This window comes from Thalia democratica, chromosome 7 (assembly GCF_965202585.1).
Source record: "Thalia democratica chromosome 7, ktThaDemo2.hap1.1, whole genome shotgun sequence".
NCBI lineage: Eukaryota > Metazoa > Chordata > Thaliacea > Salpida > Salpidae > Thalia > Thalia democratica.
The window spans coordinates 42,447,807-42,510,519 of record NC_139171.1 but is presented as its reverse complement, the minus strand read 5'-3'; the positions used below and the strand labels follow the sequence as shown (position 1 = coordinate 42,510,519).

At 25.5% G+C, this 62,713-nt stretch overlaps 2 protein-coding genes across 2 annotated transcripts; one reads left to right on the top strand and one right to left on the bottom strand.

The window, feature by feature from the left end:
• Positions 1-2,397: 2,397 nt before the first annotated feature.
• LOC145840291 (intraflagellar transport protein 56-like) lies at positions 2,398-24,937 on the top strand. The gene is made up of 17 exons (XM_082947489.1): positions 2,398-2,442; positions 4,057-4,194; positions 4,972-5,064; positions 6,659-6,773; positions 6,911-6,960; positions 8,244-8,389; positions 9,293-9,362; positions 16,360-16,539; positions 17,526-17,628; positions 17,814-17,923; positions 18,656-18,719; positions 19,454-19,542; positions 21,364-21,447; positions 21,745-21,814; positions 24,249-24,355; positions 24,421-24,554; positions 24,759-24,937. The coding sequence occupies exons 1-17, from the start codon at positions 2,440-2,442 to the stop codon at positions 24,880-24,882; spliced, it is 1,680 nt and encodes a 559-aa protein (XP_082803615.1). The 5' UTR covers positions 2,398-2,439; the 3' UTR covers positions 24,883-24,937.
• On the bottom strand, positions 24,718-42,721 carry LOC145840851 (cytochrome b-c1 complex subunit 2, mitochondrial-like). The gene is made up of 6 exons (XM_082948192.1): positions 42,551-42,721; positions 39,926-40,083; positions 29,993-30,166; positions 29,436-29,634; positions 26,747-26,908; positions 24,718-25,616 (listed from the first exon to the last, which is right to left on the bottom strand). Exons 1-6 carry the CDS (start codon positions 42,690-42,692, stop codon positions 25,117-25,119), a joined length of 1,335 nt encoding a protein of 444 aa, XP_082804318.1. The 5' UTR covers positions 42,693-42,721; the 3' UTR covers positions 24,718-25,116.
• Between the last annotated feature and the right edge of the window lie 19,992 nt (positions 42,722-62,713).

Genomic DNA, 62,713 nt, shown 5'->3' with positions numbered 1-62,713 from the left:
AAACAGCGATCTTCTGATTTTAACTGTACACAAAAGACTAAAAGAAAAGGGCAAATAATACTTTGAGAAACCAAAGCAGACGAAGACATGAGAAGAAAATTAAACATTAAACTTTTTTTCTAAATTATGACTCGATAACCAAAAGGTTTTTTCGTGCACCATGTCCTTAGACCAAACTTTTTGAGCGTTTTTTGTCGTTCAATAAAATTATAATATATTTACTTTTATTCGTTATTTTTTTTTTTAATTAATTTTTTGCTCTTTGTTATAAACTTTGAGATATGTACACTGTAAAGACCACTGGTTTATATGAATTCAAAATAATCTTTTTACATATATAGCTTTAATCGTTTGAAAATGTTAGTTTCGTTTTAGGGAATTGTTTAAGAACAGCTAGATTTATAAATAAAACTATACACAAAGATTAATATATAGGATGGTTTGAATTATAGTTGCCAAATTTCAATCAGTTAGAGTCCAAACTATTTTACAGAAACCCTCAGTTCCAACCCGCGATCATTTCCCACCTGTACAATTCCCACCCGATCAAATCTGAGAACTGCTTACCTATCAATGGTAAGGGTTAGGGGTAACAAAGATACTGGTCCTGGACAAGACTTTAAAAGGTATCCGTGGTTTGCGACTCAATAATCTAAAGATTTTTTTGTGCACCAGGTCCTATGACCATATACTTTTAGCGTGTTTTTTGTCGTTTAATAAACTTTATAATAGTAAAAAAATATTAAAATAAATAAATAAAAATCAAAAAACAAAAAAAAAAACTAGTGTGCTAAAATTAAATGATGTTTATAAATAGCAATTTTTTAAATTGATGTGTATTACATAATAAGTATAAGAGGGTTCAATGTAGAGCACAATAGATTTACACTTGCTAGCTCTGTTCAGTCACACAACACAATATTTTCAAAGAAAATTAATTTTATAACCAAAGGACCTAGCACTAGACTTGGCCTTAACTGCTTTAGGTATTTTGGTTCCAAGTTTTGGTCTAGTGTACCTGAAACTTTTAAAATTAAAAAAAGTTTGTTTTAAATTTAGATATTAAACTTTTTGTTTAATAATTACAAAGAGTAGATCTAAAGTGTTTCTGCATGTATGTTTTGTTTGTGTTGAAATTTTATTCATGTTATAAGGGCATCAGATTGTAATGTGTGGGTCTTTTATTTTATGAATGTCCTGGTAATGAAAGAGTGGTTGAAATAAATTTAGTTTTTTGTTAATTTTTTTGATTTATTATCTTTTTGTTACTGTTTTAGTTTTGAGATGGTTCATTTTATTTATTAAGTTTTTTATTTTTATTAGAAACTAGAGGTAAAAGTATAAAGTTAATACAAATTTATTATTTTTTATAAATTTTTGAGTTTTATGTCAAGCTAGTACTAACAAATTTATAAAATACTTACTATTTTATTGTTTTTAGTGTTGATATATATATATATATATTGCTTGACCTTCAGAAAACGTTTATTGTTGCAAAGGTAAGTTCTGATGTTTTTCTACCATAAAAAAAAAAGTGGGAGTTGTGGGCAGGTGGTAGGATTTGATCGGGTGGAAAATGATGCTGGGTAGGAAAAATAACTTGGTTTTATCAGTGCAACTGTAGAATATTATGTATTAAATACTTTATTGTTTATTAGTATTTTAAAAGTGAAACAAAATTAATACATTATACATATAAACATTATAAAACATATTGATTTGAAATTAGAAATTTTACTTTATACTCAAAAAATATTAAATCAAATTTTAAAAATTATTTTTATTTTTGATATATATTACTTAATCTTACAATTAAAATTTGTTGATTACCTAGTTACTGAAATTAATAAAAAAATTAAGCTTTGAAAATTTGTTTGAACAGTAAGTAATAATTGTTTTCTGTTTCTAAACTATATGACTCAGTGATTAAGAGGTCTTTTTGTACACCAACACCTTAAATCAATTTTTTTAAAGAACTTTTAGTTTTATGTTTGTGTTCAATAAACCTATTATTATCAATAAGTACTGTAAAAATAATAGAAGTTTGTTACACAATAATATTATTGTAAGATTTTACTAAATGAAAGTGTTTTTCTAGGTGTGCGTAGAAATGATTATACTATACATAGAAATTAAGGAAGTATGAATTTTCAATTTGTACATACCCAGTTTTGTTATATAATAAAAATAAAATTTGTTGATAGTTGTTACTAGATTTTATATGTTTTGTCCTGGACAAGATTTTAAACTGTATCTGTGGTGTATGACTCAAACACCAGGTCCTTGGATAAACTTTTCGAGTGCTTTCATTTTGTTTAATACACAATATACAAATAAGGATAACAAAAATTTAATAAAATTACTTTAATTTTTTTAATATTCTATTTTTACAGATATAGTACCTACTTATTTCAAATAATAAACTTTGTATTTTACAATATGGTAAGTATGTTAAAATAATAATCTTTAAGTATTCAAAAGTAATAGATGTTTTTTTGTTTTGTGAATAGAAATAAAGTTTTTGACATACAGACACACTTTTAAACATTTTAAAAGTATTTTCTGGTTTTTAATATATCTATATCTTAAATAAGGGGTTTTTGTTTTGTTTTTTTGGTGAAAAAACAATAGTACTCCAACAATTATTGTTTTGGGGAAATGTTATGTTTTATCATCAATCTACCCTAAAGAATTTATTTAAAAGTTCTAACAGTTTTTAATGTGTTTTATTAATAAATAAATTTTGAATACAATTCGCGTGTTGAGTATAAACAATATATTAGTTATTTATATATTGTATAAGACAAATGATATATTTTTTAAAAGTTTTAAGGTTTTTTTAAAATTAATGTAAGTTATATATCTTATTAAACAACAAGTTCTCCTAATCAAAGATTTAATGACTGTTTATATATTTATTAATTGTCTTTTCAAAGTTAATTGTTGAGATCTTTAGGTATTTAATATTAGATGACAATTTTTTTTTTAGTTTTTAATTCTTACTACTGTTTTCCACTTTCATCTAAACTCAGGCTAGTTTTTTGTAACTTCAGCTAGTTTTAGGTCACTCATGCTGTCTTTTTTCTTTAAACAGGATAGCCATTTTACCTGGAAACATGGAATTACATCAGAATTTTAAAATTAAGGCATAAATAACCTAAAAAGATCAGGAGTTTCATCCTTACATGTAACATTATAATTTAATAAAAATCATTATTAATTAAATATGAAATTATGTGTAAAATTAAATGAAAATTAAAAATATATAAATGAAGTAAAAAAAATTTTTTAGGTTATTCTATAACTGTTATTGAATGCATTTTACAGTATATAAATTTATTTTATTAGACTTTTCTAGACATTAGAAAAAATATTTCTTAAAAGTTTAAGAGTTCTAGCTAAAATAGTAAAAAATAGGTTGATTTTTGGAGAGTTTTTGTGTTTTCAGGAAAACTGACAAAAAAATTTGCAGTTTATAAGTGTATCAGATATTTTTTTAACAAAATAGACTATATCTCAAAAGTTATATTCTATAAAAAATTACTTACAGCTCATACTTTAAGCTTTGGTTAGAGATCTAATGGTAATTTAAAAAATTGTTTGACCCCTTTTATGGCCTTAACTTCAACATAATAAATAAGTATAAAAATTGTAATATTTACATAATCTTAAGCTTTCATTTCAAAGAAAACATCAGTAAAAGTCATCAGAGTCTGGATTTTCATGTGCTTTGAGAACGCTCAAATTAACACAAACTTTTGATCATTAGGCCACAAGATCTGGGTAGACTGAGAATCAGGTTTGTAAGAAACTTGCAGTTGTCAATCTAATAACAACTTGTATTGTTTTACCATGAAGTTACTGTTTGCCGGTATGAATGATGATGTCAGTCATAAAACGTATAACACATTGTCTACTAGGCAAAACAAGGTCACAGCAAGGTCTCAGTTTACTAAGAGCTTTTTATTGATGATCCAAGTAGTGTGATAATATTATGTTAACTTGAGCTTTTATTACAATATATAGTTTATAATTAATATAAGCTTTTCTGCACAGATACTTTCAAGGCAAAGACCAGCTATATCAACTGTACCTTTAGCAGATAAAGAAACAGTCAATAAACAGCCAAAGCTTCCGGATTTAGAAGAATATTTAGACAACAGAGACTACACTGGTGCATTGACATTACTAGAGGTTTTTACTATAAAATTTTCTTGTAGGTAATGTGGAAGTGTAATGTAGGCTCTTTGTTATTTATCAAGCTTGGGTTAGGTTAAAGATTTCATTGGTACTATATTTTACTTTTTTAGTTTATATTTTGATTATCACACTTACTTTTCAATAATTAGTTATTTGTTTTAAAATACATAATTTTGTTTTTTCAAAAAGATTTTTAGAAGTTGGTTAGACTTTTATTAGAAGTTTACCTAAATTTATACAAATATTTATTTTGAAAACTGTACAAAATATATATAATTTTTTTTACAACAAACTAGTATAAATAGATAGTTTGATAATTTTTTTTATTAAAAATTAATATATTTAATGAAGTTTATTTATTTAATTTGTATAAATAATCTTAACTTCAAAACTGTAAAAAGTTCAGATTATATATTGACAAAGAAGATTTAGTTTCAATTATTAGCTTTATAAAATTCATAATATTACTAAAAGTCTAAGAAAGTTAAAAAAATATACATATTAGTAAATTTTAAAAAGTTTAAGTTTACTACTTTTAAAAATCTAGATAAATCAACTGTAATCTACAAAGTTTTTAAATTGATTTTTAAATAATTATATATTCTGATGTTTATTTATTATAAGGTTTTAATAAAAGAAAACGAAAAGAAACTTAATTATACTTTTTTAAGTATTTATCTTAATTGAATTAGAGTTTTTTGTATCCATAAAGCAAAAACTGTGTGTAACTAACACATTTGTATACCTTTGTTAAAGAAATACTTTACACAGTTTAACAAAAATGCAAACAAACCCCACAAAAATGCTGATATGTGGATAGGATATTGTGCTTTTCATTTAGGCGATTACAAAAAAGCTTTAGAAGTAAGTAAACAAGATATCACTAATTTTTTATTTTTAGTTATTTTACTTATTAAATAAAAAATGTTATAATGCATTTAGATTTATTATGCAGTGTTATAAGATTTTCATATATAATTATATACTGAAGTTGTTTTAACAATAAATTTTTTAAAGAGCTTCACAATTAAGGAGCCTTTATACAATTATGACAAAAGTTAAATTGTTAAAAAGTTTATTACTTAACAATTGTTTCACGCTAGTGCGATGATCACAAGTAAAAGTAAACAAACTAATAAGTTGCAACGGACAAACATTTTATATAGTTTTAGATAAGTAATTAGTTGATTAGGTGATTAGTTAACTAATTGAATTTTAGTAATATTCAGCAAGATAAATTATAATTAACGTAAATGCAATCATAACAAAAATCAATCAATAAAAACAAAACTATATAATGAAAACAAAGGTAGAATAAACTTAAATCTAGCAAATTAAGACTTTAAATAAAATTTAGTAAAATGTCTACATTTTCCCACCAGTTCTGATCTCAAGTTTAAAAGTTTGTTTTTATCCGCAAATGCGATTTCGAGTCTTTCTAAGTTACATAGGGTGCAAATTTTACTGGGTTTGTTTTGGTTACTGCGATGAACAATTTCCCATTTTATCATATTTCTCCAATCAGGGTTACTATTCTTTATTTTGTGAATGAATCTACTTAATCTTGTGCTTTCTTTCTTCTTTACATCATTAAAGGATTGTGTGTGTTCGTAAAATCTATATTTAAATTGTCTCCCAGTTGAACCAATATAAATATGTTCTTTTTTGTTATACATGACTGTTGCTTTGTAAATAACTCCTTTGGTAAGACATTCACCTTTAACTGGACAATTGTTTTTTGATCTACAATTGCATAATTTGCGGTTTATTTCAGTTGTATCATTTGAGTTTTGAAGTAGTTTCTGGTTGTGATTGGACAATTCTTTTTCCAAGTTGGACATACAAGAATATGAAATCTTAATTGTGTTTCTATTAAATATAGAACCATAAAAGCCTGATTTGGGAAAATGTCTGGATACTAATTTTAGGAATTCTTTCCCTATATTCGTCCTTATAGAATTACTAAAAGGAGGATTGAAGTAAAAAACCTTCTTTTTCCTTAATTTTCTTCTATTTTTTCCAATAGGATTACTGTGAACATATAATAGTTTTGTTTTAAAGTTTTGTTTTAAACTTGAGATCAGAACTGGTGGGAAAATGTAGACATTTTACTAAATTTTATTTAAAGTCTTAATTTGCTAGATTTAAGTTTATTCTACCTTTGTTTTCATTATATAGTTTTGTTTTTATTGATTGATTTTTGTTATGATTGCATTTACGTTAATTATAATTTATCTTGCTGAATATTACTAAAATTCAATTAGTTAACTAATCACCTAATCAACTAATTACTTATCTAAAACTATATAAAATGTTTGTCCGTTGCAACTTATTAGTTTGTTTACTTTTACTTGTGATCATCGCACTAGCGTGAAACAATTGTTAAGTAATAAACTTTTTAACAATTTAACTTTTGTCATAATTGTATAATTATATACTACTAGTTTTCTCTCTTTAGGTATATAATGTCTTATCCAAGCAGAAATCTTCACAACAGGAAGCACTACTAAATTATGCTTGTGTTTGTTTTTACCTTGGAATGTATAAAGAATCACAAGCAGCCTGTAAACAAGGTAAAGATTTTTATTTATTTTATGAAAAGTTAAGTTTTGACTTCTTGTTTATAGCTTCATAAAATAGTTGGAATATATAAGTTTTCAAAATATGTTGTGTTTATTTATATTGTTAAATGCTTTTGTTTTTCTTTCAGTTTCGAAATCACCTTTACAAAATCGCTTGTTGTTCCATCTTTCACACAAAGTAAGTTTTATAATTTTAATAAACGTTTGCTTAGCATTTTTAGGAAAGAAGGGTTACCACACACTGGCTACTCAGGATAAGTTTAGTGTTTAGTGTTTTAAAAAAACTCAGGCTAGTTTTATTTTTTTTTTCTTAAACTCAGGTTAGCTTTTTAGACTTTAAATCTTGTATTTTCTTAAAAATTATGTTTTTATCAAGTTAGTTTTTGTTTTCTTAGTACTTTTAGGTATTTAAAGGTGATTAACAGTCGTTTTTTTCAAGTTTAGGCTTATATTATTTTTTCTCAACTTTATCATGAACTAAGGCCAACTAAGGCTAGATTAATGTTACTAATGGTAATTTTTGGTCACATAGACTGATTTTTTTGCCTCAAAAAGTGGCAACCCTGAAAAAGTAATTTTTTTATTTTATAATATACATTTTGGATATGAAACAAAAGTGTTTGCTACATAAGGCTTAAAACATTATAATTATAAGTATTTAAAATATTTAAAAAAAAGTTACTTAAACACTTAGTTTATAGAGTTGACTTGTAGTATGATTTTTTTTTACTTTAAAAGAGTTGTTAATAATTATGTTTATAAATTGTGATGCGTTATATTTTATTAAATAATTTTAACATCATTAGTTAAAGCCGTAATATAGGATCTCAGCTTCTTTTGAAACAAAATATATAAAAAATTAAGCTTGTGAAAATGATTACAATAAAAATATAAAATTAATTCTTAAGAAAGTATAACTTGAAAGAACAACTTTTGAAACAATTTTAATTTTATAAAAACTTTTCTGTATAAACATTTGGTAAAAAAAATTGAGAACTTTCTTGAACATCAAAAAAAATCACTTAAAATAAATCTTTTCCTAGATTTTTACTTCTTGTTTTAATAACTATTTATAATAGTTAAAGAATCCTTAAACCATAGAATATAAATTGAACTTAATTAAAAACTTTAATTATCTACCTTTTACTTAAAATTTATTTAATTTTTATATAAAAAATACTTATAACTGGCTAAATACTTGAATAAGATTGCTTTAAAACTGTAGGAGAGAATTATAACTCTTAATAATATTTAATTAGTTTTTAGTTTAATAACTTTATTGAATTTTGTTAAGTTCTAGGTTAGTTGCTAAGATAGAAAAATTGTATTGAAAAAACTTTAATTCTTTGTATGGTGTTGATTGAAGTTTACTTTAAGTAGGTTGGATTACAAGTCTTTTGAAAATGCATTATATATATAAATTGCAAATAAATTAATTTTAGTTCTTAATTATAAATTAAGTTTGGCGATGAAAAACAACTGCTATCATATCATCAATATCTACAAGACCAGTTTGAAGATCAAATGTGTCTTGCTTCAATTCATTATATGAGATCTCATTACCAAGAAGCCATTGACATCTATAAGCGAATACTGTTAGAAAACAGGTTTATACTGTTTTGTTTACACTGCTTTTGTAAACAAAAAAAAATCATTTTCAAAATAAATTAAAAAATTTGTATTCAGAAATAGTCTCTCTTTTAAATTTTTAAAAGACTTTAGATTCGTAATATACTACTAAAAATTGAAACTACATATTGCTTTATAGCTTTAAAAAATCATTTTGTTAATTGGATGTATTATTTATCTGTCTTTAGTTTAGAATTGAGATATTATTTGTATTATTATTTGTTAAATAAATCTGTATTTATTGTGTTACTTTAGCATATAAAAATAATTTGTATCCTTATTATAAAAATTTTAATGCCTTTTATATAAAGTATCACATATTATTTTTAGCAATTGAATGTATTAAGTTAACATTAAGGTATAATAAAGCCTACCTCGCTAGTTAATATTTTTTTTGTTTGTTAGACTTTATAAAAAAAATATTATTTATAGCATTTCTTTATAGCAAAAACTAGTAAGTATAGTTTTAGAAACAATATTTAATTACTTTCTTTTTGTAAAAGTTTTTGTAGTGTACTATAACATCAACAGTTATTTAACATGTTTGTTTTTCATTTGTTGGTTTTATATAATTCTTCTAAAAATAAGTTCGAAAAAAATAAGTTGTTCTTCAATAAGACTCAAGTAAAAATTCTGATTGCCTGTAGTAAATTGGATTTATATTGTAGAATTTAGTTTTAAAAATTAAATAGCAATAGTAAATGCAACTCGGTATTTAGAATACTTCGTCATTACATTTTTATAACTTTGTTCAATAACTCCTGCTTTGAATTTTTAATTAATACTAAATCAAAGTTTTGTTTAGTTTTATACATTTTGTTTAAACGACTTTATTACTACAGAATTTACTATAAAAATTATAAACAATGAAATAATTACAGAACTTTCCTTGCGCTGAATGTATACGTAGCATTATGTTACTACAAGCTAGACTACTATGATGTGTCTCAGGTATGCTTTCAAAGTATTTGTATTTGTTAACTTTGTTTTTGTATTTAAGACTAAACAACTGAGAATTTTATTTACTTTGTTAATAATATTTTGTCTAACACCAAACTGTCTGCTATTACACTTCATACTTACTCGTCGATTAATTTCAAAGTTTCACAATAAAAGTATACTTGTTGTCATACAATTAAAATGCGTTGAAGTATAAAACTTTTCTACTCTTTATTTAAATAAAAAAAGTTTGTGTTATTACTTATTCTTGAAGTTACTACCTTTTCATATTAAAAATTTAGAGCGTAAAGCTTTAAAAGTTTATTTCATTTTCTATAGTATTTTTTAAACTCAAGGTTTTGCGTTTTATTGGCTAAATAATTTTTATAGTAATGAAAAAAACGCATATAAATAGTTTCAATAAACTAAAATATTGTCTTTTTAAGAATAACCTCTTAAGGTCTTTTTTTTTTGTGCAAAACTAATCATCTAGTTCTACGGAGTTTTCAAAATAATTTGAAAATTTAGAGGAGAAGACTATATTAAGTAAACATGTATAGTGTAAATATCATTATAAAATGTTTTTAGTGTAAAAAGTAGGTTATACACTAGAATTTAAAGTTAGAAGTTTTTTTTTAAATGTGTAAGCTACCAATAATACATAACTAATGATTTAATAGCTTTAAACCTTAAAACATAATGTTAAAAAGGTATATAAAGGTTTATATATAGCTTTGTTCAAATACTTTCTTGTAACCATAATGGTATTTTTTTAACAAATGAATTTAAGAGCTAATTAAGTATAACATATTTAAATAAAGGAACTAGTTGTGTATCATTGAGTTAAAAACAAACAAAAGTAAAATTGGAGCTCGGTTGGTCTTTTTATGTGTAAAATGAACTATGTTCACCACTATCTAAGTTTAATACAAATAAATTTTATTACTATATGTGCATTTTTATATTTTTTTGTTATTTTAAAGATATTGCTTTTGAGTAAGAGTGTATTGGTTTTGAGTTTTATTGTTAACAATAAAGTTGAACTAAAAATTTATAAAATTTTAATAGTTTTTTTTTGCAGTTTAGAAAAGCTACTGAAGTAAAAAAGTTAAGCTTATAATTTTTTTTTTGTGAAATAATAGTCAGGTTTATATTTTATTATTTATTATTTTAAATTATATTTGGATTTTTTTTTTAATTGATAATAGATTAAGATACCACAAATAGTATTCATAAGTGTGTTTTGAATTTTGACTAGTTGGGTTTATATACATCAATATTCCAAATAAACTGGAATACACAAATTTAAAAGTTATAATAGTGGTATAAATGAAGCGTTTTTAAATAAAGTTCAAATAATATCATAGAAATATTTATAATTAAGCTTTTTTTTTGTAGGTATTGTTAGTTGTTTCACATAATTTAAATTAAAATGTTTTAGTAGGCATATATATTGAAATAAAGTTATTTTGTATCAAACAAAGAGAAGAAAACAAGTGATAGTTTTTTTATTTCTCCATATTTTTTTAAATGGCTCAGAAAACTGCGGCAGGCGTGCTAAATGCGGCCTGCAAGAACTTTTTGTTATAAACGGTATTGTGTATAGTATAATTTTAATTTTAATAATTTTTAACAGTTAACAGTAATGTTGTTCTAGCTCTTGGTTAATTAAAAATTCATGTTTTACATTCGACTAATTCGTCTTTTTGTATTCTACTAAAATTTTTTTAAGTATTTTGCTTATACTATGCTTTTACTTCATTTTGTTCTTATTAACGATTTGTGTTGGTAAGTGTTAGTCGAAAGATCCTACAGTAAGTTATTTATTGTGAAAGTACTTTGTTAAATGTTTTATTTATCATATTATTTATTTATCATATTTTTTATTTTGTGCAAGTTTATACAATTTCGAAGCAGACTTGTCAGAATGATAATACTGTTTTGTAAAACGTTTGGTTGTTTAAACTTGTTAGGCTTTCACCTGATTAAAATCTGGCAATTATGTTTTAGAAGGGTGCAGGACTATTCAAATTTTACTAATTAAAATTCCAACAATTAAAAAAGAAATTGAGTTATTTTTAGTTATCTGTTATAATAAATATTAAAAAAATAAATAAGTTTATCATAATAATCGTATTAATTAGACCTACAATAGCATTTTTTATTTATTTAAGTTTAGAAATTTTTTGAGAAAAGGCTAAAATAAGTTTCAAAACTTATTAAAATATGTTAGCTTTTAGTTATTATCAATTTTTTTTTAATAAATATTTCTTTCAAATATTTTGTTACTATTATTATTTATTACACACATGAGCATTTTTTCAAATATGTACAACTTTTTAAGGAGTGTCCCCTTAAACATTTTTAGAGAATTTAAAATGTCACGTTACCGCTTTGGAGGGCTTAAATAAAAGTTTATTCATTAAGTGCTTTCAAGATCAACTACACTCGAGTTTCGCCTTTCGGCTCTTCAGTAGTTGAATCGAAATAAATATAAATTGCACTGCACAGCTTAAGAAACAGAATAAAAAGTAACAAATATACACAGGGTTGCCACTTTACCTGGAAACCTCGAAAAACCTGGAATTCGGCAATTTAGGCAAAAATAACCTGGAAAAACCTGGAATTTTGATGAAAAAACCTGAAAATACCTGGAATTTTAAATAATTTTAACATTTTCAGTAGTAAAATTTCGATTTGACACAAAAAATCTGTCATATAAATAATTTTTTTTTGTCATCATCAAAAATTTTTTGATTAAAAAACACATTTAAAGTAACTTTACAGTATCTTTTCAATGTTTTTATACTATTAAACATAGTTTCTTATATAGAAATTAGCTTAAAACTAAAAATAGACCCAAAAATGTGTACTTTTAAAAACCTGGAAGAAATTTAGAAAACCTGGAAAAAAGTTTGAAGATACGAGTGGCAACCCTGAATAAATTACGACGTAGTTTTAGAAAATTTTGAGTGAGCATGAGACACCTTAAGTTAATCCAAATACTCAAGAACTTTTCACAAGCTACTGCCGTTGTTTATGCGTTTTAAGACAAAACTAGTATAAATAAAGAGTATCAATCAAGTCTAGTTGGAGAATAAAATATAAAGAAATTTTAAAGTTTAATATTAAAAATAATTGTTAACAGACAATATTTCTAATTTTACGGATTTCGCTTGCTTGTTTGAAAAACCTGAAGTTACTGCATTATTAGTTTCTTTTTCAATCTTATCTAAAATTACGTCATATGTTATTCGTTGCTTTTTGTACAGTTAGTTAACGTTTGTAGTGAATTAATTTTTATTTAAATAAATATTTATGTGTTTGTTTTGACATTACTAATTTTTACCCAACTAAATCAGAAAAACACTTTAATTATATAAATTTATTGTTAAACTTTTATTGCGTTACGCCGTTTCCCTGCAGAGCAGTTCATCAGACGCTAAAAAAAGCTGAAAACAAAAGTATACAGGGCGATGAATTGGAAAATAAAAATACACACATAAATGAAAATAATATTTACATTTGAAATATGAGTTTTAAATAATATGTAGTTTACAAAAGTTAAATTTTAAAGTTAAGTTAAATAAAAATGAAATATAGGTAAGTTTAGTTAAAATAATTTATTAACTATAGATTTTATACATTTTGAAAATTTATTTACTAAGCATTTAATATATTAGGATTTTGAAAAAATGTAAATACTAAGATTTGTAGGGGATTTTTAGAAAACAGAAATGGTCTTTTTACGGGAATGTTGTAACTTTAAAACAAAATCTTTACACAATACAAACATAAATACAATGTAACAATATAATTAAATAGAATGAAATAAACTAAATAAACTAAGTTAATGCGATAAAAAATAAACTAAAAGTATTCCTTAGGGTAATGAGGGCATTGCGTGACTAGTTCATTTCTTTTATTAAGGATTTTTCTCTGGTTAGCATTTGCTATAAACAGTCTTTCAAGGTTACATATCGAGCACATGAAGTTTGGTTTAAATCTGCTTTTTGTCTGTCGGAGAATTTTCCATTCAATAGTGGGTTTCTCGCCTTTTTCATATAATTTCCACATGTAGTTGGCGAGTTGTGTACAGTTGGCGGGCTTCTTCTTGTTGGGTTTTGGAAATGATACTCTATGTTCGTACAATCTATTTTTGAATGCTCTTCGGGTGGATCCAATATATGACATTCTCTCATTTTTCTCAGATGAGACGATTGCTTCGTATATTACATTTTCTAATTTACATTTATTCATTACTGGACATTGCTCTCTGTTTCTGCAGTTGCATAGCTTCGGTTCTATTTGTGGTTTTTCTAGCAGTTTCTTATTATGTCCACTTATTAGTGCTTTAATGTTTGGGGAACAACAGTATGATATCTTGGTGGAATGGAAAATTCTCCGACAGACAAAAAGCAGATTTAAACCAAACTTCATGTGCTCGATATGTAACCTTGAAAAACTGTTTATAGCAAATGCTAACCAGAGAAAAATCCTTAATAAAAGAAATGAACTAGTCACGCAATGCCCTCATTACCCTAAGGAATACTTTTAGTTTATTTTTTATCGCATTAACTTAGTTTATTTAGTTTATTTCATTCTATTTAATTATATTGTTACATTGTATTTATGTTTGTATTGTGTAAAGATTTTGTTTTAAAGTTACAACATTCCCGTAAAAAGACCATTTCTGTTTTCTAAAAATCCCCTACAAATCTTAGTATTTACATTTTTTCAAAATCCTAATATATTAAATGCTTAGTAAATAAATTTTCAAAATATATAAAATCTATAGTTAATAAATTATTTTAACTAATCTTACCTATATTTCATTTTTATTTAACTTAACTTTAAAATTTAACTTTTGTAAACTACATATTATTTAAAACTCATATTTCAAATGTAAATATTATTTTCATTTATGTGTGTATTTTATTTTCCAATTCATCGCCCTGTATACTTTTGTTTTCAGCTTTTTTTAGCGTCTGATGAACTGCTCTGCAGGGAAACGGCGTAACGCAATAAAAGTTTAACAATAAATTTATATAATTCATATCTCCCACCAAGGATTGATAACTCTGTCTAGTTCTGTTTTGTATCAAAAAAAAACACTTTAATTGACATCATAAAATTTGCAGAAAAAATTATACCAACAATCGATAAAAAACAAAATTTATTATTATACTTGTGGAAATCTAACATGGAAAAATTATTTCTACGGATCTGTTTAACGTTGGTATGCGGTCTTATAAAAGAATATATATATGCTACATGGTGGAATCTTAATACTCAGCAAAATAAAAACATCTTAAAATCTTAAAACAGTGATTTTGGTATTTATGGAAATGACGAACTATAATCATACAAAGTAAATCACTACAAAGTGTTAAAATTACATCTGAAGTACTATATAAAATTAACTCATTTTGGGGATTTATAAGAAAGGTAGAAGCAGGACTAATAAAAAATTATTTTCTAGTCACAGATTTAAACCTCAACAATAAAACATAAATTCCATTTAAAAAAACAAAATTAATATTTTTTATGTAAGTAACCTTATCAAACCGTTCACGACATATCTTAAAACAATTACCCATAACAATCAAAAAAATAATAAACAGATTATCGAATGACGAAGAAGTCTTTAACAGCAGAAAACAAGACTACCAAAAACTCCTCAAGTCCGAAAACCACTAGTTTAATTTAATATAACGAATACAAACAAGAAATACTAAAACGATTAAAAATAAAATTAAAAAACTTAAATCCACCGTTTTCACTAACTGTGGCCATAAAATAGGTAAAGAGTTTTCAACTAATCAACCAAAACTTCGATTAAACCCATTTTTATTACAAATTATCTAACAGTTAAACATATAAGTTATGCTACAGTTGCTTTGAAAATTTCAATACAAAAAGTATTGATCATAACAACAAAATATTCAACGTTACTGCTCTTAAAAACGAGAAAGAATCAGTAATTGCAAAACCAAAAATAACCTATAAATGATATTTGCTTTGGGGTGCACGGTTATTCAAACTCGGACAATTCAAGTTCTTATTTTTTTAAGGGACACAACTCAAGTATTAAGATATATATGAAAAAATAAATTAATACTTATGTAAGTCAATTATTACCTTTCGACCATTTTTTCTTTTTAAAAATTTTAAAAGTTTTTTAAAATATGGCTAAAATAAGTTTGATAACATTATAATTTTTAGTAATTTAAAAAGTTGCTGTTAAATATTTTTCAGTTAGTTTTTTACTATCATAATTTTATCTATTATATCTACGACCGCTTTTTATATATTTTAAAAATGTTTATTACTTTTTGACATATGGCCGATTTAGTTATTTTTAAAGAATATTAATTGTCAATATCTGTTTTGTAACGTCACAATAAAGCATTTACAACAACAAAAAATTTACGCAGACTCGACTAGTACATCTTTCAAATTAAATAACGGAACAAACCAAAAAGCTATGGCACAAAATCATAAAACTATACATGAACTTTAAAAGTATTTTTTTCTGACTACTTTTAGTGTTTTCCAGTTAAAAGACTTACTATAAGGATGGTCTTTAGTTAAGGTTTTGTTCACAAGTATTAGGAAACACTTTTTTGAATATTTTTTTTACATAACTCGTCAAGACTAGTCGTTTGACCATTTAAGTGTAAAAGTCATAGAATTTGTAGCTGTAGATTTACAAAAGCTTTATTTATGGCAACTATGCTACTAATTTTATGTAAAGAAAAACTTTAAGGTTATTATTGAACCTTTTTAAAACAATTTTCTGAAATTTTATAAACCTGATTCATAAATTTATAAATCTTGCAACTTAAATTTCAAACACTGAAAATAGTTTTTGAGTTTTTATATAATAGTTTTGAAAACTTGTTTAATATAATTTTTAGAAATATTGTACCTTAATATAACTTTAATAAAAACGATCCAAATTTTATTTGTGTCAACATAAAGTTTTCAAAGCTTTATTTTGTTGCAGGAAGTTTTGGCAGTTTATTTGCAATCACATCCGGACAGCATGATTGCAGTTAATTTGAAAGCTTGCAATCATTTTAAGTTGTACAATGGAAAAGCTGCTGAAGTAGAACTAAAACCTATCCGTGATTCAATTAATACTGGAATGTTTTGCTTTGGTTCCGAACTTATAAAACATAACATAGTAAATTTGCTGTAGTTTTGAATAATGTAAAAATGAATACTTTTCTATATAAATTTAAAAAAAAACTATTAGTAAGAGGAAATTACTATTTAAAATTTTAAATCAGTCTAATTAATTATAACTAGTGTAAAATTTTGTTTAACTATAAAAAGATACTGTTGTTTAATTTACCTAGTTTAGGGAATAAGCCTAATTTTTTTCGAGTTAATATTATTACTTACATTAAATACTAATCTATCATTTAGTTTTACCGTTTTTTCGAAATTTAAAGTAATTTTTGAGATATAACCGTAAACCGTTTAAAGTTGAGGAGTTGAATATGCTCTTTACGGAAGGCACGAACTTAGTGGACCAAAATAGAGTATTACACTAGAAATTTTTCCCCGACCTTTTAAAAGCAATCGCTTTTTAATTGTTTTAGTCTAATCTTTAATAAATTATGATTAGCTTAAAGAAAGGAATTTTTAAAATTATTGCTAATTTTTATACTTTTAAAAACAAAAAAATAATACTTTAAGCTTTGGTCATAAAATTTATTCTCTAAAACTCGCTTCCTACATATTTCTTGTACAATTAAAAATGAAATTTCATCGTGTTTTTGAAGTAAATAGTTAGTAAATAGGAGGAGATATATAGTTATGTAAAAATTCAGAGAAAATTAACCATGATAGTTTCTATTACATAAGTTTGTATCGGAAAATCATTACAAAACTGGTTATATCTTAAAATTTTTTTTTGTTCTGTAAAAATTATCTTATAAAATACACTTTAATTTTTCAAGTAAAAGCTATTTTAAGTTTAAAAAAATGTGTTGTACCCCCATGCCCTTAACTTAATGGTGTTTTCATTAAAAAAAAAGTTTCAACTAAATTATATTTTACATAAATAATATTAATTTTAGAAATTTACACTGAAAGCTGTGGACAATAACTAGATTTAAACCATAACACTTGGTTTTGTTTAATAAAGTATTTGATGTATTTTAGGTTGTTTTTCGTGGTGGTGAAGGAGCCTTACAAGTTTTACCTCCTCTTGTAGATGTGATTCCTGAAGCAAGATTTAATCTAGTTATATATCACCTCAGGCAAGGTTATTTCTGCTTTCTATAATATTTTTAAGTTTATTGGATAAGTTGTATTGTTCCAAATGTAATTTATTCAAAAAGTGTGAGTTTTATAATTTTTAGCAATATTTAACTGTTAAAAAATTAATAAAACACAACTTTACTGCTTGTTATGATTTTTGTTTATACTTACTGGTTATAATATGACTAGGTGATTTAAAAGAAGCTTACACACTAATTAAGGATGTCGAACCAGCTGGTCCACAAGAATATGTTATTAAAGCCGTAGTTAATGCTGCGTTAGGTCAAGCTGAAGGATCGGTTAGCTTTATAAAATTATACAAACATATAAAAGGAAGAAGTTTTTTTTTTTACTTGTCAAACTTTGTTGTTAAAATTTGTAATACTTAGTATTTTCTTTTATCTTTTAATGCAGTCATAGGAAACATTTTTATTTATAGAAACTAGTGATTAATTGATGCCTATGAGTATAAAAATTTCAAAAAATGTTTTTTAATTTTTAAAAACAATTATGTTGTTTTAAGTTTCAAAATGAAGTTTATCATTATTATGGAAAATATAAACTTTAGTATACTTAAAAAGACAAAACTATTTTAAATTATATAAATACTTTTGCTAGCATGAACTGTTAGAACTATTAAAAGATGTAGTAAAAGATACGCATTAGTTGATTATTAAAGTTTCAGGTTTTAAGCTTTTTATACAATACGGCAGTATTTCTCAAAAACTACGGTGCATCTATGGCACTTTGAATACCGTTGCTATAATGTACTCCAGTTAATATTTAAACTAAAATATTGTTTTTTTATCAAAATATACTTAAAAATAAATTTTAAAACATGTTTTAAGTTTCTAGTTTAAATTTATTTATTAATAGACAAAACTTTGAACCTGTGGAATGTACTGTACAGTGTAAATCCTTAATTTTAATCAAAATCATCAACAGTAATTTTACAATGAAAAATAATACATTGATTGTTATATGCTTTTTTGTACTTCATAATTACTAAGTTTCAACACTTACCTAAACAGAGAGAACATATTAAAGTTGCTCAACAATATTATCAACTAGTAGGAAGTTCTGCAAGTGAATGTGGTGAGTTCTTATGGCTACGTTTTTCAATCATTTTTGAGGTATTTTTTAGTTATTTCATTGTGTTCTCTATCTGGGCAGCAAGCAACTTTCCTTATAAAAGAAAAAAAGCGACTCACACAGAAAACTTTGGTTCAGACAAAAAATAACTAACGAAGCGTTACTAAGCTAAAAGCGTTGCCAAAGTTCATAGTTATAAGTTTTGGTCTTTTAAAACTAAACAATTAAAATCATGTATAGAATTATTTTGCGTTTTTTATTTATTCCATAGATTGCTTAAGTAGAACTGCATAAGGGTAAGTTAAAATAAGTAAAAGCAAAAAAAAAAAAAAGTAACTTTCAAAAAGACTGTTACATGTCTCTATGCTGTCAGATGTATAAATCAAAATTTGTTTGAGTGTTTATCGACAAAATGTTTTTCCAAGCCATTTATAGATTTTATAAGCTCCTAAATTATTTCAGTGCGGTAGATAATTTGGCCAAAAACTAAACTGCTCTAATGAATTTCTTAGCTCAAAGTTAAACTAAAGATGTGCCAAAAGTATAATCTACTTAGCTGATATCTTTTTTTTGATAATTTTTTGAAAAAAATCTTCTAAAGTACTTTTTTATAGTTTTGATTTCAGTTAAATTGTTCCTGAATAAAAATAGCAATCTTTTTTTGTTTACATTTGTACATATTTTTGTATAAGAACATATGTTTTAAGGAAAGTTTTTTAAATTAAAAAACACTTTAGATACAATTCACGGCAGGCAATGTATGGCATCTTGTTTTTTCTTATTGAAACAGTTCAGTGATGTTCTTATTTACCTTAACTCCATTAAGGTTTGTTTTTGTTTATTTTTTACAGAGTAAAAATATTAAAAGTTTTAGAAGTATCATTTTTGATGGTAGTTTGAGGTAATTATAGTTTAAAACAAACTGTATTTGTAAAAAAAATGATTTATTTGATTAACAGTGTTTCGTTGCGCATAAAACATGAACAGCTCTGCGAAGCTTGTAAATACAATATTAAGGATATAGGGCAGGAGTCTGTAAACTGCGCGGCTCAAGAGCATATTTTTATTATAAATGGGACGCAGCCCATAAAAGGTATAACCTGCGGCCCGCGAAAATGCAAGTTTTTCTAACGAAATAAATTTGATTAAACTTACACTAGATATCCTGCGGTTTGAAGTGAAGATCAAATAAAGGTCTTTGTTGAAATTTATTGTAAAACCGAAACTTACAATAGATACTTTGGTCTCCTAAAAAGGTAAAAATTAAAACTGCGGCCTGTGATTGTTTTGTTTTGAAGGGATGAGGTAATTTTTTACAATATTAACGTTGGGTCTTATATGTTTTTTTTTTGTTTGAATTTTTTTTGATAGAAATATACGGAATGCATTTCTTCAATTGTCATTTTCTTAGAAATTTAAGAATTCACAAAAAATCTATCTTCTCCTTAATTTTTTAAGCAAATGATTCAATCTTTCAGCAAATATTTCTTAAGTAGTTTAAAAGACTTCAAATTATAAAATTACTAAAAATTGTAGCTTTCAGACAAAATAATCAGTTAGTGGTTTTTAAATATTATAAACGCAGGGGATTTATTGGGTAATAGGTACTGAGCTCTTATAATGCGTGGTCTTTAAGCTTTTAACTAAACAAACTTATAATGCGTGCCTTACTTACGAGTAGTTTACAATACTTAATTTACAAATAGTGAGTGTCTTACATACAAGTAACTTATAATAATCTTAAGTAATAAATTCTATACTTTTGGCATCATTTTCATATACTTTATTGACAAAATTACTGACTATTAAAAGTTATTTATTATAAGAACTTGTTATAAATCACTACACAAGTAAAAAATATTAACGATGCGAATGTAAAGGTAAGAGAAAACGACTAACAGTTTCAACGAATTAATTGTTAAAAAGGAGCTCATGGCGTTTGCTTCAGGAAGTCAATTTAATGTAAATTGAATAACCAATTCACTAGACTAAATTTATTATTTAACTGTATAATATTGTTTTTTTGACGATGATTACAGTCAACTCCTTACAATGAGAGTTTTTTATTCGATAACTCATCTTGTAAAACTTGAGATAAGTTTTTTTTTGTATTTATAAGTTCTAAAATTAGTTATTCATAAAAACTTTAAAACAAGGTTAGCCATCGTCACAATTTTTTAATCAAATATAAAGTATTTTATTAAACGTATTTAATATTATTTATGGACTTATAGTGAAAATTTTAGAAAGATTGGTTAAACAATAAAAAGGAATATAGAATGTTAGTGAAGTAGTTTTTTTTTCGTTTTCTTGTAGTTTACAACTTCTTTAAGTAGTCTAATAAGCTTGCCGGCTTTCATCGCTAATATCTCAAAAGTTATATTCACTCTGATTTAAATTTCCAAAGAGCTTTGGGTTAATCTTTGGGATTTAACGCCTTAATAATTTATCTCTTATGTGTTCAATGTTTATGGTTCTGTATGTATTTTATAACTAAAGTACAGTACTTTATTTTTATTTAAAATAATTTATGTACTGAGCTTTTTGAGCGAAACTTGTTTGCAAAATAAGCTTTGAAAAAAAAAATTATATTTACTTTATATAAGACGTTGTTTCTGTTTTATTTTAACATAGCTTTGAATTTTAGACGTACTTCTACAATGATGACAGTTTCAACTTTAATTATGGGCAGGCAAAAGCTTCTACTGGAAATTACAAAGAAGCAGAAGAGGTAATAAATGTCCAATCAATACGTTTAATAAAAACATTAACTTTATCAGATCAAACTAGTATGCAGTTTTTTATAGTTTATTACCAATAAAAAATTGTATACATATGAATAATGATCATTTTAAATTAGTTTTTGAATATAAAATCTATTTTCGTTGGTTTACTAAACTATATTTGAAAGTAAATCAGTTATAATCTAATATTAATATTGTTTCATCATTAAGTCTATAAAAGTAACTTAGATTTCGCATATTAAGTTAATTTCAAGCCGTTTCTTAAAATTACTCTTTTGTTACAGGCCTTTCTGCTAATTCAAAACGAAAGATTAAAAAACGATTATGTTTATATCAGTTGGTTGACAAGATGCTGTAAGTTTTTCATTGTAAATACATTTATGTTATTAACATTTATGTTATTAATATTGTTATTTATAATTTAAATATTTTTAGCATTTTAATCATCCGTTAGTTTTTTTCAGAATTTTGTTGAGAATTTGTTGTGTTTTCGTTTATATTACTGCATTTAGTTTTTTAATTTCTTTTAATTTTATTTATTAATTAATACCAATATTTAGTTCACCTAATTATGCATTTTTCATTAAAATTTGAATAGTTAATGTTTATTTATTTTTTACGCATCAATGAGTTCAGATTCACATTACTGCCAATGTCTAAATGTTATTTACTGTTTTGAAATTATTTGAAAAGGTCGGCTAAGGCTCACCGAAACCAGGTAATAAACCAAAGCAGTGCTTAAACATTTGTTTTATTATGTTATTAATATTTCTAAAAATTTATATAACTAAATCTAACTTTTTTTTGTAAAACATTATTTAGTTTATAATTTAAGCAAGACCTATTTTAATTATTTACATCTTTTGAAAGCTTTACACTTTACAGCCACAAATATGGTTTCTATCATTTTGATAAATGCAATTTTCAAAAACATTATTCATTCCGATTATAAACATAATACAGTATTTGTTAATTACAACAATTTTATATCACTTTTATTGTAGCCTGATGGCATAGGGGTCCTATTGACGGCTTTGAAACTTTTTGAGTTGAACGTTGCCATATCAAAACCCATGGCCAAAACATATAAAAAATAACTTATTTAACTTTACTGACTCGTAAACTACAATCAAATTTTATCAATTTTTAAGATTCAACAGTAAGCTTTACTTTGTTTTAGCTTAATGTAGTTTATAAACAAAATGCAAGCAGTTAACAAAGAAGTCGATTGAACAACTGAATTGTTTTTGTAGCACAATAGATATTAAAAACGATTGGTGTATTTGTTCCAAAGCATAAATGAACACTATGTTGTTTTTCTTTTAGAGAAATATCAAGCAGTAAACCAAAATTTCGTTTAGCAATTTGTTTTTTTTTAGATATTTACGAAAATTCTTGTTCATGTTTTAAGTTTATACAGACAATGAACAGAAAGTTGATATTACAAAAATTGTATAATATTTTACAAAAAATATTTTATAGACTGTGGACTGTATACAATTTATTCTAAATCATTTGTATACTTCAAAAAAACCGTATCTAAGTTATTGCTTTAAATAGAATTTTTTTTGCTATGGGTTTTCATTATAAAAGTATCAAGCTTATTAAAACTATTACAATTTTCTAGAACAATTTCAAACTAGTGGTTACTACAAAAACATGGTTTATTGCCATTACGTTAGAAAGATTTGTTAAAAATATATTATTAAAAAAAGACGACAAATTAAACGCATTTTAAACAAACTATATCTTTCATGAAAGTTTGAGCCAAATTGAACTACCATAGAGTTAGGTTTGGCAATGAGCGGCCAGCTAAGCAAGAATCTCTGAACCAAGCGAGATATTCTTGAGGTTCATCTCAGTTTGAAATATAATTTTGAGAATTTTTTTTATAGTAGATGTTCTCAAATTTGCTAATTATATGGTTTCGAATAAACATCAGTACTTATTAATAGATATTTAATATATCTTAATAAGAGAATTTAAATAGACTTAAATTAAATATAGATAAAACTACAAGTATTCTGTTTCATCCAGTTAAAACAATTTTTTGGAAAAGTATAAAATTTGAAGTCAAAATAGGTAAAAATTGTAAAAAGTTACAAGTACTTAATAGTAATAATAGATAATAATTCAAGTTGGGCGGAACACATTGAAATGGTAAAGAGTAAATTGTTGAAAACAATGTTAAATATAAAATCTTTATACTTAATTTTTAATTCATTTTTTTGATCCATATAAGGTATGGTCTGTTATGCTGGGGCAGAATTAATAAAAGTTAATGAATTCTATGTACTCTTAAATAAAGCAATTTAATAGTCTCATTTTTCATAGAGTTTTACGTTTTAGAGTTGAAATTTTGATTGTAAAGTTTTGTTTTCCTTTTTAGCTCATTATAATTTTGAAGTTGGGTATGCAATTCGGTGACCGAGAGGTCTTTTTGTGTATTCAGGTCCTTGAACCAAAACATTTTGAGCAATTTTTTGTTTTCGTTCAATAAATTACAAATTATATTATGATTTCAGTACAATTTTATTCAAAAGGAGCGGAAAAAATACAAAACCATTTTTTCAAAATTTCAAGGCCGGCAGAGGTTTTTTAATAAGTCCGGCCCGCAAAAGATTTTTTAGATAAATCTGGCCCGCATACTATATACGTTTTCCACCTTATTGTAAAGCAATAATTAATAAAAGTTGCATGAAGATAATTTTGCACGAGGGAACAAAATTGCACGAAGACTAACTTTTAAAATTTATTGACTGGATATTTAATTATAAATAACTAACAGACATAATGAATGGGAAAGCTAGACTTGCTTGGGAGCTTTACATGTCTATGGAAACATCTGGTGAAAGTTTTGCTTTACTTCAAATTATTGCTAATGATTGCTATAAGGTTAGTTTGTCTAATAAGTTATTAACTTCAGCACACCAAAGCTAAAAGGTTTGTTTACTTAATAGATGGGTGAATTTTACATTTCTGCAAAAGCATTTGATGTTCTTGAGAGATTGGACCCTAATCCCGAATATTGGGAAGGTAAGAGAGGAGCTTGTGTGGGATTATTCCAAATGATCATTGCACAAAAAGAATCAAAGTTAGTATTTTTTAAGCTTTTTGTTTCTCTAATTTACTTTTTTTTTTCTAGTTTTAGTGAAGTAAAAGATAAACTAAAATAATAAAAATAAACATTAAATATAAAATATTTAATCCTACCCTTGAATAAGTTTTTAATAAGTCTTATCAAAAAGAATCTATAATTGCATAAACAATTTATAAAATATACAACTATTTCATACAGAGAACTGTTACAAGATATATTAATGCTTTTGAGAAATACGAATAATCCACAAGTTGAATACATAACAAGAACTATAGTTAAGTGGGCAAAAGAAAACATGGTTACTGTAGATAGCCCGTTCTAATTATCAATTTTTGATGTTTTTTTTATATTCAATAAACAATTCACTGTGTGTAGTTATTAAACGGTTAATTATATTATAACTAGAAGATAAAAGTTTTATTTTAAATTATACCGAAAAGAGTGCTCATTATGTAATGTATGTATATTTGAGAGAAAACTAAAAATATTTTTTATTAGCTTTTTATTAGAAATAGGGTGAAATATAATTACATACTAATACAGTAAATATTGTTCATTAATACTGGCAATCTTGTAACGAAGGCATTTTATTCGTTGGTCCAAGAGATGCTAAACTCATTTTACCAGTCAGAATTTTGGTTGCTACTCTGCTCAAATCATCAGCGCTTACTTCTGCCATCTGCTGTAATACATGATCCTTGTCTAGTTTAGTGTTAAGGGATAATGCATGAACTGCAGTATCGTTGATAAGTACATCGCCATTTTCGTAATCCATTGCAATTTTGGAAAGACAGCGGTTTTTACCAGCTTGGAATGCAACTTCATCGATACTTTGAGGTGAGGCGGCGATTTTAGCTAATTCTGCGGCTGTGGCGCGAGATACAGTATCAATGGCGTCACTTTCAGATGCGACGTGAACAACAAACATTCCTGTGTTTGAGTAGTTGATGTTGGCAGCTGAAGTGCTGAACTGGTAGTCATCAACGTACTCGTCAACTTGCTTGTTCAAGATTCCACGTTTCAGCTCACTGCCACGCTTCACATTTCCTCGCGTTCCTGTTTTAATATTATTTATTAAGATTAAGTTGGTACCCGAAATCAATTCATACTAATAAGGTTTAGAGACATATTTTAAACAAATTGTTATTAAAATGTTTGCACAAACTATGCAATTTTAAAACTTTAATTTTAAACTGTAATCTATTTACAAATACTGAAGAACTAAAATGCCTTTTTTGTGGCAAGACTACTAAAACAATTATTATTTTTTTTAGCAAAAAAAGTTAAGAAGAAAATAAATACTAACACTATTTTTTTACATTGATACGATCATCAAAACCTTGTTTTCAAAAATTTTTTTGGTAAACAAAAACTATATAAACTAAGTATCGAATTTAACTATTTATATGATTTCTTATAGTAGTACGTTGTTAACAGTTTTTATGATATACTTTTTAGTATTATAAATAAAAAAATTTCGGCCATTTATGTATTTATTGGGATTAACACTACTTTAAATTACAATTAAAAACTTGAAAATTATATATGGATGCTCTTGACTTTAACATAACTATAAAGTTATTTCTAATAACAAAAAAAGAAAGAACATTTTTATAAAATAAGATTAGTTTTTCAAATGAAAGCTTAAAAATGAACTATAAGTAATTTTTATAGCGCATAAAGGTTAAATCAATTTTTGATACTTCATCAGTTTTTCAGATTAAAAAAATACTTATCGGCTTATTGTTTTTTGAGCTAAAGACTTTAAATTTTGAAAACAATCCCTTCATATTATAAAAAACATTTAATTTTTTATTAATTTTAAAAATAAAAAAAATATTTGACTAAAACTCAAAAAATTTCTTTTTTTTTCAAGAATAGGAACTTTTTTAAAATATATTAAAAATTCTGCATGTTATTTTTATAATAATCAGATAAGTATATATTGTGAAAACTTGAAGATAAGTTAAAAAGCAAGAAAAATGAATTAATCTTCTTCTTTAAAAATTAAACTTATTTACTTGACAAATTTGTTCCCTGTTTTCTTAAAAACCACTTTAAGTTTTGTTAAGCAGAAAAACTATCTGGCAGGCGAGATAAAATTTTACTAAATAAAACCAACTTGTAAAAAACGTAAACCACCTAAACTAATGCTGCGCAAACTATAGACATTTAAAAATATATACCTAGAACGTGTTGAAGAACTGAAAGTGCTGCATTATCACTGTCTCCAATAGCAAGCCCCTGGTAACAAAGAGCAACATGGGCAACGTTTGTTTGATGTTCGTTCAAATGAACTTCCTTTCCTGCAAATTCCAATGATCCATTATCTTTTGCTACTTCTCCATCTGCATATAAAACAATAATTTCTGAAAACCGAACGTAAAACTTAAGTTAAAAAAACACTGCAATATGCTTAAAATTTAGTATTATAGTATAAATTAAACTTACTAATTTAATAACAAGTTAACATAAAGGTTTGATCATTACAATTCAATCATCAGACCACGAGCCTTCGGTAGACTGAGACCTGAGTTTCGTTCTTATTGAAACACTGATGATCAAATTGGTATGATTAAAACTTTATGTTAACTTGATCATGTCTTACGGAATTAGAAATTCCAGGCTTAGGCTCTGTAGACTTTTTCCGATATTTTCTTAAACAAAAAGTTTTATAAATCTTTTTAGTTATTGTAAGATTTTATCAAAACTAAATTATTTAAAATAATTCAGATTCGTAACAACTTTATAACGAACTCTATAGTTAATATTTTTCTACTTACATTCGAGAATTAATAACTCTGTCTCATCTTCTTTTAAATAAAAAAATCTGTAGGGTAACTTATTTTGTTCACAAAAAATATCAAAACTCATATCAAAATTTTAACATATCTAGGAATATTGTCCTAATCACATTTGCGATCATCTCTTTACGTGAAACAATTTGAATGAAAATAAACTTAAATACTAAATTTGTAACTGTTATATACTAAGGCTCTTAGTTATAGTAAATATGTATAAAATTAGAAGTAATTGGTACTTTTTAAACTTACTATTAGATTGAAATTTAATACTTACCACTTATTTTGATTCTAATTTATTGCTTTAAATAGCTATTAGTTGAGTAATGTTTTTATAGCATTTTGAGTAAGCTTTTAATTATTATAAAAGTTATTAAAACTCTTTTTTCTGGGCAAAAGAAACCTCAATCAACAGCATAACATAATATTAACTTTTCTCCTGTTTGAGTTAAGGCTATAAGGGGTCCAACATATATTTCTTTACAAAAACTACCATCGGCTTTTATTCTAAAGTTCTGAGTACATAATTTTTATAGAACAAAATAATTTAAATTAACTTTTGAGATATAACCAGTTTTGTAAAAAAGTCCTACAATCCGATACAACCATATGGAATAACAATATTTCAAGACAGATTTTCTTTGAGTTTTGATAAGTCATTAAAAGTATATTTCATCCTGCACTTTAAAAGCAACTTACTACACAAACTTTTAAGAAATATTCTTTTCAACAACACAAACAAACCGTAGAAAGCATATTTTTGAAAAAAAAATTATGATTAAAATAAAAAAAACTTATTAAATAATTTAAAATTTGTTATCTAGTTGTTAAAGGTTTAAGGGCATAGGGGGGTTCCGACATTTTTTCACTAAAAATAACATATGATCTTATATGAAAGCTTGAAGTACAATTTACAAGCCAGTTTTTATAGAAATAAAAAATCTTATTTAACTTTTGAAATATTGTTATTTTTATAAAAAATTTCCGATACAAATGTATGGACCGCAAATTTTTCAGGGTCAATTTTCTCAGAAATTTAAAAAATTATTAAAAAATCTATCTTCTCCTTCATTTTTTGAGCTAGAGACCTCAAACTTTCAGCAAACGTTCCTTTTATAGTTTAAAAGACTTTGAATGTTGGAATTTTTCAAAATTAAAAAACTTCCTGATTCAATCTTTTTAAAATTTAATAACACACTTTGGTGAAAATTTGAAAAAGATTGGTTGAAAAATGAAGGAGGAGAAAGATTTTAGTGAAATGATCTTTTTTTGCGTTTTTAGTTTGCGCCTTCCATAAGGAACCTATTGAGGTCACCAACTTTGATCGCTCATATCTCGAATTTTCTTTTGAATTTTTCAAGCGGTTAAAAATGTCTGATAGCTCAGATAAAACTCTATAAAATAAGACCAACTTGTAAAAATCAAGGTGGACCCCCCTATGCCCTTAATAAAATTAGACCGAGAAAGATTTAAAACAATTGCTTAAAAACTGAAAGAGGAGATAGATTTTTAGTGAAACAGTCTACTTTCGTCTTTTTAGTTTGCGTCTAGCATAAAGAATCTATTGAATTCTCTAACTTTGAATGCTTATATTTCAAAAACTACTTTTGATTTTATTAAAAGTTAAAACAACTGGTAGCTTTATATTTAATGTAAAAAATAAGACTAAACTAGAAAAAAACTATTTAGCCCCCTATAGCCTTAGCCTGTAACTTTAATTAATTACAAATTAATTTTTTTACATATAATATGGTAGTGCTAGCCAAAAAACAATTTACTTAATTCGCAAATTAAAGATGAAACTACTGTTCAGACAAACAAAAACTAAATTTTCGATGATTTATACAGTTTTCTATGATCCTATATACAAATTCTTGTTTGGAAATCCTATCTAACTTTTAAATTAACTTAGTTTTCAAAAAATAGACAAGCCAAGTTTAAAAACAATTAATCAACTTATTTATCTGAAGAAGTATTTTTTTAAATATGTTATTAAGAATAAAAATAGCTTAAAACCCTTCGACACTATTTAACAACTTTTTTGTTAAAATTAAGTGTATTTATGGGTACTTACCATGTATAACTTCTACTTTAGCTGTTCCTGCTTCGGCAGCTTCTTCTAAAACTTCTTGGTCAACACCAGATCCGACTAAAACCATATTCTTCAAAAAGTAATGGTTTTCAAACCTGTCCATCAGCATTTCAGTGTTATGTTTACCGATTGTGTATTCAGGAGAAACCAATGGGTTAGATAAACCATTTTTGAAAGATGCCTGTTAAACAGAATAAGTACTTTATTAAGTATGTTCTAAATAATAACACATGCTGCTTTGTTGTGAATGTAAAATAATTTTATTTAGTCTGAAAATTGAATAGGTAAACTTGTTAGAATGACTTGGGTATTTTAAAGATAAATAAAAGGTTATAGCTAGTACCATCCGTTAATTACTGCATGATGAAATTCAAGTAGTACAATTTTTTGACAAAAACTTACTTTACTTTAACGTTGTTTAATAATAAAATATACTGCAATATATTAAAAAATATGTTTGTTGAACTTAGTTTATAAACAAAAGTATAATAGCAAACATAATTAACATTTAAACTAGTTAGTAGTAAATAGTAACTAACTAAATGAGCTGCTTCCATAAGTTTAAACACAGGATTTCTTTCGAGCACGGCTTTTTGGTACTTCATTTTATCGTATACTTCACTCAGTTCCCAATGAGGGTAGTTACCTCCCATTACAGTTGGAATTAGTACATTAGAAACAATATCTCCAACTACACTAGGATGACATGCAACCTAAAAAAGTATACTCTGGTTTAATGTAAAAATGTTTTAACATTAGTATACAAAATCAAAGAAAAATAACTTAATAAAATATAGGAAAGCTAAGGAAAACACGCGAGAGCAAAAACACTACTCAATAAAAACAAAAAATAACTTATAGTACTTTTGTCAAACTGTACGAAATTTGAACTTGAAAGTAGTAACTACAACTAAGCTAACAATAAATATGAAAAAGAGCTTAGTATTTCTGTATGATTTAATTAAAAAGAAATGTAGCTCAAAATGTTGCCAAAAAAAGTGACTAAACTGAATAAAACCCTTAAGATATCTTTTGTTATTGTCTTTAAACAGTAAACATTGTAATCTTAAGCAAATTTCATGGAAAATATTTTTTTTTTTAATAAGTAAAAGTCTACAAAATAAGAGAAACTTGTAAAATATTGTACAACCCTTTAGAACTTTAAAAGAACACTGTAACAAACACGACTCTGACTTGCAGATTTTGTGTTTGTTGTGAAAAATGAACATTTCACGTGGCACAATTTAGTGCAGTCAAGTGTGACTATTAAGACAAATTAATATACATTGTTTTAGTTTTTTAAGTATTATTAGTATTATTATATAGTGTTTTATATATAGTGTGAGCTACTAGTGTTTATTAAAACCTATTCACTACTTGATTATTTGTATATCTTCCTGGTGAATTATTATTTAACTGTATTATTAATTAATTGTATTTTTATTGTGTTTTTATTCTGTATATAAATTGAACCATTGTCAACCTACTGTCTGTTTATATAGTAAATAATTATGAATATAATTAAAATATCCAATGACTAGCTAGATAAGTCCCCAGCTAAGGCCATTGGGTACATTGGCGTCTCTCAAGGTAAAAATAACCAGCCTTTCAAACAGTTGAATAAACCAAAGACAACTAATTATAATTTAAACATTCCTCATGATGAACACTATAGCCCACAAAAACTTCATTCCCCCTACACCCAAAACAATAAGCAAAACCAATATTTAAGTGATGTCAGTTCTTTAGAAACAGAAGATTTAGAGATTAAAGAACTAACAAAATTAGTAGCAGAAGCTAAGATATTAAAAAAAAGGCTTCCCTAAAAAAAGAGCTTGAGTCAATTTACAATAAGTTAGGTGGGGAACAAAACAAATCTCAAGACAAACACAATAGCAGCAGCATTTTAGGTAACACCTCAAACACTTTAGGTTTTAAGCAAAGGATGCTTGAAAATTGTAAACTTTTCTCTCCAATTAAGGCCATAAGCGACTCTCTAATTGAATTAAAATTTTTTGAAGATAGATGCAAAATTTATGGCATTACTAACAGTTGTGAGAAGTTTTAAATTCTCCAAAGAATATGGCCCCACTCAGATATTATTGATTTTATTGAATTACATGAAGAGAGAACATACAAAAATCTTATTAAATTTTTACAAGGTAAAGGCAGTAAATTGCCAAGTATTTTAAGAGGCCATCCATTATGGGTAGGACCAGTAAAATTTCAAAGTTTGTACTTATCAGCCAAAAAATATGCCCAAGCAAATGAAGATGATAGAATTAAATATTTTATGCACAAACATGCCCCCAATAATTTAAAAAATAAGATTAAAGATTGTTTTTGGCTTGAATTTAGTGAGTTTCTTAAGCATACAGAATTAATATGCAATATTGAAGAAGATAGAGTTAGTGAACAAGACAATAATTTATCATATGAACCTCACAAACCACACAAATATAGAAGTAAAAGACAGGATCACCTAGATTGGCAGGGAAACCAAAATACTTTTGCACAATGATAAAATAGTAAAACATTGTTCTTTTGCAATCTGTAAAACCCTATCTTTAAATTCAACCAAAACATTGCAAACAGTTAAGCACAGAGCCCTAATACCTAGAAAAATATTAAAATCAGGAGTAACTGGCCGTGTTGTATGGTTTAATATTCATAGGGGCTATGGGTTTATTCATTGTGATTATAAGGACAAAGATATATTTTTTCATCATACTGACATCTCTAAAAACAACCCTAATAAGTATTTTAAGTCTTTTGGACAAAATGAGGCTGTTCAGTTTGATATAGTAATGAGTTTAAGAAATAGACCAGTTGCTGTAAATATTAAAGTAGTTAAATCAGCTCAAATTTCAAAATGGCTTGAAAAAAAAATAGTTCGACAACAAGCTTGAAATATGCAAATTTGCTTGAAAAATCTTTTAGTTCGACGTCAAGCATAAATAGGTGGCCAATCTATAATCAAATATTAAACAGGCAGCAAAGACCTCAACAAAACAGTCATTTGGTCAATGATTATTTCAAACAAAGAAACCATGAACATCAGAGAGGCAAGCAAAACAATTATAAGAGAAGACATAACCACAAACCAAACCATCAGTTAAAAAAATCTTAAGTCAGACATTTTGCAAAAGAAAACAGCAAATTTGATTATTCAAACAAATCAACAAAAATCATCTTAACAGGTTATAAGTCTATCAGTAAAACAGGTTGAACCTCAAAGAGAAATTGTCAAACTACATTTAGAAAAAGATGAGTTAATAAAAGCTGGTATAAATATAAAACAAAATGTTAAAAATATTAATCTAAAAATTAAGGAATTAACAAACAAAATTTTAAAAAGGGCAATTTAAAAAAATATTATAGGGCTTAATCAGACAGCACAGTTGATAATGTTTCTATATGACTTGAAAAGTTTTTAAGTATATTGTTTTATGCTTTTATTCCAATATTAAAACCAATATATTACTATATTTTAAAGTACCAATTTACATGAAAATATGTTCCTCTATTAAATGTTCTATTATAAATAGAGCCTGTATTAATGGCAATATATAAAAATTGTTTGACACTTAATTTTTTTTAAAGTATATTAGTTAATGCAAATATTTTGGTGTTATAAAATTTTTTTTACCAAACTGTTAAAGATCTTTTTTTGAATTAAATGTTTTTATGATTAAAGTATTACAGTTTTTTTGATAAAATAAAAAACATTATTAGAAAGAAAAAAAGTGAATTTTTATTGTTGTATCACCTTTATTGGACAATTAAATTAAATATTACTTTTAAGTTTATATCATTGCTAGTTTGAATAGAGATTAATTCATGAATGTGTGTACGTTTTATTGTTAGACAATTGGAAGTTGCCACACACTCAGGCCATTTTTACATATATATTAATGGAATTGGTTAATTTACTTTTATTATCTTGTTAATTATAGCCAAATTTTTTTAAATTCAGCTTCCTATTCCCTCTAAAACTGAATAACTAACAAATTAAAATGACGCTAAGCAAAAATCAATATTTTTACTTTTTACCTACTTGAAAAAACATTTGACATAAATTAATAAAAAATTTACTCTTATTGGTTTTAGAATTTTTCATAAATTTTTGTTGGGTTATAAAATATAAAAAAATAGAATAACTCATGATAGTTTTTCACACAAAGAGTGGCAACTTCGCAATTAAGTTAAATAGAAACAACCTATTTGACAGGACTATTTTTTTTTTCTAATTTTAATGAAATCGTTGCTGGATGATTCGTCAAATCATCATGTCAGGACATGGAAAAGGGCATCTGAGTGGCCTCTTCTTGCACAAAATCTAGCAGCCCGTATCACCTCCTCAGCCACCTGCAAGGTCATCATCACCATGAGAGGGAGTTACCCTGGTCAAACAAAGTGCTACCAACCGTTGATGGTGTGATAGACAGATTGTCCAATCCGTGACATATTACAAATCAATCAGAAAGTTTCCTGGAGTGCTACCCCATGTTAGTGGAGGGGAAGCTTTTCGTTTGCAAATTTTTAACAAGCTCATTCCCCACGACTTCATTTAATTCACCATTGAGAAGTTCTTTAACTTGCCCACCTGAAGAAAGGTGTCAGCTGCAGTGCTTGGAAGACAACCCTAGCAAAGGAAGAATTTTGATGGCGGAGGTGATAGTCGTGATACATTTCTTTTTCAGCAGTCAGAGAGGAGGTAAGGTGAAGATCCTCTTCAAAAAAAATCTGCAAGGAAGGGAAGTGTAACAAACACGACTCTGACTTGCAGATTTTGTGTTTGTTGTGAAAAATGAACATTTCACGTGGCACAATTTAGTGCAGTCAAGTGTGACTATTAAGACAAATTAATATACATTGTTTTAGTTTTTTAAGTATTATTAGTATTATTATATAGTGTTTTATATATAGTGTGAGCTACTAGTGTTTATTAAAACCTATTCACTACTTGATTATTTGTATATCTTCCTGGTGAATTATTATTTAACTGTATTATTAATTAATTGTATTTTTATTGTGTTTTTATTCTGTATATAAATTGAACCATTGTCAACCTACTGTCTGTTTATATAGCAAATAATTATGAATGAAATTAAAATATCCAATGACCAGCTAGATAAGTCCCCAGCTAAGGCCATTGGGTACAACGCAATTAAATAAATATATTAAAAAAATAATAATAATAAATTATTATGTATAAAACAGTTTCTTAATAAACATCAAATGTTAAGCGATTTCACACAAAAAAACTGTTTAAACTACTTTTTTTCAAAATTAATTGAAATAAAAAAAGTTCCATGACTTTTTCCCTAATTTTTTTAAATCGATGAATTTACACGATATTATAATATCTTCTCGGCTTAATATGTGGTCAATTTAGTTTTAGTGTCTTATATTAGCATAACTGCAACCTTTTTCGTCGAATTTATTTACTTGGTTTGAATAAATCTGAAGATTTGTTTGGATTTCCTTATGTAACGCTACATTATTCAAAAAAGCTTTCATATTAAAAAAAAACTTAAATATACAAAACATCAAATCAATCAAAAGCTTCAAATCAATCTTACACTTAAAGTGCCTAATATTTATTAAAAATTTTTATATTTATAAAATATCTTTAAGCACTGCTCAATTTAATGCATACTAAACTTTAGAAAGCATTTTTTTCTGATCAAAGTAGTTGAATTAAAAGCTTGATTGTCCGCAAAAAAAAAAATTTTGCACTTGCTATTTAAAGCTTTTTAGATTTTTTTTACATTTTACATAGAAAAACCTTTAAGAATGCAAAAAATTTATGTGTTACTCAATTTAATTATAGCATGTAAAATAAATTATAATTTTTTGACTTTGTAAAGGTAGTACAGGAATTTGAAAAGCTAAAGTATTAAGTTATTTGCTGCTAGTAAATCATATACTAAACTTATATTTAAGAATATAAACTGAACAATACTAAAATAAAAAAATGTATTTAATTTAGTTAATTTAGCTTTAGATTTAAGAAAGAGTAATAAATTATATAATATATTTTTTTATGTTAAAATAATACTCACTACTTTAACAGTATAAAAGTGGGTAGAGCACTTTATTAAAAAGTTGATCTAATTTTAAAGATTCTTAATTTTATTAACAGTTGCTTTTTACCGTTCTTTTAACAAGATTCGCACACAGAATTTAAAAACTTTAGATTGATATTCCTTGATTTAGTAGACATTTTACCTAAGTTTTCCAGTTAGCTTTATATTAAACTTCAAACAACGTAAACTAATAGATAAATTGTAACTACGTAGCCTACTAATAATGAACTTTTTAGTATATCATACTTTTTTATAATTGACAAACTAGATATTACCCCTGGAAAATATCAAAAATTAGTTTTCGAACTTGAATAGTTATGTAATTGCTGATAACATATTTACACTTTGTTTTCAAAGGTCTGGTTTGTTCTTGATTTTTTTTAATTATCTTTACTACTGGTACATTCACTTTATAATACTCCCTCTCACTCATAAATGTACTCACCCTTTTTTAAACGATCCTTTAAAACATCAAATGAAGAGTACATCTCTTGTAAGAAAGTTAATAATATCTACTCAAAACAAAAATAAAACGTTCTAACATTTATATTAGATTTTCATAAGTTTTCAAGCATTTATACTTGACATATTGTCTACAAAAACCAAATAAGTATTAAGAAATAAATTCACAATTTAATGGTCTACTAAAAAAGCATACTCTCAAATATACTTTTAGAAACTCAGAAAAACTAAAGCATTTAAACTACCAATATTAAACAGTTTCCAATATTTAGTAAAATTTTGGATATAAGACAAAATGCTTATTTAGGAAAGAAATTTAAATGCTTTACTCAAAAAAAAAAAAGATTCTCATTTTTATAGAAACTTTCAATCATTTAAATTGACAAAAACTGACATTGCAAAATTTTTATTATTTAAACTGAAATTTTGCAAACTTTTTAAAGAAAAGTGGTTTAGCCTTACGCAGATGAACTATGTAATAAAGAAAATTAGTTTTTGAGATATGAATAAACAAAGTCAGAAAGATCCTTCTGAAAGACTCAAGATAAAAAACAAACTAATTAGTTATAAATCTATCTTATTCTACAGCTTTTAAGCAATCTTTCAGACTTAACTTAAATAATAAAATTTCTATTTGTAAGGACTTTAAAAATTTTAAGTATTTTTTTTTAATAAGCAATTTTATTATTATTATTAAAAATTTAGGTTTCATTATTTTTAAAACCGTAATAATAGGATTTTTAGTATAATGCAAGGAAAATATCCTAAAAATTTGAGGTCAATAGCTTAAAATATAGAAAAAATATATTTTTCGTGAATTTTTAAATTTCCGAGTATATTGACCATTAGTGATCTACAAGATGCGCACTTTATTTTTAAACTAGGATCCAGATCTTTTTTTCAAATTAAGATTTGGGGGGATCCGAATGTATATTTTAATTTAAGATCCGGCCGGATCCTAAATGTTTTAAGTTTTATGTAGTTTCAATAGAGAACAAACTTATAAAACTTAACTGTTACAGTATCATTAATTAGTAAAAAAAATTATACAAATCTTTTTTTTTTAACACAATGTTATTGTCTAAATATTTCACTTGAACACAAAAATAAACCTTGAAAAAAAAAATTACATGTACAAAATCTCAGTTTAAATGTGAAATTTCAAGCTACTTATACTACTAAGCTTGAATTTTCTACCTTTTATGACATAAAATAAAAAGAAATTAAATGTTACAATGCTTTAAAAAGTTATGAACTTTTTTTTTCAATGATAAACTTTACATTATACTTTTACTTACAAAAGTTCGAACTATAAGATGAACAATAACTTCTATAGCAACAGTTTACACATATAAAAAGAAATAATTTAGTAAATAACAATTACTATATCTACACCATTAAGCTACAAAGATGAGTATTCTTATTTTTTTCAAGTTGTGATGAAGAAAATAAAGTTTTTCGCCGGTTCTTGTAAGCAATCGATTTCGCTTTTGTTTGTACAAGTTATCAGCTTCTGAAACTAACCTTTCAGAATATACAGAAAATGATGGGCTAAAAGATACCTTCTTGCAAACCTGGCAAGATGTGTGTATTTTTTCTTGATTGACTTCCACAAAGACAAGACTTCAGCTTCTTTAATTTTTTCAGTAGATAAATTTTCTTGAGCCAAAAAAAAAAAATTGTCACAACCTCTTGATCAACTGAATCTTGATGCTCATTTTTGTGAATGTTTGCATTTGTTTCCGGTTTAATTGTAGAATAGAATGACAAAAGTTGTTTGGAAACATCATTTTTAAATAGTTTAGTTTTAGGTTTATTAGGCGGCACTAGAGGAACATAGTTACTTTGACCAGTCTCACGACAACTATGATTTTTTACTTCTGATTTCAGTAGCCTTACAACCATCTGTTTGAGAACAGCAGGGAAAAAGTCAAGTTGATACCGTGGATCAACAACTATTGTGAGTATAAACAAGTCATTATCATGGAGGTTTATTTGTGTGCTTTTATTAATAGTATAAGACCTTCTTTCATAAGGCTTTTATACACTTTTTACCAAGGTTGCTAAGGATGTAGAACAACTTTGATTTGGTAGGCTGTTAGCTTTATGATTGAAAAGTTTTTATAATACTGCTGCATGCGGGATTACACTAGGCAGCAATGCATAGTTCTTACTAAACTGTTCGAGCAGTTCATTAAGGAAACTAGCAAGTTTCCATTCATCAGCTGCAAGAATATTTTTAAGTTTAAATTTGTTGTTAGCCACGTGTTTCTGGACTTTTGATTTTAATTTTTCTAGCCTTTTCAACATAAGGTATGTTGAGTTCCACCTTGTTTCAATATCTTACACAAGTTGCATTGACACTGATGAACCTAAAGTGACCTGAATTTTTGTTTTAAGTGTCTTGCACGCTGTAGAAGAATGGTTAAAGTGGCCAACAGTTTGACAGGCCTTGGCTATTAACACAATTATGTTATTTTCTGAAAACAGTGAATCTTTAATTATCAGTTGAAGCGTTTGAAAGAAACAGGGTTCTTAAGAGGATTTTAACACCAACATACCAGCCTTCATGTTAAACGCATTATTATGCAAAAAAACGTGAATAAGTTTCATATTAATATCCCAATTTCCAATCATCTCCTTTACATTTTCACAAATATTAAAGCCAGTGAGAGAACCTTCTATTTCCTTACAGTGAAAAACTCCATAATTCAACTCAAAGCTTTCATTTAACCAATGTGCTGTTAAAAAAGATATGATGCCTTTGTCTTCGAATTTATCCATATGTCACTTGTAAATGACAAAAACGAAGCTTCTGATAACTCAGTTTGAATTTTCATCTTTGAACTTTGATGAAGTCTGAGGAGGCATAGTTTCAGTGAAAACTTTCATATTAAATACTCAAAACACAATAATCTAAGCATGTGAAACTGGAAAAAACTGATTGCAGAAAACAAAGTCTTTTCAAACTAACTGGATCCGGCCAAATCTCAGCTAAACTCAAGATTTTTTTTTAATTAGGACTTGGCTGGATCAAGATCTAAGCAAAAAATGGCTGGATCCAGAACCAGATAATGGACCCTGTAGATCAGGGTTTCCCAAAGTGGGCCAAGTGGCCCCCTAGGGAGTCATGACAAATACTCAGGGGGCCACAAGCAGCAAAGGGGGAAGAGGGGGGGCCATGAGCTCATAAATTAAAACTTACACTAGATATTCTTGAGTAGCAGATGAAAAGCAAAAATAAAAAAGGTCTTATGTGTATTTTATCATAATTTATGGTAGTTTAGAAATTTACACTAGATATTCTTGAGTTTCAGATGAAGAGCAAAAAAAAAGGTCTATGTGTAAGTTTATGAGTAATCTTGTTGAAGGGGGCCATTGTTTTTTCAATTTCTTTAAAGGGGGCCATTTGCAAAAAAAATTGGAAACCCTGCTGTAGATCATAACTGACCATGCAAAAATTGCAACCCATACATTTGTATCTGAATTTTATTACAAAAATGACTTTATATAAAATTTTATTTAAATTAATGCATTTTATAAAACTTAATTATAGTTTATACTTTTTATAGCTTTCATATTAGGTCCAACGCTAATTTTTACAATATAAAAGACTCTACCCCCTATGTCAATTATATTGATGTAATATCTAAAAAAAAGTTTCAAGCTTTAAAAGACATTTTTATAAATTAAAAAAAATTAAAACTACTTACTTGTTCCTTTAAATTTTTCTATTTAAAACTAAGATAAAAACAAAAACAATTCTATTCTAAAAAGTACATATTTATTTATATTGAATGGTTAACAAAGTAGTTCAAAATTTTAAAATACCTAACTTTAAAAAACTTTAAATTGTCTTGTTTTACAAAACTGTTAAATGTTATATATAAACTTTAATAAATAAAAAAACTCAAGTACCTCATATCTAGTGTGTTCACGGTCAACATTGCAAACAAGTGATGCACCATAGTTTGCAATTAGTTGTGTTGTAAGAAAGGAAGTATTGTATTCACCATTTAAAGCTGCTGCAGCCTGCATACAATGTGTAAGACCTGGTGTTGTATCATCACGAGCTCCTTAAAAATTATATATTTGTTTTTAAACAATGCTTCTTATAAAAAAATAAAAAACATAATACGCTTTAAAAATATAGTTTATTATTTTATACAAGTACTCATTACAATATTTTTGTACAGTGTAATTTTGTATTTTAAAGTAAAAATATGTACAAGCTTTATTTGTATTAAATAGTATTAGTTATTATATTTTTTTCTTAAAATTAAAATAATTCTTGACATACAAGAACTTAAAGCCATAGACATGATATAAAAGGATTGTGTCTAAGCCTACAAAACCCTGTGGAGGTTATAACAAAAATATTATATGGCAAAGCTTATTATCTGGCCAAGATTTTATGGATCCCAACTTATCTAAATTCACATCCAATCAGAACTAGATAGACCATTTCATCAAAATTTGGTCCAGCTCAGACCAAATATAAATATTTTTTAAATAAAAATTTTGGTTAGATAAAGATTTTGGTAAAATGCATCTTACAAAATGCTTTTTACAGATTTGAAAAATTCAAACTAACTTTTGAGTTATAGCTGGCCAAAGTCGGAGGCAAAAATAGGTTCCTTATGGGAGGCGGAAACTAAAACGGCAAATAAATAGAAATCACTAAAAATCTATCTCCTACCTTTTTTGACATAACTACCTCAAACTTTCAGGAAATGATCCTTGAAAAATTTTTTTTTTTTGTTTTTTTGATAAATTTTTCTTTTTAATTTTTTTAAATTTTGTTCCAACAGAATTTTCTAAATATTGCAAGGAACATTTCCTAAAAATTTGAGGAAGTGATCTCATAAAACGTAGGAGATAGATTTTTAGTGATTTCTAGTTATTTGCCGTTTTAGTTTCCGCCTCCCATAAGGATCCTATTGTTGCCTCTGACTTTGACTGGCTATATCTCAAAAATTATTTAGAACTTTTAAAATCTGTAAAAATCATCTTTTAGCTTAGTGAAAACTATATTTAATAAGATAAAATTTCAAAAAAAAAGGTGTTTACCTTCTTCCTATGCCTTTAAATATAGAATATTTTGTAAAAATTTAAAGAATTTACCTTGAAAATTAAAAAGTAATAGACTTGTTAAAAATATTTAATATTACAAAAAATTGACCTTAAAATTACATTTTGCTGATTTCTACAAGAGTATTTTTTATAATAACAATTTTGAATTTTTTAAAAATAAAAATTAGCCATCAAAGAAAGCTCTTTTAAAACTACTTCCACTCAGAAATTATTGCTCTTTAAACAGTTTAAAACAATACTTCAACATTTTGTTAAGATTGTTAGTAGTTTCATAACTTCTTTCAGTCTTTTTCTCAAAATAAACTAAATAACTTTTGAATTTTTGTTTTAACTACAAAAATCATAGATTAAGGTAACTGTTGGACAACTACATAGTTTTAGGCAACACATTTTTCAGAAATACTGAACAGAACTTATAATTTAAAGTTTCAATGATTAGCTTCAGTCAGAAAAATCTTAAACAATATCAAAACTTATGTTTACATCTACTAAACATTTGCAAAGTGTTACAGCAAACAATTAATAAAAAAAGTTGAATATCAATAAAAAAATGGAATTCACAAATATATTCTTTTATATACACAGCATTTTAGGAAGCTTCTAACCAAAATCTAACAACTTTTGTTTTAATGGAATTTTTTCATATAGTATGAAAAATTCAAGTTATATAATTTTGGGCTACATTAAAGTAATTTATATTTTAAGATTTACAAATATTGATTTTACTGAAAAATTTTACTCCATATGTCAAGCTGAGGGCAATTTAGTTGTAAGTCACTGTTAGTTTTATAATATAAACAACACAGCTTACTTATGATATATATATATATATATATAATTTATTCAAATGGCGATTTTAAAAATTCTGGAACATATGTTTCACAAAGCTTTAATTTTTCATAAAGCTTTGATCATCAGCCAGTTAAATTCAAAATAAAAAGCACTGTACTAAACAAAGATACAAAAGTTATGCAAAAAAACAAAAAACAGTATGACGTAATATTGTACATTACAAATATTCAGTACAAATATTTAGATCTATATATAGGTAGATCTATATATATATAGGTAGATCGATTTTTGTACTGAATATTTGTAATGTACAATATTACGTCATACTGTTTTTTGTTTTTTTGCATAACTTTTGTATCTTTGTTTAGTACAGTGCTTTGTATTTTGAATTTAACTGGCTGATGATCAAAGCTTTATGAAAAATTAAAGCTTTGTGAAACATATGTTCCAGAATTTTTAAAATCGCCATTTGAATAAATTATTTAAAAGCCCGTCAAGTGGGCTCAGTTGAAAGTGTTTACGTTTAAACATTAACCTTATTTTATATATATATATATACATATATTAGCTCAGAAAATTTTTGGATACAAACAATTTTTATTATTTAATATAAATTGATCTGATAAGTAGTTAACAAACTAAATTTAAAGAACAAACCAGTGTTAACAACAAGAGATACTCTAGCACCATTTGACTTTTGGTCAACAGTAGTCACTCTGAGTTGACTTGATACAGTTGCAGGACTGTGTTGTGAAACACTTCTGGCAGCCAAATTGTACAGTTTAACAGTTCTCAACATTCTAGTATATTTTTTTTACAAAAATGATTCTTCTTGAAAATAATAGTGTGTAAACTTATTTTTAAAACAAACATAACATAAATTAATTCAAAACATTCGATGAGGTGTTTTGTGTATCAGTTAAAATCTACTTGCTACAGGTTAATTTGATAATATACCAATAAGGACCTAGTAAGTCTATAAATTTAACTCTTTGACTTAAAAACTATAATTCAGTTTTTTTACAATTTGATCTCATTATATAGTTTTAACTAAGGTACAAGATGCTTTTTACTGATTTTAATAATTCAAATTAATTTTTGAGATATAGCTGGTCAAAGACTACAATAGGTCGTTATGATAGGCGCAAACTAAAACAGCTCAAAAAGACTATTTCACTAAAAATCTATCTTCTGCTACATTTTTTGAGATAAAGACATCAAAACTTCAGGAAATGTTCCTTGCAATCCTTAGAAATACTGTCAAGAACTTTTATTTTTTCATTGAAAACTTTATAAAAAAATAACCAAAAAAAAATTTATTTTTTGTTTTTTTTGTCATAGTTTTCTATTTTTTGTTTTTACAGAATTATCTAAATATTACAAGGAAAATTTCTTGAAAGTTTGAGGTAGTTATTTTAATAAATGTAAGAGAAGGTAGATTTTTAGTGATTTCTAGTTATATGTTGTTTTAGTTTGTGCCTCCCATAAGGAACCTATTGAAGTCTCTGACTTTGACCGGCTATATCTCAAAATTTATTTTGAGTTTCAAAAATAGTTAAAAGCAACTTGTAGCTTGGTTAAATCTTAATAAAATAAGACTAAATCGTTAAAAAGGTTATTTTTCTTGTTCCCATTCATTAACTATTTCTAACATATTAAGTCACTTTGGAAACAACAAAATTATTAAAAAAAATTTACTAGGGATCTACTGTGCACAAATTTTTTAAGATGTTAAGAAACACTGCTTTTGGCATATATATATTTATATCTTATGAGACATTTACTAAGATAAAACATCAAGTATATGCATTTATACCTTAAATTTATAAATGGCTGAGATTTTTTTATTATGGTTTTGATCTAGCAATTATGTAAAACTCCGAGAGTTCTAAAACCATCATTAGAACCACTACACTATCATGCAACAACATTTTTTTTAAACTGTTACTTATAATATAACTAAAGCCTGCCACAAGCTGAAACTTCAGCTTTTAATTAAAATTAATACTTGAATTAGTTTAAATGATATAAAAAAATATGCAAACAAAAATATTCTTAAGTGTGGCATAATAGAGTAGGGGTCTTATTAACAAAAAAAAGGAACAGTTATAGGTAGTAAAATAAAAACTAGCATATTACAAATTAAAAAAAATTAAAGAAATCAGTCAAAAACATGAAAATTAGAAATTTTATTTAATAAAAGTTTATTGGCTACTTATTACAAGAAGTTTTTTTTTTTTGGTTTTTCATATACGATTTCAAACAAATATTTTGAGGTTATAAACTATATGTTAGATTTTTAAAATTAAATTTGTCCAAAGTCAAAGATAATTTAAGTATATAAATTTACATAATAGTTACTGTTATATTTTAAATTTAAGTTGAATTGCAGATTTTATTAATTTTCAACATTATTGACCTAAGTAACTACACTACTCATCTTGAGTAATTTTGGAGCTTTTAATGTTATACTTTTGAAACAGTCTTAGCGAAGTATCACAGCAATAAATTTTTCAAACTTTTGTAGTAAATTAACTTTTTTTTCAGTTATTTAGAAAATTTACCAAAATATGTGAAATGGTTAAAAAAGAAACTAATTCATGTTTCATACAATAACCTAGAAACAAAAAATAAATTATTACAAATACTTAACTTTTTAAACTAAAATATCAGTAATTTACATTCATTTAACTAATTGTTTATTGAACGAAAAAAAAAGCGCTCAAATATTTGTTCCTAGGACCTGGTGTACGAAAAAACCTTTGGGTTATCGAGTCATACACCAGGATACAGTTTAAAGTCATGTCCAGGACAATTATAAACTTTTATTTTTAATAAATTCTATCTTTAAATTGAAAAAAAAATCATTTTTTTCTAAATTAATTAGATACACTATGTATAAAAAAGAAAGTTTATGTCCTGGACAAGACGTTAAAAGGTATCCAAGTGGTGCGGAACTCGGTGACGAAAGGTTTTTTTTTATGCTCAAGGTTCTAAGACCAAATATTTTGAGCGCTTTTTTTGTCGTTCAAAAAACAGTTGAGTTGTATGTTTATAAAAGGAATAAATTTATAGAAAAAATAAAAGTCTTTTACAGTGATCTACCGGATACAGTATTTTTTAAATTAAGATAAGACCAAATTCAAATCAAAAACCTTAAAATTTTCAATATTTATGATAATTAATGCAGTTCAAAAAAACTTTTTTATTTATATTTTCTTATAACAGTGGCAAAACCTTCAAAAGTTAACCGTCAAGGATTACCAAAAAAAAATTTATTGCGTTTTGGGTCAGATAGATACAAAATGAATTTTATTAATTCATACTATTATATTTCTCAATCTTTTACTGCAATATTGTATTAAAATAAATGTCTTAAAAGCGGTAGTATCTATTTGTACGAAAAGTATATCAATAAAATATTTTAAAGTTTTTATTTTAAAAAGCTTAATTTTAGATATTTTGCACAAATTGTTTTCATTTAAAAAATAGTCGCACGCCAGGTCCACTTTGCAGGCTGTACGTTGCACATTCCTTACCTTTGGTTACGTTTATCAAATATTAAAATAAATTAAATAAAAGAAATCGAATTTATTTAATTTAAGTTCAATTATTATTTAGAACAAGGATGAAAAATATAAGGCTCACGGAAAGTATCTAGTAGCAAGTTATTTCTTTAAACTATTTTATTTATTTATATTTTAAGTTTCAATCTTCCTGGAGAATAAACTGTTATATTAGTTTTTGTAGCTAATAGTAACTGTGCATAACTGACTGATACTTAAACCTGACTGTAATTTGATTAGAATAGCAGCGAAAGTGTATTATTTTTTAAGGAAAGAGTTTTGACTCAATTTTCAAATATAATTGTAAGTAAGCAAAATATGTTCATTTATTTTGTAAAAAAGTTGCTTAAATCTCAATTAGTTTAGTTATAGTATGATAACTAATGTCACTGTGATTAACAGACTACAACTAAAACACGGCTGTTATTTGATTAAAATAACCTTATTTTTATATTTTCTTGACTTCCTATTTCTTATTTTGTGACTTCTTCAACTTTTTTTTGAGAAAAATATTTTAAAATTATTTCACCCATAAAAGTATGCTTACTTACTTAATAATATATAAGACATTTTCTATTTAATTCTATTTTATATATAAGCTTAATTGTATGACATCTGCACATTTTGATAAAAAGAGTAATCAAGCGGCCATTGACCTTTTAAATAATCAAAAAATTAAACCAAGTGTTAAACATAGTTAAAAAGAACTTATTTTTTCTTAGAAGACTAATTTAGTTTTTTTCATATTTCAAGTAATTCAAAGATTATGTCAGTTTAGATCGAACCAGTTTTTCCTGCATTTCAATTACAATTCACTAAAAGTTAAATTTTTTGTCAAAAAACAATGTGCAAAAACTACAAAAAGTACCAGAAGCTTATTTTTTGAAACATTGTATAATATTTAGCTAAACATAAAATTAGTTATTAAACTTTTATTATAAACTTTTTATAACTTAAAATTTTACCATATTACAAAAGTAGCTTACAAATAATGCTTGCAAAATAAAAAAAAAGTTCCTAGCTAAAAATGATAGATAACTTTTATTTAAAATTTAGCAAAAAGTATTATAAGAAAGATATAACTTGATAACACTTTCTTATCTACTTTAAATGTTATTCCGAGTTCATTACAATCTGTTTTTGTAAGCAAATACTGTATTTGACTAATGGCGTTCAGCCGCAAATAAAATATGAACAGCTCTACTAAGAATTCTGTAAAGATTAATTTACAAGTTTATTTAACTGTGAATCAATTTATGAAACAATGTTTCATTAAATTAATGAATTTTATTAGTGAGATCCTCAGTTCTAATATACAAGTTTTTAAATAGAATATTTAGACTTTTATTTTTACTCTTAAACTAATTTAAAAGTACGCAAAGATTAATGTACATTACAAATAAGATATATGTGAAAGGGTAATAGTCTTATTTATTAGATAAACCAGATTTACTAAAAAAGCTCATTTGTGGGCAGAATTTGATTAAAAAGTCTTTGCGGACCGTGTCATATTGAAAATTATAATAAAAACAATTCCTTAATAGCAGAAATATAATGAAATGACTGTTTATAAGCACTACTGTGTTACAGGAAAAAAAAACTTTTATTTACTCTTAGTTTTATAAGCTATACTGTACCTAAAAATTTAATAACATTAGAAGTAAATTCTAAGTGAAGAAAAGCAAAAATTAATTGTAAGATAAATAAATAAAGTTTTATACATTTAAACCTTTTTGTGTTAGATCCTTTTTTCATAATACTTTAACAACGTTTTAAAATGTTTTAAAAACCTTAGTTGAAACTAATATTATAAAAAGTAATTTTACAAAGCCAAGGTAATTTTAAAAACTACTATTATTTAAAATGTTTTTATAAGTTTAGTTCAATGTTTTAAAGCATATCTAAACTTAACTATACAACTTAACTAAAGTTCAATAGTTATTTAAAGATGTCTGGCTGGTTTAGAACAAAACCATCAAATATTATACTTTATTTTTTATTTATTTTTAAACTATTATTGTTTATATTTAATATACTATAATTATATAATTTATATATTTTTGGCAACTAAGTTTTTAGAAGATATTGTTTATTAACTAGTTGTGTTTCATGTCTAAAATTTATGACATTGAGAATTCAAAAGTAATACAGTAGATATATAGTTAAGGTATGGCACCTTAAAGTCTGAAAAAAGAATGTACTTTACATGATATGCATACTTAAAACTTTTAAGTAAAACTTTACCCTCTTCACACAAAATAATAGTTGATACATATTTAATAATAATTAAAGTATTATATATTCTCGTTTATTTTATAGTTATTTGATTTTTATAAAAACGATTTTCTTGTACTCTAATTGATCGTATTAAGAACACGTTTCGTTCATTTAACTTTATTTCTTAGTCAAATATAGTATTTTTTGAGATCTAGTGCATACCTTAACGCGTAAACGTACCTCTTAAATTGTGTACTTTATTGATGTTTTACTGTGTTCGAAAAGTATTGCTACAACTTAGGTGAATAAAACTACTTTTAACTTATTTTATCCTTCGATTTAAACAGTTTTATTTTGTTACACTTACTTAATCGTTTAAAAGGTTAAAGATTTTTACACCACTCTTAAAGTTATGTTTTTATATACACTTAAACTATTTAAATATTTTTTAAAGCAAGTTTATCATAAAAACATTCTCACAAGTGTACTTATTTTCCTTTAAATCATTAAGGCATGAAAATTACATATAAAGTGAGTCAAACTATATAAAGTCTTTACTAAAATTAACACACACTCCCATGACAAGAAAAACTGTGTTACAAAAACCTTTGATTAAAAAATAATTTCTCTAAAGATCCTTATTGTTAAAATTAAGTATAATAAAGAAAAGCGACTATATAATGTTTGACTTGTGATAATGATGTGCTACTCTGTCTTTGTAGGAGCTCTAGAAAGAAGTCGCTACAGTTTTTGTGGATTTTTGTGGCTGAAAACTTAAACTGTTGTACAATATTTATAGCTCTCATGAGACTTTTAGACAGATGTCTTGGACTGTAAAACAAATAAAACAGTTTTTGTACGACATAGAAACTGAAGAATTAAATTCTAATTAGACAAAGAATTGGTTCTCGTGGGATTGTAGAGTAACAAACATGAATTTTTAAACGAGTTGAAGTAAGTAGTCATAGGATTTCTAAATACAGAAAATCGTCAACTCAGTCTCGATTTATTGAAGTTTGTATTAAGACTCGTGCGTAAAAATATTAGAGTCGAGCACCATTTTGTCGTTTGCAATCGCTATTAGATAAAATTAGATATATTGCTTTATATATATCATAACTAATTATTTTACGCTGTAATAAATAATAAGCATACTTTTTTTAGAAGCACTTTAAGCTAAAGTACTAAACAGCCGTTATATAATCTTTACAGTATTATAGATTAAATTTACTAACGAATGTTTGTTGATTTAATCTGTTTTATAAAGTGAGTTATTAGCATATAGCGCATATAGAAGTAATTATTAACCAATAATAATTGTTGCTTATATTTTAGTAAATACACATATTTGTCTACTAAATTTATTTATTTATTATTCTGTACTTAATTTTTACAGAAGTCCCTAGAACTGTCATAATTATGTTATAAAGAGAAAAGCATGTCCGCTATAAAACTGAACAGTGTTGTGTAAATTGTTTTTATTATTTAAGTTAAAAATGTTAGATTGCTAATATGTTTAATAAAAAACGTTCAAACGAAAAAAAATCTTTTAAATATAAAAACAATTAACGCAATATTGCTTTATTGAAACTGACGTACGTAATTTCTCTGTGTTAAACTTGTTTTAAAGTTCCACAAGGTTCTGAAAAAATAAGCTTTTTAAAAAGAAAATAAAGTGATCATGCTATCTTTTGAATATATTTAGAAAGTCAACAAGTTCAACTTCTTTTTTTTTTTTTTTTGCTCTTTTGATTTTGATAAATTAAACTTTCTTAAATCTATAACGTAGATTGTTAATTAGGTTAATAACTTTTAGCTAATGTTTTTGTTGAACTTATCAACTAGTAAATTATTTAGTTATTGATAACATAATTTTTTTTAAATTAAGTAAGGTTTGTTTAAATCTTTTACATCTATAAAGTGTATAGTTTTATTAGCACATAAAACTAAAACTATAAAGCTTTGTAAGAGTTATGAGTACAATAAAGATAATATTATATTCTTCTTAATAATTATAAAGCTTAACATTTAACTGAATTTTCTATCTACTTTTACCGTCGGTTAAAAACTTTCCAAATTTTATCACTTATGCTTTTATTTTAAACTAAAGACATTGCTTATTTATTTTTTAGATAAACATAGTAAATTTCAATTAATAAAAAGCATTAATTTGAAAAAAAAAAGTTAGTCCATTATAATTTTCTTATATATTTTCATATTTTTATTTAGAGACCCATAAATGTCATAAAACGTTTAGAAAGTTAAACAAGCAAAACAGTAGAAAAAAAAGTTTTAAAACTAACTTTTTGTAAGATATTTAGAAGAAACTTTATTTATTTAAAAATAAAAAAATAAGAAGATACCACTGTATTCACTTTGGAGTTTAAAGTTACAAATGTTTAAATCTACCAGCTGCCTATCGGTTCGATAACCGAAAGTTTTCTCACACCTGGTCGTTAGACCAAACTTTTTGAGCGCTTTTTTTGTCGTTCAATAAGCAATCTTAAACGTTAATTGATATTCAAAAATTAATTTTGATAGACTTCAATAATTACTACGATTTGCAAAGTACTTATTTTTATAACCTAACTAAGTTTCTCTGTTTCAAACTAATAACATAATTCCAAGCAGGTCTGTAAAAAAGTACTTAAAGATCAAGTAAAAAAGAATAGAATGTGAAAGTGTGTTTCTTTTAAACACAAACTGTTAATATAAATAGTTTAATTAATAGCTAATAAATATAGTATGTATTGATCATTTTAAATTTTTTGTAAACTAGTACTGTACAATAGGATGTCTTCTGTTGCAATTATTTTTTTGCGTAACAAATAATTTAAAATAGAAACACAAAAAATATAAGCCTCCTAGCCTTTACCAAAATAGAGATATATGACATTTGACAATTTTCATTTTATCCTTTTACTTACTTTGTTTAAAGTTTTGTGGTTACAATAACTTTAAGAGTTTGTTCGTACATTTTTACAACAATTTTTTAAAACAATCGTGTAGAATACTTTGGAATATCTATTTATAATTTATTTATAATATTTTCTTAAAAAATCACAAAAATCACAAATGTTTGTTGATATTTTATTAAAACCAAAAAAAAAAGTAGTTGATGAAATCGTAAAGTTTTAATTTTTCACTTTTCTTGTTTCTGAGATTTAGCTCTTCCTTCCTATCCTCCTTGATAACTTGTAGATTGTCTTGAAACATTTCTGCATTTCTTAAAGAAGTTAAAAAAATTCTGAACAATTTTAACACCTCAATCGGCAACGTCGTTGAAAACACTCCTGCCATTTATTATTGATTTAACGTCTAGATAATCTTTGTAGTTAATCAATTGTTCTAAATATTTTATAAAAAAGAATAACTGCAGCCTAGGATTAAAAAAATCGTTAATTAACCTCTAAAAAATTGCTAGATATCTCTTCGATCCTTTTTCAATAGCAAAAGCAGGCAGATTAGGTAGCTCTTCTTATTTCTAAAGATTGTAATCTAATTCTTTTTTGAAAGTATCATAAACCCTAGCTTTTACTGATAGAGTTATATCAATATCAAAAACACTCAGAGGAACTAGTTCTTCAACAAGAAACCAAAGATGGCGGTTCATGGTATTAAACGCAGAGGTTACAAAAAACTGGTCAGTACTTTTAGAGTTTTTAAGTGTGTTTATTCAATCCAAGTCTTTGCCAGGAGCTGCTAAAGCTACAGTACAATTGATTCAATATAGAATGTAGCAACTTATGCAAAAATCAAAAAAGCGTTTAAGTTTCTTCATACGAATGGTTTCAATAACTCTTTCAACTAGTTTTGTTTTGAAAGCAAGCTTTTGAAAACTTATCATCATTGATGAGCAGGATAGTTCTGAGATTATTTTTCCTATTTAATTCTTGCGGTTCCTCATTTTTTTGATGTTTGTTTTGTCAAAAGAGCTATAACTATCTACTCTTCGTCAGTTTTTACTCTTCCAGCATACTTCAATTCAGTTTATCTTCATGAGATTAAATCATTCTTTAAGTTTTATTTATCATATTCATTTTAGTTATATTGAGTCATAAGTGCATGACTCGCTATACGTGTATTCATTTGCCTTATTTCTTTGTACTAATGACTTGTGACGCTCTATTAGCTTCTCCAAGCCATATTTAAACGCTCGCTACTTTTTCAGAGCAAAACCATACTTTTTATAATGAGCTGCCATATCTTTATAAACAATTTTTTTAGCATCAGATTTTCAAGAACTTAAGGTTTTTGTTCCGATTTTTTAGTTGCTAGTTTTTGCTTACTTAGTCTATAACAAAGCAGTACTAGCAAGCAGGGGCGTAGTGCGGGGAGGGACACTGGCGCATGCGTGTCACCCGAAAAATAAAAGAAGTAAAAAAAAAGAATGTAGTATCTTTATCCTTTATTATTTATCTTTTCTGCTTAATTTGCCCTATTTCAACTATGTTTATCTAGTATTCGAAAAGTTAAACGAAATTTTGAATACCAATTAGTGACAAATTAGGAAAATTACCCAATACACTGATTCGGTGCGCAAGCAAAAGTGCGCATCGATGTTGATGAAAAGCTCCATAAGAAAAAAAAATTATAACTTCATTAACTTCATAAGAATTTAGACTCAAAAAGAACGCAACTAATTAGTGCACCGCAGTAGTACAACCTTTAGACAGATTTTTCTACACAAAGTTTACAAATAAACGTCACGCTTAAAGGAAAATTAAACAATTTTACGAGTTTATATGCTACAATAAATGTTAAGACTACTGATAGTTTTCTGATATTTATTCTTGTAAACATACAAGGAAAAGCGTGTCGGCCTATGAGAAATAAACTTTGTTTGTGATTTTTATTTTAAACAAACACAATCAGATGAGTTAAATTTTAAAAGTATATTTTTAAATATTTAACAAAGTTGTAATAAATTGTAATAACAGTTATAAAGTTGGTCTATTTTAACTTCTGTGGAATTTTTTTTTAATTATGTGCAATGAGGTGTTGTTATCACTGTTGTATTGTATAATAAAAAGAGTGATACTTTTTTCGTAAATAAAACAGATACTTTTGAATTGAATATATTCATTTTTAAAGATATAAAGTTTACTGTAAGTAGTAAAAACAATTTTTATTTAGTAAGTTTACATTTGTGCAAGCATAAGTAGTTCTAATAAAATTTATATTATTTTTAATTGTTTAACTTTGTAATATATAAGTATTTTTTAAAACAGCTACTTCGAACTTATTTTACTTAATTAATTTATTTCAATTATATTACTTATAAAAAGAACTGTTTATAGCTGATTACAAAAGTTCTAGTTTAGGGGATTTTTTGAGAAAAAAGTTTGCGCACCCCCTCACCAAAATACCACGCTACGCCACTGCTAGCAAGTAAGTTGGCAGTCTGCTACTAATTAAATTGAATAGGATGTAACTGATGACTTACCATACAAACGTAGGTATGTAGACTAAACTAGACTAAAATGATGACTAATTAGTTGACTTAAAAAAAAACATCTATAAAATTCAATTTTGTTTTGAATAAAGCCTTGTATTAAACCAAAATAAGACTTACAAAAACCAAAAATTGTAACTGAAAATGAAATGAAATTCGTTTTACTAAAAACTGCTGTGCTGCTGATTAGATTTACACTTACTATTTAAGATTTAAGTAACTAATTTTGAAAATCGCCTATTTTCGTTAGTTCAGTTTTGTAGAACTATTTTGAGCCATTTTGTTCAATTAGACAATTAAAACACTTGAGTACAAGGATATGATAAGATATAAAAAGATTTCCTAAATCTTCTAGGGAGAAGGAACTTTTCATTTATTGTTGTTTTAACTTACTTATTCTAATTAAAACTTCAACTTTGATTGTTCATATCTGTAAAAGGAATAATATGAATGTTTTGTTAAAAAAAACTTTTAACTATGATAAAATTTTAGAAAAATAGAAGTAAATTGTAAAAAGATTAAAATAACTTTAAAAATTTTTTTATAACCCTTTTGTTAAATTTATAAAAGCATTTTATAAAAACAAATTGTACCAACATATGTTTCTGTGTGTTAACGAATCGAAACACTTCAGTTGGGTTGTTAATGGGAAGAATAACTCTTTGACAAAAAGTGTTTTAATTGTCATTAGCTCAATTTTAGTAAAAACTAGGAAGCTCATTATTTTTCTGCTGTTCTACCACAAAACTTCAATGTCGAAGTAATAGATGCACCAAAATAACTAGTACATTGTACAGTACATGATTAATATATATTGTATTTGTTACAAGTTGTTATTTGCTTATTTAAACTCGTAGTTTATATTTAGAAAATACAAACATTCTTCTCCCCTTCTTTGAAGTACTTATTATTCTTAGAACTTCGTTAAACTGTGTTATTAGTTTAACACAAAGAGACGTACGTCACCTTAAGATTATGAATACTTCTTTGCTTATTGGAGTGGTAAAAAAATATAAAGTTTACGTTATAAAAAACAAGTAACTTTATTAATCAAACAAGTTAGGTAGAAAATCATTTAATATTTTTAAGTTATTAAAAACTTAAGTTTTTATATAATATTAGATAATATTTTTTACGAACTAATTTAACTTAGATAAATTATTTAATGTTTATTTCGACTTATTATTTGTGCTATATACACCATATAAATGTCGTCTATTTCAGAAGTTAAGTTAAGATTGAATCGTACTTAGTGGCAAATGTAGAATGCTAATTTGTAATTTAAAAATGATGAAATAAAGTCTATTTTATTAAAAGAAAGCTTTTTATTTATTTACAATAGAAATACCTCGGTCTTTTGAAACCAATTGTAATAAAAAAAGTAAAGTATGTAAAAAACAACTATTAATAAGTTTTTTCTAAAGCTAAACGTAAAATATTCCAAAACCGAAACTAAGCGTAAACACTTATTTTATTATGAAACATTCAAAACTAAAATACACGTAGTAAAGTATCTGAATTACTGATCTTTAGGTTTACTTTATATTAAAGTAGAACTATAACAGTTTGACTGGTGTGTACAAAGTTAACTTTTTTATTTATTTTAAATTTAAACTTTGTAACGGATTAGATATAAAGCTATAATAATTAATCTTCAAATAAAAAATCAAACTACAAATAAAAATAAAGTATTATAGTTCTAATTATTTCAATATTAACGATCTCTATATATAAACTTATTTTAAACTATATTATAGTAGTCACCTTTTAAAATAATGAATACTTTTGTTTGTTTAGGTATTACCTAAACAAAGCAATATAACTTTTGAATTGAAAAAATGTATTCACAATAAACGAGAATGGGTTGACAATATTATTACAACAACTTTACTTTGCCTCAGTAACATATTTCGCGATAGTATGTTAAACTTATTTTGTATTGATTTTGGATAACAATCAAATAAGAAAATTTTAGTTTAAATTTTTTTTTAAAACATACTAACTCTAGCTATTTTAAAAATAAAAACATCACTTTTAACTGTATGTATACAAAAGCTGAAAACTATTTAATTTTAAAAATTTAAGTTTATTTGTGGTAAAAAAATCAAAATTTTAGACAATAAAAACTTAAATAAATTTCTAATTTGGAAGAAGTAATGAAAAATACATTTGGAGTGAAAAGTGCATTAAAAAAAAACTTTGTAGAAGCAAGAAAAACTAAAACTTTAGTTGACTTTCTAGTTACTGAAAATGAAAGGTTTAAATTAAACTTAACTTTTAAACCAGTTAAGTAGTTTTTCAACAAGCTCATAACTTGTTGTTTATTTTACTTTTGAAATGAGTTTTATGTTAAAAAAAATAACTTTGATAAGATAATTATTACGACATGTAGTTGTAAAAACTACTTAGTTTTTTTATTATGTGTATTTTTAACTTTTAAGATTACAATAAAGTTCTCAACTTAAAAATAAGGAGAATAACCTAACTTTAAGTTTTAAAATTTTATTATCAAACTATTTACCCGATATCTTCACTTGTTAAGAAAATCTTATTTATATACTCTTGAATACCTTTTAACGTCTTTCCCAGGACAAGACTGTATAATCTGTATATAACGACTATATATAGAATGTTTTATATGAACTATATAATCCATATTTCGAAATGCTCAAAAGTTATTAAAACATACTAAGCTATTTTTCAAAGCTTTCGTGATTTATTGATATTTTCAATTAGTAAAACGGCTATAAAAATTAAAAAAATATAAACATTTTTAGTAAAACAAAAATATTTATTTAAAGTATAACTAAAAAGCTAAGAATAAAACTTAACTTTAAATCATTTATACTAAACTAAGCAAACAATAACATCTAAATCAGGGGTCGGCAGCCTTATGTAACTCGCGGGCCAATTTTCCGAGGAAAAATTGCTCGCGGGCCGCACTATTTAGAAAAAAACCTTTGAGGGCTGTATATACTTAAAAAAGTTAAAGTAATCAGTAAAAAATATTATTTAAGATCAAAAATTAAGCACTATTAGACCACTAATAGAGATAGTTTGTTGTATTAAGAGCCTAACTGTAATTTTCTATTACAAAATTTTCAATTTTTATTGTTTTTAAAATGTATATTTTTGGCTATAAAGGAGCTCGCGGGCCGCAGTTTGCCGACCCCTGATCTAAATCAATATAAATATTTCTAACAAATTATGATAATTAAAAGAAAATTCTTCAACAGTAATACAAGGACACATAAAAAATACAATAACAATTTTATATACGTGATAACTAACAAGAATACATCTTACTAAAATGAACTTTTACTATACTGTGCTTTTTTACAAATCCACTGTATAGTGTTTTTGCTGAGTTTATATTTGATTTGAGTTGTTAGATCTGAAACATTTTTTTATAGTCTAAATTGTGATTTTTTTGTTCTAAAGAGTAAGTTAGTACGCATAACTGTTTTTAAAGTTCTCTTGACTATTCTTGTGGTTATAATATTAATGCCTGTATAATGCAGATTCGTTTGAAATATATTTTGTCTTAAATCTTAAATTTATACATTCCAATTAGTCCTCTATGAGCTGTCTATCTATTACTAAATCTTTTTGTCCTACGTAACTACCATCACAGTTTGTGCTCAGTGCTGCGTAAACCCCATAACTCTCACAGTTCAGATTTGGTTTAAATTTTACTACTTTACTTTGAATAGTTGTAACTTCTTTATCTAACACCATATCTTTATGTCGACCATGACTTCCACATAGTGCACATTTTTAAAGTTTTTTTCTAAAAATAGTCTTTGTTTGTATTTTGCTATTTGACTGTAATTGTTCAGAAACTGTCATAAGATTGCTGGTTTTGTTAATAAGACTTTACCTAATGGGAACAGTTTTGATTCTTCTTTTGTGAAATTTAAAATATTCTTGAATTTTGAAGACCAACAGATATTCTTATGGTTTTTTCTTTACTTGGTTTGTTCTCGTTTTCTTTGTCCTTTTGAATTTTAAAAAGTTGGTCATCTGCTAACTTTAAGTTGGTATTGGATGTAATAAATTTGATGATGAACTTTACAGGTTTTCTCAGTAATATTTGTTAATTAAAAACAAAAAAATAAGTTTTAATGAAATCTAAGTCACATAAAAAACAATAGCTATTTATTTTAGTTTATGTATTACTTTAACCAACAAAACAAACTTTTTATAATAAAAGTTACTTGTTAATCTTTATAGAAAACAACGGATTTTTGAAAGAAGTAGACATGATTGTAAAATCTTAATACACAAAATCACTAAAAGTTCAGGAAATACAAATTTTGTGAAAGAATATAATATTTTCCAAACAGATACAAACGAGGTTAGTAGTTATTGTTAAAACTATGTAAACTACTAAAATAACTAAAGTTTTAATAGAAAATAGAAAACAACTACTATTTGTATGGAAAAAAAAGAAACTTTGAAGAAGAAGCATATCAAGTAGTAAGAAGTAACAGGAAGTTTTTATTTTCATATCAGCTAAGGTTAAATAATAACCTAAAGTAAAATAAAAAGTATATACACATCAAAAACAATAAACAGACTTTTGAGGCAAATTTTTGGTTTTGTCTAATTTGTAATAAATATCAATCTAAATTTTTTTTTCGGGTACGGGTCAGATAAGCACGTCGTTATTTTTGTAGGAAGCATCACTTCATACGGGTGTCACTTTTTCAGTTAAAAATTTTTTTTTTAAAGGTTCTTATAATGAGAGGTTTATTCATAACAATAAACAGTATATAAACTTATAAATAACTTACAGACACGTAAACTTTACATTAAATAATTTATTATGACTTTCTATACAAGTATAACTGTTTAAAAATTTCAAAGAATTGTAAAAATAACCGATCATCAAAGGTCTTAAAACTCTTATCACAAATAACTATGCTAAAAAACTTATAATTATCGCTATTTAAAATAGACTTCATAATAGCTGAATTTAAAAATGTAATAAGAATTTTACATCTATAACATTTAACAAAGATATAATTCAAAAGTTATTTAATATTATAGTTTATTACTAACAAATAAACTTAAACTATTACCATTCAAACAAATATTTTAGTAAATATACTATTAGTTATAGTTTATCATAGACACTAATTTACATGTTTTTCTTTAAAGCATAACTTTAGTTTTAAATTTATAACAGCCAATGTATTGTTTATAGTCATTCCTTATACAATATTATAGTATTGTAATTTGAAAAATATATATACCAAGAGTGTTTAAGAATTTTTTACTAGCTACCAAAATTTAAACCATTAATGTATAGTTCATATAACTACTTTAAAAGTTTAATTTCTCTTTAAGACTCACATGTTTTTCAAATTACGCTAACCAGGTATCTTATTTTCCAAAAGTTCGTTATTTAAACAAGCTAATGTATTTTTAGGTAACTAAAATACATACATAATTTATTTTTGTTAGTCACCCTAGTACTTAATTTTAAGCTTTTATAAAAATCTATTTAGAGTACACATGCTACAAAACAGTTTAGAATTCTCTGTATTCTACCAATATAAATTCTTAAAAAACTCTAAACTAACACTTTATATGTCATTAAACTTTTTTATTTGAGAAACAGTAACAATCATTTTCGCTAAGTAAAAACACTTAAGTTCAGTATGCGTAACAAAAAAAAACAATTTTTATAAACTTGAATTAAAGTTGTAAAATTAATTAAATTTCAAAAGTAAAAACGAAAATAAAGTTATTGATAAGTTTAAAGCTTACGTCAGGAATCAAAAAAAAAAAGTTAATAGATAAGTATAGCGAAAATGTAAATATATATGAGCTAAAGTATTTAAAAAAAGGAAAACATTTTTGTTTTTTAATAAAAAAATCAAATGATAGTTTTGAAAAATCTACAAATTTTTATTGCACAACACTTCAGATTAAAAAGTTTTCAGGTTTACAATCCGTCCTCAATAAACTTTCAATAAACTAACAGAACTAAAACACATTTATGCAACTAGTTAAAAAAGTATTGTAAAAATATATCATGACGTAGTAATACAAAACTCTATATATAATCAGTTTTAAAAAAGCTAGAAGATTTTTAGTACATTATAATTATGTTTTTGTATTTAAAAGTAATTATAAATGAAATAAAAATCAAAACAAAAACTTTTTCGATATAAACCTTGAATAAAAAATTATCTTAGTAAGGAGCTGTTAGATGTAAACTATTGATAATAAATAGTTACTGTTATCGATGAATTAAAGGTAAAAAACTTTTTTAAAACAAAACTTTAAGTAAGTATAATTACCTAATTCAATAAGAAACTCTTTCTTACAAACTTCTCATCATAAGAAAATAAATTTATCGATGAATAAAAAAAGATTTATTGAAAAAAACCTTAAGTGATAAAAAAAATAAATAAAATAAAATGTTTCAAGAACAAACTATTGTTTTTAAAATAACACTTTTATAAAATAAACAAACGATTAAAATCTTTTCTGAAACAAAAACTATTACTAATAAAACTGTCTTAGCAAAAAATTTGTTTTTGTAAAACTATTGGTTTTATAAGCTTACCATTATCTATAAAAAGGCAGTATTGTTTTTTAAGTTTATGCTTGCTTGTAATAAATTGACTCATTTACTCTCTAAATAATCTAAGTTCGTATGGTTGTTTGTTGAGTCTGTAAAAATGGTTAAATATGCTTCTTCAAAGGTTTTGCTCGCTGTTGGATGTTTGTTGGTAAAGTGAAGTTTGAGTGCAGCTCGATCATTTGTCTTGCTGGTGATCATGTTCTTCCAGATGTGTCTGTGTGAGCACCATCACTATAATTATATATAGAAAAACCTAAAAATTTTAAAGGTAGAAAAGCATCAGAACTTACTCTCCCCTCTGCAACGATAAACGTTTTCCGAAGGTCAAGCGTGTGATTTTGGGCTCATCAAATGTTATTCCACCTGACCAATCTTTAAATTTATTAAGAAAAAGTTTACCTTTTAATTAAAAAAGAAAAATAAATCTACCTATTGAATAAAAGAGAGTTTTATTTTTAACTAACCAAAATAAAAACTTTCATTTAAAAAAAATCCCTGGTGGTACGTCGTTTGGCAAACACTCACAAGGTTAAAAACTCAACATTAGAAATCACATAGTGTTGAGAAATCCTGAAGCTCAAATCCCCAAGCAAGTGCTGCCGACGTTCTGAACATTAACAACAATCCAATTATGATATCACTGCTACCAAAGTGAGCTATCCACAACTAGCTGTTAAAAACTTAAGTAGCAAATATCATTAAGCAGTATAAACCATAAACAAACAACTACAAAACAACAAACTTATAAAAGAAAAAAAAAAAAAAAATTATTGCTTGCAATAAGTTAACACAAAGCTTGATCAATATTTACAAACTTGACAAGTTATTTCTCTCATAGCAAAGTTTTATGTACATCTTAACAGAAATGTTCCTTTATACTATAAAAAATAAGATAAAAGACATTGTAACAAAATATTTTTTGTTATTTTTGATTTTGGTTTCTATCACACTAATTTGTAAACTTGGCGCTAAATAACATTTATGTTTTCTTATGATTGTTCTGTGTTATTAGTTGTTACAAGTTTAGTTACTGTATGCTTTGCAATGCTTTGTTAAATAAACACCATTGAACATAAATACTACTAGAGTGTTATATATATTTGGCAGTAAATACTAATTCGTGTTTATAAAGTAAAAGTAATCTCTTAACCCAGATCAAGGATTCAACATAAAATATTAAAACAAAAATTTATAAAAAAATCAAAAGAGAAACAAAATATACAACTAATCAAGTTTATACTTAAATGCACAAAATTATAAGACAATAAAACAATATACTCAGACATATGATTAAAAGCACTTCAGTTTTACTTCTTGTAGCAAGTTAATTGAAAATTTTATAACAGAATTTAAGTTCATCTTTTTTAGTTTTTAAATTTTTTTGGACACTAGACTAAAACTTTGGATCCAAGTACCTAAAGGAGTTTAAGCCAAGTCTTGTTCTAGTTCCTCATAGTTGATTAACAGTGTTGCAATTGTTTGTCGACCTTTTTATGCCGCTAAAACATTCGGATTCAATTCTTTTTATTTGTGAGTTTTAAAAGTTTTAGAAAGTTTGTTGTCTAAATCCTTAAATTCTCACTAACTTCTCTTACCTAATTGGCTAATTCTTCTAAATATGTTTTACAATTTTTATAATATTCATTAACTTTATATTTACAAAAAATTATTGAAATCGGTTTAAAAGTTGTTTCTTATAAGCTGGTTACTTTGGTGGTTGTTATTTTACCTGCAGACTGTACTAGGCGTACGGTTATGTCAAGTACTCTTGTTTTACTTATTTTAGAACTTTCCAGTTTATGTGTTTTAAATAGAGGGTAAGCGTAGGCTAGATCATTACATTGAATTTTTTTGCTAGTGTATTTTTGGTTTTAGTGTATACTGCGTTTTTATTTATTATTCCGACTGTGTGTTTTAAGTTATTGTCATTTATGCAATTGATTTATGTAAACTAGTCGTAAAATATTTATCTTTATTACGATAACCTTAATTTTTTTTCAATGTTATTTGAGTTTAGTGCGTCGATCTTTTTAAAGTTATTCAGTTTGCGATTCATTATAAGTTTCTTATCATCATAGTTTAAAACAAGCAGCTTTCCGTTTTTGTCTGATTTAAAAATCACTATTTCTTTATTTTTCACTTTTGTATTTATATCATATATTGCAGTTCTAAGTAATTTCTTTTAAAATATTGTTTTTTTACTTGTTCGTTAACTTTCTCAGTTTTCTTTTACCCGTTTTATAATAAGTAGTGGTTTAGATAATAAACTTGCTTAAATTTATAGGACTAGAAAATTGTTGTTTAAAATATTTTTTTAAATTTTATAAACTCGAAAGTTTTTTTTATACTAAATAAGAATCTAGCCAAATACTTAATTAAAATTTAAAGTTTTGTTTTAGTTTCTTTAACGGTCACATATAAACTAGTCTTATTTTTTAGTTTAGTACTATATATTATTTTAATAATAGTAAGTGTTTGGTTTTAATATTCTTATTAAAGATGTTAGCAATTATCAAAAAAGTACTAGTTGCAAGACAACTACTTAATGTTAAAGAAATAAAATTTAACAAATGTAAAAATGATATCATGTGTAAAATTAGTCACCCGTGCAAAAGTAATGAAACGTGCTGAAGTGACACCTGTTAAAAAGTGACTTTCTGTTCCGTGCATACTTTCAATTAAAAAAAAAAGTTAATTTAGTAGTAAACAGCTTATTAAAAGTTTAAAAGTATTGTTTGTACAGACCTGAATGTGAAAAGCTATTATAACCATACTAAGGTTCAAAAAGGAATTTAAGATGTATAAATTTTCTCTTTTTGTATGTAATATAGCACATAATATTGTTCAAAAGTTTTTTATTTTTACAATAAAGGGTAAACATATATAAATTTTAATTTGAATTGTCTATTACTTAGGTCGGCAGGCATTTGGTTGTCGTGGGCCAAATTTTGAAATTAATCTATTGCCGCAGTCGTAGTTTCAGT

Coding starts and splice junctions, on each gene's coding strand:
- LOC145840291 (XM_082947489.1), top strand. Junction 19,543..21,363: donor TTTACCTTAACTCCATTAAG/GTTTGTTTTTGT, acceptor TTTGAATTTTAG/ACGTACTTCTACAATGATGA. Junction 24,555..24,758: donor ATTGCACAAAAAGAATCAAA/GTTAGTATTTTT, acceptor TATTTCATACAG/AGAACTGTTACAAGATATAT.
- LOC145840851 (XM_082948192.1), bottom strand. CDS start 42,692: ATGTTGAGAACTGTTAAACTGTACAATTTGGCTGCCAGAAGTGTTTCA. Junction 40,084..42,550: donor ATCTCTTGTTGTTAACACTG/GTTTGTTCTTTA, acceptor ATAATTTTTAAG/GAGCTCGTGATGATACAACA. Junction 25,617..26,746: donor AGTTCTTCAACACGTTCTAG/GTATATATTTTT, acceptor ATATTAAAACAG/GAACGCGAGGAAATGTGAAG.